This window comes from Myotis nattereri (assembly GCF_964212035.1).
Source record: "Myotis nattereri genome assembly, chromosome: 6".
Lineage (NCBI taxonomy): Eukaryota > Metazoa > Chordata > Mammalia > Chiroptera > Vespertilionidae > Myotis > Myotis nattereri.
Window position 1 is genome coordinate 9,115,258 of NC_138081.1, and position 70,724 is coordinate 9,185,981.

Consider the following 70,724-nt stretch of genomic DNA (forward strand, 5'->3'; position numbering starts at 1 on the left):
CGGTGGCGGCGGCGGCAGCGGCGGCTCCATTCCCCCTCCTCCCCCGGGAGCGGCGGTGGCGGCCGGGCTGGGGCCCCAGCGCGGGCCGGGAGGGGGCACGCTGTGGCCGCGGAGGCCAGCGCGGGAGGAGGCCGCGCTCCGCTCCCCGGGCCGCGCCGTCCTGCTCCACGGCCGGCCAGCCCGCGCCCAGGATCCCCCGAACGTTGGGGCCGGGCCGGTGGCTGAGGTAATGGGGGCGGCAGCGGGGCCAGACGGAGCGGGGGCGGGGGCGGCGGGGCCTACGGGGACCAGGGGCTGCGCGGGTCGGGGAGGGAAGCGGGGGACTTTCCGAGCCGGACGCGGGCGGGCGAAGCCCTGTCCCGGAGCGAGGGCGGCGGCGGGGCAGGGGGAGGCGGGTGAGGGGGTAGCAGAAAAGCGAGGACCCCCTCCCGCAGCCGCCATCTTGTTTTCCCCCGGCCCTGGAAGCGGAGCACCCGGGCCCCGCCCCCGCCTCGCTCTCCAATTGGCCAGGCCTGCGGAGAGTCCCGCCCCCTGAGTGGCCCTGGGCGCTCCGGTTTCCCCTGAGCGGCAGGCGAGGCGGCCAATGGGGGCTCGCCTCTCTGCCCCGCTGGTTCCCTGGTGCGAGCTTTCTGTCCGAGGGTCACACTTCGCGTCAGTCGGCCTGGCGCGCTCGCCCCCTGCTCTGTGGGGAGGTGATCGTATCCCCTCCTTTCTCCTCCGAAGGGTCCAGCTTCTTCTGGAAATTGTCGCCCCGTATCGGGGCGGGAGCCTAGGCTGCGGTCCTCGTCTCATGAGTACCTCCTGAGGGGCGCAGGCGTACAGTTCACTTGCAGAAACTCCTCATTCTCTGGGACCTGGGTGACGTGGGCCAGCGGGGGTCTCGGGGTGTCTAGAAGACCTCTGAGGTGTTAGAGATATTTGGGGGTGTGGTTGCGGAAAGGGTTGTGTGGGATGAGAATCTCCCGCCAAAAAACGACTGTAAGCGCCTTGTGGGCGAAACGCGTTTCTTGTTCCTCAGAGCAGCCCTTTCCCTCTGGAGCCCGCCCCTGTGTCCAGAAGCTGGGGTGGGCGGAAGAGGGCCCCTTAGCTACTTACTGCTGGCGGGGGGGGGGGGGGGGGGGGCGAGGGGACACCTGAGCTGCCCCGGAGGTGGGAGGGCGGGAGGGGAGAGCTGCATCCAAGGGGCCGCAGCCTCTGGAAACTTTGGGCTGCGTTGAGGTGGATGTGCACCCCGCCTCGGGGTCTCCAGGCCCGTGAGGGGAGGCCGTCAGCGGGGCTCCTGGCCCAGGCTGCCCGGGGGCTGGCATTTGTCAGGCAGGAGGGGGCCAGGGGCCTCTGGAACCCGGACAGCTTTGCTGGGGTGATGGTTTGCTTTGGCTCCAAGGAGGATGTGTGCCTGCCTGGCTCTGTTCCTCAGCCCCGTTGTTGTTGTTTTTAATGTTTCAGTCACACTTTGGGATTGGAAGGCCTATTATTATTATTATTATTATTATTATTATTAAAAATATATATTTCAGAGAAAAGGAGAGGGGGAGAGAGATAGAACCATCAATGATGAGAGAGAATCACTGACCGGCTGCCTCCTGCACGCCCCCTACTGGGGATCCAGCCGCAGCCGGGGCCTATGCCCTTGACTGGTATCGGACCCGGGACCCTTCAGTCCGCAGGCCTCCGCGCTGTCCACTGAGCCAAACCGGCTTAGGGCGCAGACGGCCTTGTAAATGAGGACCTTAATACCTCACTGACAAATAGCAGCCCTTTCGAGGTAGACGTTACTGATGTGGCCTTATGATGGCGTATAGAGGCCCAGAGAGATGGGGCGACTGACTTCCGGTCGTCGAGGGGCAGGATCAGAGCCTCGGGTTCGTGCCTCCTAGTCGGATAAGTAGAGCAGGTCCAAGGTCTGGGTTTGACTTGTAGCTTTATCACTTGGGTTGAGTGACATCTTCCTGAGCTTTTATGATAGATATTATCTCCATCTGTAAAATGCCTCCCAGACTGGTTGTGAGAAGTATTAAAAGTAAAAGGGCCTGCAGTTTGTAAAAGTGTGCTAATCATCACCATCACTGCTTTATAGATAAGGATGGTGGACCCTTCAACCAAGCTGACCAACTCTCTTTCTCCTTGAAATCCTGTCCCTGTTCATACCCTTTCACGTCCCCACCCGCACCCCAGGCAGCATCTCCCCAGAGATCTTTCCTGCTACCATGGCCGCACTAACTGCATGGTTCCCTCCTCCCAGAGAATGATGTAGAAAACTTCAGTCCCTCTCTTGGCTGCACAAGGGTGGGCTGGATAGAAGTGTTTTGGGAGAGAGGGACTTTTGAAACGGAATGCATCGAGCGTTTACCTCCGATAGCGCCCCAGTTACCTTAGCCTTAGGTCTAATGAGGGTCCCAATAGTTCAGTTTACAACTCAGTGCCACCTGGGGCCTCTCCCAGAGCTTCTGCTCAGAGGTGTACTGGCCAGTGCATCCCAAATGCCGCCTTTTGCAGATAAAACCCTGAAGACTAGTTTGAAATCTTTAGGCTACATGAGATAGACATTTCATGTGCCTCCACTCCTTCATCCCTGGGTAGGGTTTCTGATCATAGTAAAGTGGTTCTAAACCTGTGCATTTTGGATCCTTTGATGGGACTGTGCATGTCCAGAGCTTGAAAACGCATGCTGTTCCTGTTTTCTAAAGCTATAACCTCCCCCCCCCCCCTTTTCCATAGATAGCTGTTCCACAGCCTTATGTTACATTGTAATGACCTGTTTACTTTTCTGTCCCTTCAATCAGACAGACCTTCTAGAAGGCAGGGATCGTGCACGTCTGATTTCTCCTTTCACTCACCAGTTACTGAGTGCTTACTTAGGAGCCAGGCACCATTCCTGGCGCTGGGGTTATAGTGAACAAGACAGGAAAAAATCCTTCCCTTCAGGGAGCTTCCATTCTAGTAGGAGGAAGCAGACGTACATGATAAAGAGGTAAATTCCATAGCACAGTAAAAGATGGTGAGTGGGATAGTGAAAAATAAAGCAGAATGAAAGATTGCGGTGGAAGAGAGGGATTTGCAATTTAAAACGCATGTATTTTTATTGATTTCAGAGACGAAGGGAGAGGGAGAGTAAGATTGAAATGTCAATGATCAGAGAATCATTGATTGGCTGCCTCCTGCACGCCCCCTGCTGGGGATCGAGCCCCCAACCCGGGCATGTGCCCTTGACTGGAATCGAACCCTGGGACCCTTCAGTCTGCAGGCCGACGCTCTATCCACTGAGCCAAACTGTCTAGGGCTGGATTTGCAGTTTTAGAGAGAGTGGTCAGGGAAGGTCTCACTGAGCAGTCATGTTTTCGGAAAGACTTGAAGGAGGTGAGGGAGTAAACCATGGGGCCATCTGAGGGACAGAGTGTTTAGACAGGGAGTATCCAGTCCTCTTTCCTGGTGGCCGCTTGGTCACTGTCTCCTGGGCTCTCTCCTTAGGCCTGTCCCCTTGCTTCCCAGGTGCCATGAGGAAGCCTCGCCAGAAGTCACGGCAGAATGCCGAGGGCCGACGTTCCCCATCCCCCTACAGTCTCAAGTGCTCGCCTACTCGGGAGACCCTGACATATGCCCAGGCCCAACGGATTGTTGAGGTGGACATTGATGGACGCCTGCATCGTATCAGCATCTATGACCCACTCAAGATCATCACGGAGGATGAGCTAACTGCCCAGGATATCACTGAATGTAATAGTAACAAGGAAAACAGCGAGCAGCCTCAATTCCCTGGCAAGTCCAAAAAACCCTCATCCAAGGGCAAGAAGAAGGAGTCCTGTTCCAAGCATGCATCCGGCACATCCTTCCACCTCCCGCAGCCCAGCTTCCGCTTGGTGGACTCAGGCAGTCAGCCGGAAGCACCCCCGTTGCCTGCTGCCTACTACCGCTACATTGAGAAACCGCCTGAAGACCTGGATGCAGAGGTAGAGTATGACATGGATGAGGAGGACCTTGCCTGGCTGGACATGGTGAATGAGAAGCGGCGAATAGATGGGTACAGTTTGGTGTCGGCAGACACCTTTGAGCTGCTGGTAGACCGGCTTGAGAAGGAGTCATACTTGGAGAGTCGTAGCAGTGGGGCCCAGCAGTCACTCATTGACGAAGATGCTTTCTGCTGTGTGTGCCTGGATGACGAATGCCACAATAGCAACGTCATTCTGTTCTGTGACATCTGCAACCTGGCTGTACACCAGGAGTGCTACGGCGTCCCCTACATCCCCGAGGGTCAGTGGCTATGCCGCTGCTGCCTGCAGTCTCCCTCCCGGCCTGTGGATTGTGTCCTCTGCCCCAATAAAGGTGGCGCCTTCAAACAGACCAGCGACGGGCACTGGGCCCACGTGGTGTGTGCTATCTGGATCCCTGAAGTCTGCTTTGCTAACACTGTGTTCCTGGAGCCCATTGAGGGCATTGACAACATCCCACCTGCCCGCTGGAAACTGACCTGCTACATCTGCAAGCAGAAGGGGCTGGGTGCCGCCATCCAGTGCCAGAAGGTGAACTGCTACACAGCCTTTCATGTGACGTGCGCACAGCGGGCCGGGCTCTTCATGAAGATTGAGCCCATGCGCGAAACCAGCCTAAATGGCACCACTTTCACAGTGCGCAAGACTGCCTACTGTGAGGCCCACTCACCCCCAGGTGCTGCCACTGCTAGGAGGAAGGGTGACTCCCCTGGAAGCCTTAGTGAGCCTCGGGATGAGGAAGGGCTGAAGGGAGGCTGTGGGGAGGAGAAAGACAAAGAAGAGGTGGAAGAGGAGGAGGAAGATGAAGGCCAAGGTGGAGTAGGTGGCCCCCTCAAAGGCGTGTCTAAGAAGAACAAGATGACTTTGAAGCAAAAGATCAAGAAGGAACCAGAGGAAGTGGGTCGAGACATGCCCTCCATTGTCCCCTTGGTCACCGTCCCACAGATACCCTCTTACAGGTAAATCTGCCCAGGAGGGTGCCCTAGAGACTAATGGTTTCTTCTTGGGCTGGTGGTGGCCTTTCCCATGCACTGTCGATGAACGTCTGTTCTCTTCTGTGCCCTCAAATTTCTCCTTTGGGCCCTGGGTTTACCTAGTCTGGTTTGTGGTTTTGATTGTGTTCTCAGAACAACGTGTTTCCTTTGGTTCAAGGTGAGACAAACAATTAAGTTGCTTAGAAGCTCAGGTGACAGGATGTCTAAGGCAGTACTTTTCAGTAGGGTCACAAGTGGCACTTTGGACAGGAAAATTCTTTATTAGGACTGTCCCATGCGTTCCTAGGTGTTTATTTTAGCATCTGTGGTCTTTGTAAATACCAGGAGAATCCCCTCCTTCATTGCCTGGTCTTTGTGACAACATCAAACCCACCCAAATGTTTCTAAATACCCCTACAGTGATCCAGTTACTTCCCATTGCAGGGTCAGCATGGTTTTCTGCTGTCCAGAAAGCTTGGCCCTGGGAATGGTAGGGATTTTCGGGGGGGGGGGGGGGGGGGCGGTGGTGGTGGTGTGGGGAGTACATGCTACTCCTCCTCCTGAGAAGCTTTTAGATTTAGGATCACTCGGTTCAGCTGAGTGTAAGCCTGCTGAGTGTACAGGAGACCAGTGTGCCTGTTACACCATCGGAGAAGTCTCTGGAACTGTTGGAGGGGCGGGAGGTTGGCGGAGAACAAGAGACAGGAGATTTTCCAGCAGAGGCTCATCTCTAGAGTGATATTCATAAATAAGTATACAATGTTAGAGCAGGAAGGAATCCTGGTGATTATTCATCTAATGTAGTCCTTGCACCTTCTCCCACACCCCCAGATGAAGAAACCGCGGCCACTGGAGGTAAAGTTGTTCACTCCTTTATTTATTCATTGAGATATTTATTGAGCACTTACTATATGCCAAGTCCTGTTCTAAGGGCTGGAACCAGGTGGAAAGTGGCTGACTCTGGACCACAACTGGGGCTCAACTGTAGGTTCTATACCTGCTGTCTCTCTCACTGGATGAGAAGAATAGGGATAAAGGAATACTAGAGGGTAGAGGGAATGAGTTATACAAGGGAAACAGGCAACTAGACTTGTCATTTGGAAAGAAGACACAAGAGCATGGAAGGTCAGGAGGGAGAGGCTCTTGTTGCAAGCCATGGCTTAAGTTAGAATTCCCTCGACTTGGAAATGTATCTTCTAGTCAGAGAACTGTTCAGGCTACCCTGCTGCCTAGGATGAGTGGGTGAATGCTTAGTCCGCATCTATAGGGTGTTATGCCCTGGCGCTAGACTTTTTGCCATGTCTGCTCTTAAGATGTGTCTTGCAGGCTGGCTAAGGACCAGACAGACCTACATTTGAATCCTGTTTCTGTCACTACCTGTGTGACCTTTGGCAAGCTACTTATTTTTTGTATTTATTTATAAGTAAACCTACTTCATAGGGTTGTGAGAAATAAGATAATACAAGTAAAGCACTTAGCACAGTGCCTGGCACATAGTAAGCTGTCAATAAATGGCTGCTGCTGCTATTTTATTATTATTCTTTTTCCTATCTGCACAAATGCTATTGGGACCCTCCATGGCCAAGAGGTTCTAGAGGGAGGGGGCTGCCTGCATCTGGGCAGGTGTGCTTGGCATGGGCACTGGTGGGGGATCTGTCCTTTGGGGAAAGCCCTAGGCCCTGATTTTGTAAGCTTGGCTTTGGGGCAAGAATGTCTGACTGTGGAAAGACGCAAGGCCCAGGTGAGCTATGTCCAGTCCAAGATGCCCATTCTTCTTAGGGTCTGCCTTCTTGTTTAGCCATGCGTATCTTCCTTTCAGTGGAGTGAGATGAAGAGAAACGCAGTGGAAACACCACAGGAGCGCTGAGGCCTTTTGCTTACCGGGTAGATAACCAGTATGGAGCACTGCATGGAATAGCCAAGGGATCATGGATTCACATCCCACCCCAGCTCCATCATCTTATTAGCTGCGTTAGTGACTTTAACAATTTATTCAGCCTCTGTTCCTAGGCTGCCTTTCCATCTTTTATAACCTGGGAATAATGTTAACCCACCTTTCAGTATGGGCATTAGGATAGAGATTGTAGGCTCTCATTAATTCCCTTCCTACCTCTTTCCTTTCCTGTCACAAACCCCGACAGTAAGGCTAAGGCTGTTTTTAGATTCTCCATCCTCGTATACCTTAGATCCATGTAAATATATATTTTGGTTCAAAATCAGACATTTTGGGGCTGCTGAGGTTTTTAATGAAAAAACCAGAGGTCAGATGACTCCAAGAGGTTGCATTTGGGAGTAGCCTGCTGGTTTTCCTTCCAGCTTGGCCCTGGACTACTCCATGGTCTGGTGAGACCCTCCGCCACAGGAAATAGTGACCACATTGCTCATAGCTTACTCAAGTTCCTATTCTCTTGCTGCCTTTATCAAGAGAAGGCTGGGTCATTGGGGCACAGACCTGTTTCTCAGGAGTCCATAACTGCAGGAAACAGGGTTTCTAGAAGAGGGTTGTTTTAGAGGTTCAGGATTGCAATGCAGGATGTGGAAAGTCAAGTGAATCTGAGCTGCTTCACTTTGCTGTCCTTTTCAAGCCTTTCTCTGAGGTGAGGCATTTGGCCACTTTATTCTGTCTTCCTTTGTAAGGTTCATAAATGAACCAGGGTCTGGAGAGGAGGGTATAATCTGGTCAGCCCACTGACCCTGTCTGTCACTTCCCTTTGCCTCTACTCAAGGTTGAACAAGATCTGTAGTGGTCTCTCCTTTCAGAGGAAAAACCAGTTCATGCAGCGGCTTCACAACTATTGGCTGTTGAAGCGGCAGGCACGGAACGGTGTCCCCCTCATTCGGCGCCTGCATTCCCACCTGCAGTCCCAAAGAAATGCCGAGCAGGTAGGTGACATGGTGATTTGGAGGTGGAGAGTGAAGAAGGAGTGATGGTCGGGGCTCCCCCTGCCCCCAACCCTCTGGAGCCTTTGCCTATATGTGATCACCCCTCTAGGTGGTCTATCCCAGGAACGACCTCCAGCACTATAGAGCTCTTCAGACCAGAAGCATCTCCTTCTGGATGGGAGAAGCTTGACTTGGGAGCAAATTGTAGGGGATAGTGGAGAGCAAGCCCAGCTTTCTGTGTATGTGGAGAAAACCCTTTAATGTGGCAGAAAGGGAGAAGTGGGATGAATGAGAGCCAGGCAACACTCAATTGCATGAATTAGGAAAAGGCACACTTTACTCAAGACACGATTGCCATGTGCCAAAAAAATGTTTCATAGAAAATACACAAATTTACCACCTAAGTTGTAGTGCACAGCCTGCCCAATTGTCATGACCTTTTAGTCACTAGCAACTGGAATTGCTATCTGTTTAATGTTTTCTGTGAGGGTGAAGACTTTTAAAAAAAACATTTTTTATTGATTTCAGAGAGGAAGGGAGGAGAGAGATAGAAACATCAATGGTGAGAGAGAATCATTTATAGGCTGCCTCCTGCACGCCCCCACTGGGGGTTGAGCCTGAAACCTGGGCATGTGCCCTGACCAGGAATCGAACTGTGAACTCCTGGTTCATAGGTGGACGCTCAACCACTGAGCCATGCCAGCTGGGCCTGAGAGACTTTTAACATCTTTAGTTCTCTCTCCCTACTCATTGCTCCATTACTTCCGCCTTTAAGTATTCCCACACATGCTACCCACCGCGTTCTGTCTGATTTCACTTTTGCCTTCTGTCACTGAGTACTGAGGTGTATTTCTATATCTGAGCCCTCCTCAGAATGGTCCATGTGCTCCCCTAAGCCTCCCATGGAACATCAGTGACCTCCTCCCAGCTCAGCAAGTCTTTCCTTAGATTCTCACTTTATTGACTGTTGGGCTACATTTGATACGCCGGTCATCTTGTCTTAGAACTTCTCTGTGACTTCATTTCCCCCCTCCTCCACCCCACAGACTGCACCCTGTGCCCATCCTACTTCTTACTCCTTAATGGTAACATTCCCAGGGGCTCAGTTGCCTGCCTGTCTGATTGGAGAATTTGTACATTCGTAGCTGTAAATAACTGTGAAGTAGTCACTCCAGATTTCTCCTCTTGTCCTCATCCTCGTTTTCTGCCCTCAGTCCCTTAGGGCACAGGAACTGTAGATGTCCATGTAGATGTTTCCTGTAGCTCAGGTATTGGAAGCTGAATTCATTATCTTCCTTCCTCTCAGTAAACGTATTTCCCCATTATTGTCATGATCTCAGACGTTTCCCACCTTTATAGTTACCCTTGACTCTTCTCTCCATAACAAGCCACAGTTAATCCTCCCTAAGCTTTTCGGGGGGATTTATCAGTATATGGCCCTTTGTCTCCATTCTCCAGCTACACTGCTCACCCATATCCCTTTAATTTCAGCAATAGCTTTCTATCTAGGTGGTCACCAGCCTCTCATTCTTTGTTTGCTCTACAACTGGTGATGTCTTAACACCATTTTCCATCCTGTCACTTCCTTTTCCAGAATATGTCCAGGCTCCAGGCTATTTGGCCTGGCATTTGAGGCTTCTTGTCAGCTGGGTTCTGGATCTTTCTTGGCTTTTGTGATTTTCCAGCTTCTCTCCTCTGGCCAGCTCATTTTTCTCCAAGCAAAGAACCACTAAGTATGCCTCCACACTTTGGCTCTATGGTTCCTTCGGTTCCAAAAGAGGCCTTTCTTGCCCAGCCGGCGTGGTCAGTGGTTGAGTGTCAGCCTATGAACCAGGAGGTAACGGTTCAATTCCCAGTCAGGGCACATGTCTGGTTGCAAGCACAATCCCCAGTAGGGGATACGCAGGAGGCAGCTGAGCAATGATTCTCTCTCATTGCTGTTTCTACCTCTCTCCTCTTTCCTCTCTGAAATCAATAAAGATATATATTTAAAAACAAAACAACAAAACAAAAGAGGCCTTCCTTACTGCTTTATTCATCCATATCCACATGTGAAAACCTAGTAAGATTCCTCCCCCAAGAAGCCGTTCCTGACCTAACCCCAACCCACTCAGATCCTCTCTATTTTATACCCTCTCAACATCTTATATTCAGTCTGTCTGATCATTTTTTGTTGTCTTTTTGTTGTGCCCTTGTGCATCAAAGCCTGACACTCTTCCTTCTCCCGATTGCACTGTAACTTCTAGGTCTGCAGTCCTGTATTTGGTGGGGTGGAAGTGTTTTAAAGTCAGTTAGTACAAGCTTATAGTAAGAACACTTTGTTTTCTAGCCCGAAGTTGAAGCTCTAGGGCAGCTGTGGGCAAACTACAGCCGCCCTTTGAAATGAATAAAACTGAAAAAAAAAAGACCGTACCCTTTTATGTAATGATGTTTACTTTGAATTTATATTAGTTCACACAAACACTCCATCCATGCTTTTGTTCCGGCCCTCGGGTCCAGTTTAAGAACCCATTGTGGCCCTGAGTCAAAAAGTTTGCCCACCCCTGCTCTAGGGTGAAATTCTATCCTGAGGTGTCTATTAGTTTCCTCTGAAATTCTTTCCAGTCCCGAGGGGGCACAGGTGCTCTCTGGTGTCCCCAAGGGTAGGGGGAGTGGTCCAGATCTCACCCGGGCAGTAATTGTGCTGCAGTGAAGAAACATTGCTATAGGGTCAGGAGAGCCCCGGAGGAAGGAGAGGGGGTGGAGGGGCTTTCGGGGACTGTGAGTCAAGGAAGGGGTTGGGGCTCTTACTTGCCAAGGCCTCATGAAGCTTGACTAGGGAGAGGACTTTGGGCAGGACGGAGGCCCCTAGCTCCTTCCTTTCCCTTCCCTTCCCTCCTGCAGCGAGAGCAGGACGAGAAAACAAGTGCAGTGAAGGAAGAGCTGAAATACTGGCAGAAGCTGCGGCATGACTTGGAGCGAGCCCGGCTGCTCATCGAGCTGATTCGGAAAAGAGAGAAGCTCAAGCGGGAGCAGGTGAGGAGCTCGGAGCCCCATGGCTCTCGTTCAGGAACTTTTTCCCCCCTGTCAGTGTGTCACCAGGAGACCTGGTGCAAACTTTCTCCCCTGCTTGCCCAGCATTATGGGTTCTCAGGCCTGACTGCTCTGTGGTGCTGCTGATGGCTATCTGGGGATTCAGCTTCTGGTGGCCTCAAGCATAAGCTCAATATCATATGCCTGGGCCAGTCCCTGGAGTTTCTGACTCAGACTCTAGGGATAGCCTGGCCTTGAGTATTTTACAAAGTTTCTCAGGCTGTCCTAGCTGGCTGGTTTGGTTCAGTGGATAGAATGTCGGCCTGCGGACTGAAGGGTCCCGGGTTCAATTCCAGTCAAGGGCACATGCCCGGATTGTGGGCTCAATCTTCAGTAGGGGCGTGCCGGAGGCAGCCGATCAATGGTTCTCTCTCATCATTGATGTTTCTATTTCTCCCTCTCTCTTCCTCTCTGAAATCAATAAAAATATGTTAAAAAAAAAAAAACAACTTAAAAAAAAAACCACAATAAAAAGCTTCTCAGGCCATTCTGATGGCCATCACCTCTGGCCTGGGAACTTCTGAGGGTCCTCACTAGGCCCTTAAACACTTTTGGTCTTAAGTCATTTAAATTTCCCAACATCTATTCAAGGATATTTTAAGTCTTTGAGTATGGGGAAATGCTGAGATAGGTAGTGTGGCATAGGGGTTAGGAATATGAACTATGGCACCATCCCGCCTGGGTTTAAATCTTGGCTCTGCCACTTACTACTTGTGTGACATTAAGTTGCTTAATTTCCTTATACCTTAGTTTCCTCAACTGTGAAATAGAGGTAATCATAGAACCTACCACATAAGGTTGTTGTGAGGATTAGATGACTTGTGTATACAAAGAGCATAGAACGGTGCCTGGCCTATAGCAGAGGGGCTACAGTGCCAGCTTCTGTCATCATCATTATTGACACTCTGCCTCCCTGAAGTACCTACTGCAGTTCTCTACACATGGCATAAAGCAAATACTGTGTTTTTAAAAATATATTTTTATTGATTTCAGAGAGCAAGGGAGGGAGGGAGGGAGAGATAGAAACATCAATGATGAGAGAGAATCATTGATCAGCTGCCTCCCGCATGCCCCGCACTGGGGATTGAGCCCATAACCCAGGCATGTGCCCTGACCGGGAATCAAACTTTGACCTCCTACTTTGTAAGTCCACGAAAGCAAATACTATTTTTTTAAAAGTAATTTTTTTTTTCTTTTTCTAATCCTCACCTGAGGATATTTTTCCATTGATTTTTTTTTTTTTTTTTTTTAGAGAGATGGGGAAAGATAGAGAGAAACATTGATGTGAGAGAAGCACATTGATTGGTTGCCTCCTGCATGTGCCCCTGCCACTTCCCTTTGCCTCTACTTGCCACAACCAAGGTACGTGGCCTTGACTTGAATTGAACCTGGGACCCTTTAGTCCACAGGCTGATGCTCTATCCATTGAGCCAAACTGGCTAAAGCATAAATACTATTAATTCAATGAATGATGAGCTAAAACTGTTCTCTCTGGTTCAGGAATAGTAGCTGTTACTGGAATGTTCCTTTCTCTCTTTCTCTAAACTTCCACTTCTCTGGTAAGCCCCAACGCAAGGCCTGAGTTTACCTCTGAGACCTGGTAGCTCTTGCCATACTTAGCATGGGTGGCATGGAGGACATCTCAGGACCTTCTCCTGGATTCCCACTGTTTGCCATCCCAGGCCTGGATTCCCACCTGAGCTTTTTTTTCCTGCCTCTGGTTCATAGAAATGAAAGAGGAAAGGAAGCAGGCAGGCCTGTTTTGATGCAGCCAGGAGACAGGACTTTTCATAGTATAATCCAGTGATGACGAACCTATGATACGTGTGTCAGAGGTGACACGCGAACTCATTTTTTTGGTTGATTTTTCTTTGTTAAATGGCATTTAAATATATAACATATCAAAAATTTAAGTCTTTGTTTTACTATGGTTGCAAATATCAAAAAGTTTCTATATGTGACATGGCACCAGAGTTAAGTTAGGGTTTTTCAAAATGCTGACACGCCGAGCTCAAAAGGTTCGCCATCACTGGTCTAATCCATGGCTTCCCAACCTTTTCATAGTAGGACACACATGAATATAACATAGTAAAGCATACTACTGTAAATATGCGAAGCTGCTTGCTGCCCGAGGGGATGAGCCTGGAAGCCCAGGTCAGCCCAGCTCAACCCAGACATTCCAGAGGCCAGTGGGATCAATATCTCAGCACACCAGGTGGGAATTCTGGCCCAAGGCACATTTTATATCATCTCTGTGCTCCTTGAACTAAGTCAGACCCTACTCTTTAGCCAGGTGACCATGGGTTAATGATGATTCAGATTCCATATTTATAAAATGGGGATAATAAGTTTCTCCTTCAGGGTTGTTGTGTTGATTAATTGAGGTAATGTGAGTAGAGAGGCAGTGTGGCATAGCCACCAAGAGCACATACTGCAGAACCAGGCTGTCTGGGGTGTAGTCCCAGCTCTGCCCCTTACTGGCTGTGTGACCTGGGGCCAGTCAGTTACTTAGTCCCTCTGTGCCTCCGTTTCCTTTCGTAAAATACCTCATCTATACTTACCTCATGTACTCACTTATATATAATGTTAAAATGTTATTTGGCACTTAGAAAGGACTATAAAAGTAGTCATTATTATTACAGTTGACTCTTGAACAATGTGGGCATTATGGGCTCTGACCCCCAGCGTAGTTTAAAATCTGCATATAACTTGATTTCCCTAAAACCTAACTACTAGTAGCTTACTGTTGACCAGAAGCCTTATTGCTAACAGTTGACTAACACATACTTTGAATGTTATATGTATTACATATTGTATTCTTACACTAAAATAAGCTAGAGGAAAGAAAATGTTAAAATCATAAGGAAGAGAGCATACATTAACAATATTTATTGAAAAAAATCTATGTATAAATGGAGCTGCTCAGTTCAAACCTGTGTTATTCAAGGGTCAACTATATAATTATTACCACTCTTAAGTTTTGGTGTGGTGCTTGATACATAGGAAACATCCACATAGGGGTAGCTCTTGGTATCTTTATTTCTAGGCTGTGGGTTAGGTGGTCACTCCTAATAAAATGGTCAGCTTAATAGCCTGTGAAAATTTGTTATACACAATTGGTGAAAGTCAAGCTATAAAGAAAAAGTTTAGTGCCTCTTCAAGGGGAGGGGTGTCCTGATTTCTCCCCACCTTCCCACAGATCAAGGTCCAGCAGGCTGCCATGGAGCTAGAGCTGATGCCATTCAATGTTTTGCTGAGGACAACACTGGACTTGCTGCAGGAGAAGGATCCCGCACACATCTTTGCTGAACCCGTCAACCTGAGTGAGGCAAGTTCCCCCCACCCCAGTTCCTGAACAGTGATCCCCTCAAGAACTGGGAATGATCTGCGAAGGCCAGGAGCGGGTTGAATGACAGTGTACAAAAACTGGAGGTGTCTGGCAAGGCCAGTAGACTGCCAATGGTAAGGGGTCAGCAGACCAGGGGGGGCCAGGGCCCTGGGGCTCTAAGTGAGCCCAGAATGGTCAAACCAGGGAATGGGGAGGCTGGAGTGCCGGTGAAGGGTACGCCTGTTTGGCTAGTAAATGGTTGTTGTAATTGTACAGGTTTTATATGTTTAGGTTCCAGATTACCTGGAATTCATATCCAAGCCAATGGATTTTTCTACTATGAGGCGGAAGCTGGAGTCCCATCTGTACCACACCTTGGAGGAGTTTGAGGAGGACTTTAACCTTATAGTTTCCAACTGCATGAAGTATAATGCTAAAGACACAATTTTCCACCGAGCAGCTGTCCGCCTGCGGGACCTGGGAGGGGCCATCCTGCGGCACGCCCGGCGGCAGGCAGAGAACATCGGCTATGACCCCGAGAGGGGCACCCACCTGCCCGAGTCACCCAAATTGGAGGACTTTTATCGCTTTTCCTGGGAAGACGGTGAGAAGCCTGGGCGGGTGGGGAGGATGGGCTAGGAGGAGGCACAGGGACAGAGCCCAGAAAGCCAGGGATCAAAGTGGACCTTGGGGCTGTAGGGTAGATTCCAGGAGCAAAGCTGGGGGTAGGCGCAGGCTGGAATATATCTGCTTGTGGCTGGAATAGTTCCGAAGATTAAAGTTTAACTAATTCACTGAGCACTTCCTGAATGGTAGGAAAGGGGAATCAGGTACTAGCTGTCTGTCTGAAAAGCTAAGACCTCACTGGGGTCTTCCTCTCCCAGACCCTCTGTGTGGCGCTGGGGCATGGGGTAGTGAAGGCAGGCGGCTGTGTGTGTGGCTCATTCAGAGAGTGCAGGCGGAGGGTACAGAGAGTGCAGAGAACAGAATTGCCTTGGAGCCCGCGCTCTGCTGGCCCGTTTTCTGCTTTTCAATGGCAGCAGCCAAACAGTCACTCAGGCCTGGGGATTGCCAAGCTGCCTCGTGCCTGCTCCGTAGAACCCATAATCGTGACTGTGGAATGTTTCCTGCACATGTTTCCCAGATTCTGACCTTGTCCTTGTGGCTGCCCTATGGACAGCTGTGGTGCCAGGGCCAAGGCCCCACAGTGATGTTGCTGGAAGTCACAGGCTCAGGCATTCCAGGAGAGTATTTTGCATCCAAAGGATTCAGCCCCTTCCCCTTCCCCTTCCCCTTACCCTGGGCTAGGCAGGTCCTTCAGCCCCTTCTCTCCTCCCTTCTCCCTGGCAGTGGACAACATCCTCATCCCAGAGAACCGGGCTCATCTGTCCACGGAGGTGCAGCTGAAGGAGCTGCTGGAGAAACTGGACCTGGTGAGTGCCATGCGGTCCAGTGGGGCCCGGACCCGCCGCGTCCGCATGCTGCGCCGGGAGATCAATGCTCTTCGGCAGAAGCTGGCACAGCCACCGCCACCACAGCCACCCTCACTGAACAAGGCTGTGTCCCATGAGGAGCTTCTAGCAGGGCCCCGGGGAGATGTGGCTGTGCTGGAGCAGGCCCTGCAGGAGGAGCCAGAAGACGATGGGGACAGAGGTGAGAGACGGTCACGGACAGGCAGGATGCTGAGGGCAGGGTAAGGGAGCAAGGGTTCAGCTGAAGTCCTGAGTAGAAGCATCCTTCCTTGAGTTTAGGTCTGATCTTTGTGGGCACGCAGAAGCCCTTGAAGGGGTCACACTTCCGCATATGCCCAGGGTTGATATTCAAAATATTTAACAATCAGTAGAGACCAAAGTTTATCAGTCAGAGTAGGTGTTGGCTGTTGTATTGGAATGAACTCCTGGTGGCCACTGATGTGGATATTTAGTTCCTGGATTGTGGGCCGGTTCAGGGAGTTTCAGAGGCTGGGGCTCAGCACCTGTTATTAACCAGTGAAGAAATATTTTAGTATTTTGCACCTGATATGGTCATATTGCACATACCAGTTAAATATCAGTTCACCTTATACCATCATGTAGTGAGGCTCTTAGAGCAGCTTAGGTTGTGGTGAGGCGGGGGATTATAGAAAAGAAAGACCCTAAAGATAGTCTGGGCTCTCAAGCTGCCTCATGGCTCTGACCTTAGCTGGCCAAGTCTATAGGCCCATCCCAAAGCAGAAAGGCCAGATTGCAAAGACAGCTGGGAAGTGATTCTCAGAGACTCCAGGGCTTGAAACCTGAACTGCTTCCCATTCTCCCACGTCACTGGGGACAGAATTGTCCCCCTCCTACCTATCCTTGGATCTGAGCCTATGGCTTGGGAGGGCCTGTCATCAGTTCAAAATGTTGAGAATTATTTCCAGAGGGAAGGGGGCTAAATTACAGGGAATGGCCCATTTTAGACTGGCAAAGCCAGGGGACATGGCTGAGAGGTCATATTTGGCTTTAGAGGGCTTTGTGCTCGTTGTGATTCTTCCTCACTCCCCATGTGGCGTGGCAGCCAGCATGTGTCCCCATGGCAGTATCCCCATCCCGGGTGTGGCAGCATAGGGTCATGCCCAGTGGCCCAGCTTGCAGCAGCTCCTAGAGCAGGGGTGGGAAACGTCCGGCCCATGGGCCATATAAGGCCCGTGAAGTCATTGGTCTTGCCAAGGCATTAGGGGTAAGTTAATTACAGTTTGACCAAATATAGCAGGCTAATGCTGTTATAAATATCCTGACGACCCTTGGCAGAAAAAAAGGTTCCCCACCCCTGAAGGATTTCAGACAAAATTCCAGGGTTCACCTCCCAGATATTCAGATTAGGGCAGTCTCAGCTGTGGTTTGGAAGTCTCAGTTTTTAGAAGTTTCGGCCCTGGCCAGATAGCTCAGTTAGTTAGAGTGCAGTCGGGTACGCCAAGATAGTGGGTTTGACCCCTGGTCAAGGCACATATAAGAATCAACCAATGAATGCATAAATAAGTGGAACAACAAATCAATCTCTCTCTCTCTCTCTCTCTCTCTTTTTCTTTCTCTCTCCCTTCTTCCCTCCTTCTCCCTTTCTCTCTAAAAATCAATATAAAAATTCTTAAAAAATAAAAGTTTCAAGATGGTAGGTGAACAGACGTGTTTGGGAATCCCCGATTTAACTTACTTGGCCTCATTTTCCCCATATCTATAAACTTATTCTTTCTGCTTGTCCTGTTTCCTTCATTTGGGTGATAGGAACCAAAATACTGGATAGCGAAAGATGGGAAAACATTTGAGTCTAATGAACTGTAGACTCCTAATTTGTGCAGCTGAGACTCACCTAATTATTGATTGAGTAGGCAGCCTTTGGCTTTCTCGGGTGTGGAGCAGTGGTGTGTACCCGCACCTCATCAGACTCCCCTGGTAAGCTTAAAAAAGAAGGCCTCCTTTTTGGAGGTTTGGTTTCAGTGGGTCTGGAATGGGACCTTGGCATTGAAATTTTTAAGAAACTTCCTAGGTGATCCTAATTCATGGCCAGGGTTGAGGACTACTCGTGTTAAGAAGACTTAGCCCTACCTTCTCTTCACCTCAGACTGAGACCCGGGGTGCTTCTCAAGCCTGGAGCAGCTAGTGCTCTTGGGTTCTTGGTTATCAGTGTCATTAGCTGGCTCGTAGGGGCAGACTTTGTCTAAAATGTTCAAGCAGGTTCTCCTTTTCTCTAACAGATGACTCCAAACTGCCTCCCCCACCAACCCTGGAGCCCACTGGGCCTGCACCTTCCTTGTCTGAGCAAGAATCCCCTCCAGATCCCCCCACTCTAAAACCCATCAGTGACAACAAACCTCCAAGCCGATTCCTAAAACCCAGAAAGGGGGAAGAAGATGAGCTTTTGCGAAAATCGCCTCTGCAGCTAGGGAGCGAGCCCTTGCAACACCTGCTCAGTGACGGTGACATCAACGGACTGTCCCTCATGGCCGCCGAGGACCCTGACGGTGCCCCGCTCGGCGGTGTGGGCCGCCGCACTTCGGTCCTCTTTAAGAAGGCCAGGAACGGGGCGAAGCTGCAGAGGAGCCCCGATGGCGCCCTGCAGAACGGCGAGGACCATGGCGCAGCCGGCTCTCCTGCCTCTCCCGGCAGCATCGAGGATGAGCAGCACTCCCGGAAGCGGCCAAGGAGCAGGAGCTGTAGTGACAGTGACGGGGAGAGGTCCTCCCAGCAGGAGGAGGAAACAGGTGACCTTCCTGTGACTGCTCTCCCTACTCCTCTGCTTTGCCTTGCCAGCCAGCACCTCCCCCCGTCGGCCACCTCCCTGATAGCTCCTGTGGATGCCAGTGGAAGCATTGAGGGCTCCCGGTTCACAGTTGGGCCTGGCACATGATGAGTAGAGGCCTGGGGAAATAGGCTTTGAGCAAGTATTTTGAGAGGGCTACCTTGTGTCTGGGGCTCTCTTTGGCCCTGATGGGGATGCAAAGCTGCACATGGTAAAATAGGTCCTGTCTTCATTTGAGTTCATTCATTCATCAGGGATTTATATCAGGCATTCTTCTAGGTACTGGTGCAAAAGTTCCTCCCTTGGAGGGAAGATACATTAGAAGCAAGTGAGTGGGTTGTATCTCATAGTAGAAGTTATGGAGGAAAAACTAACAGGGAAGGGGCATAAGGGATGCTGGGTGGTATTAGAGAGTGGCCAGGAGAGGCCTTCCGAGGAGGTGACATTTGACTAAAGATCTGAAGGAGTTGAAGGTGTAAGCTATTTGGGAATCTGGGAGAAGAACGTTCCAAAAAGACAGAGATAGACTAGCAGGTGCACAGGCCCTGGGTGGGAACGTGCCTGCACGCCTGAGGAACAGCGGGGGAACCAATGTGGCTGTAGGCGAGTGAGCCAGGGGTGGTAGAGATGAGTCTCAGAAGTGGGTAATAGGGGCTCAGTCACTAAATAATCCTTACTCATGTCCAGCACCAGCTGGCCTCGGGGAGGGGCAGGTAATTAGTCAGGCTAGTTCCAGCTCCAGAAGGGTTCACAGGCTAGTGAGGAGGCTGGATGGCCCGCTGGGGTGCAGAGGTGCCGCAGTGCTGGACAGTATGTCAGGTGACAGCACTGCTGGAGGTGTCCAGGGACCATGAGCTGGAGGAGTACGGAAGGTTTCATGAAGAGTTGATGCCTGAGTTGTCCCTAAGGGCTAAGGGCAGAATGGAAAGGAGTAGATGGGACAAAGGGGTCAGGCCCAGGTGTGTGTGGAAGCAAGGACAGTCTCTGAGAGGGACAGTTTGGAGAGGGGCTTTCGGAGAGCCAGGAGCCAAGGCTGGATGGTGAGGTGGGCAGGAATGGGCAAGGCCCACATTGGCAGACAGAGTAGTTGAGTCTCAGTGGGATATGGAAGGCCAGCTTGCTTCGTGGGGAGAGGCTGCTCTTGGTTGTTGCTCCTCATGTCTCTCTCATGTCCTTTTATGTGGTGGCTTTGGGCTGTATGGCCAGCACATGTTTTTTCTGCTTTTCTCTCTTCCTTCCTATCACTTTGTTACCAGTAATACAATACCTTCCCTTCCCATCTGGCCCAAGCTTCGCTGTATTAGGGGAGTAAGTTGGTATAGTCAAGAGCTTGAGGCCTGCAGTTAGGCAGACCTGAGTTCAAATTCCGTCTTCTTACCAGCTCTGCATCAAAGTACTTAGCTGGGGCAAATTGAACAGGCTGTTTCCTTATTTCTAATTTGGGGCTAGTGACACCTGCTTTGCAGGGCTCTAAGGATGGGAAATAGTCTGCATAAGGCACTTGGCATGTAGCAGGAGATGGTAGCAGTCATCGCTGTCATCCTCTCAGCCACGGCAGGCACAGCCAAGCAGCACTGAGAACACTGCGTTAAAAATGACAAGTCCTGCTACTGGGGAGGTGGACATCAGGCTCACCCAAGCCCAGAGGGCCCACTGCTTGGGGATACCGCTAGCCTGTTGCTCCTCTAGTCCAGCTGCCCTATGCTCGGGAATGCTTCTGCACACCCTTCTTTGACCCTCATGAAAACAGATGAGGCACCTAAGGCACAGCTGGCTTAGTGACTTAAATTGAGGTCACAGTGTTAGAGGCAGAGGTAGGTCAGAGTCCAGCTATCTTGGCGCACACCTGCTCTCACAGGTGTGATGTGCCTTACAGTTTACTGGCCAAGGTGGCATAGAGCATTGACTTATCCCTCTGACGTGCAGCTCTCTGGATTGTGGTTAAAAGTTGGGGAGACAGAGGAGAGTTGAAGCCTCCACAGCCAATGAGAGTCACGTCCCTGAGATGAGCAGGTAGTCTTCATCGCCTCCAAAGGGCTGCCTGCTGTAAACAGACCTCCTCTCATTCATACTTAATAGCATCCTCCGTGAGTGAGAACATATCTTCCCAGAAGGGAGGCCAAGGCTTAAAGAGGAAAGGGGGCCTGTACCTAAGAGCCCAGTTAGAACCCAGGGAATGCTGCCTCCCTGTCCCAGGAAGGGCTGGTCTGCTTTCGTTCTGCGGAAAAGGCCCCCATCCTCAAGTCTGACAGGCCCTGCTAGATATCTCTAGGCGCGGTTACATAGCCCTTATCCTGCCCCAACCTCCCTGACGCCATCCCTAAAGAATGAAGCAGCTGTTGCCAGCTGTGTCATGGATAGGGTGTGTGAGTGTTTATCTGAAGAGGCCAGGCGGGTGGGCTCCCCAAGAGGCAGAGGAGACTCCCTGATAATCAAGGCTTGAAATGGAAAGCAGATCCAGGGACTTGTAAGCCAGCCGGAGTGGGGAAGTCTTGGTATTTCCCTTTGTAGCCAGATGACAATAATGAGTGAGCTGTGTTTTCCTTACAGTAAAACCAGAGGAAGGGAAAGAACACAGTGTCTGCTCATTGCCCCCGCCAACATTTCCCCCAAATCTATATCAGATTCTACCACCCAAGACCATTTTCCACAGGGATGGGCACAGCCATTCTCCACCCCTCCTCGCTGAGCCCTCCTGTGGTGGCCATGCTGCAGTGAAAGGTGGGGGTGGGGGCGGGGGCGGGGGCGGGGTGGGTGGGGTGCCGCACACAGGCTCACTCTGTGTGTCCTTGGCAGGTGTAACCAACGGCTTCGGAAAACACACGGAAAGCGGGTCTGACTCGGAATGTAGTTTGGGTCTCAGTGGCGGACTGGCATTTGAAGCTTGCAGGTAAGAACACTTGTCCCCAAAGCTTCACCACCTCTCCCTTTACTCTCCGTCTGGCTACAGCTTGAACCTTTCTGCTTATCTCAGATGTTTTCTTCCCCAGCCCTGCTATTTCCTGAGGCCTCTGGTCTGTAACTGGGAGCTCCTAGGAAACAGCATGACCCTTGACCCTCAGGCCTGATCTGACTAGGAGGGGCGGGGTGATGCTGATGCTTTAAGGCAGCGGTTCTCAACCTGTGGGTCGCAATCCTTTTGGCGGTTGAACGACCCTTTCACAGGGGTCGCCTAAGACCATCCTGCATGTCAGATATTTACATTACGATTCATAACAGTAGCAACATTACAGTTATGAAGTAGCAACGAAAATAATTTTATGGTTGGGTCACAGCATGAGGAACTGTATTTAAAGGACCAGAAGGTTGAGAACCACTGCTTTAAGGGTTTGTGGAGCTGAATTTGGCTCTAGAAAGCAGGCCAGCCATATCTCTATTGCCCAGAGAAGTTAATATTTGAGCCAATCCTCCACCTGTCCCCCGACCCACTCAGATAAACCAGCTCATTACAGACATGGTTTCACCCTGTGCCTTTTGGGTCGTCATAGCTATGGCCCCTTTAGAGGTGTGGTGTGGGGATAAGAATGAGCTGATAGGAGATTTGAAATTGCCTTTTATTAGCCAAAGGTCCCTGCTCTTTGTTGAGCTGGGGGGTGAGTTTCTTTTCCCATTCTTTTACCTGAAGGGAGGATTTCTGATACCAGAGCCTTAATGTTTTTCCACATGCAAGAGTTCCTTGAACCCCCGCTCTGTCTTGAGAGCTGTACAAGGAGCCAAGGAGTGTGCGACTCTTGGAAATGGGCGACCCTCAGTGCCACAAAGGCTGACCTCATGGTCCCTCCATGTGGCTGCTGAGTGGATTCTGCGTTCAGAGCAGGGGAGATGGTCCTGGGAATGAGCACCAGAAGGCTGTGTGTCTGTGCTTGAAGCACCGCCAAGGCCGGTTGGGTGTGCGTTCTGTTAGGTGCTTGTTCTCACCTGGCTCCTGGGCTCCTGGTGGGCCCATGGGAAGCCCCCTCCCCCTTGGGCCTGGACTGGTTCCCGCTGCTGCAGGCCCGGCTTTCAGTGGCTCCTTTGAGGTGTCCCTCCCCACCAAACCTCAGAGCTGCCCTTTCTTACTCCTTCCCGTGTTGCCCTCTAGAGATATGGGGCGGGGGGTGGGGGAGGGGCGGGGGGGTTGGGGAGATGGGAAAGAACACCGTTATCAGAGAAGAGGCAATGATTTCAGGCTTTTATAAGATGCTTCTAGTCTGGGCCTGGGGTGGGGTTCCTGACTCCCTTCAAAGACATAGCGCCTGGAAACCCAGTTCACTGGGGGTGGGGTAAGAGTGTCCCTTCCGACACCTTGACTAAAGGTCGAAGGTGTGTTGGGCTCTTCCTTCTGTGAAGGGCACTCTTCCCAGCTCTGGACAAGAAGCAAGCTGGCCAGGCTGCAGTGTGCTTGCTTGAGCAGACCTCCAGTCCAGTGCTGCTGGTCTCTCTGGGGCCCTACTCAACATGGAAAATATGCCGTTGGGAGGCATTTCCTCTTTAACTCAGTGGCATTTCAAGGTTTAACACGAGATTCAGGGGCTCTGGCTGCCAGGGTTTTTCTTAAATTTTTTTTTCTATGCTATGGTGATAAGTACATAAAGGACAATCATTAACTCGATAATCATATAATCCCAGAATTAGAAAGAACTTCTGGTCACTAATCCCACCCCACCCGCCATGTGCCCCTTGGTTTATCTGTCCTAATGATTTTCTGAGCAGGTTAGGGCTGCACCATCTATCTCTCTATCGGTCAGTATTTCAGTTATTAACTGAGCACCTACTATGAGCCAGGAACTACACTAGGGACTGATAAGGTGTCTGCTCTCATGGAGCTTATCTTCTGAAGGGCAGAGTTGAATGCTAAACCAGGAGACAGAGTAATTAGAGGTTGGGTTGCCTGCTTAGGCCTGGGTAACGTGAGAGAGAGGCTGAAATGCAGGTGATGATCAAGTCACTTGTGCTTTTTTCTTTTCCTTTTTTAAAATTTATTTATTGATTTGAGAGAGGTAGCAGGGGGAGAGAAGGGAAAGGGCTGGGGCAGAGAGAGAGAGAGAGAGAGAGAGAGAGAGAGGGAGAAACTTTGATTTGTTCTGCTTATTTATGCACTCATTGGTTGCTTCTTGTATGTGTCCTGACTGGGGATCGAACCTACAACCTTGGTGTATCAGACGAAGCTCTAAGCAACTAAGCTACCCAACGAGGGCACACTTGTGCTTTTTCCTATGAAACAGGAAAATACCTAGTTTTGGTGTCGTATCCATTTTCTTGAGCTTATCCTTCTCAGCGCTCATCATTTAATAGTACATTAGTAGTTTATAATATTTAAAATGAGAGATTAAAATTTACTGTCCTTCATATAATATTATAGAACTGCCACTTACTGAGTGTTCGGTATGTGCTGTATGTGCACTTCCTGGGTGCCTCCTCTGTATTAATCCATTAAGTCCTCACAGCAACACATGGGGACACAAGCATCAAAGAGGTTGAGTAACTTGCTCAAGGTCACAGAACTATTGAGTACAGAGCTGGGTTCTGAACCCAGGAAGTCTGGCTCCCCAGTTTAATCTCTTAACCACGTTGTTGGGCCCTCTTCTGTTGTATTTGAAGATGTCTTCTCAGATCCATGATGTGAACTGGGAGAGGCTTTCCTAATGAAACTACTAGTACCTTACATTTTATAAGGCCTCAGAGTCTCTGGGCTCAGTGACAGATTTTTGTAGGGTGAGTGGGAACTGAAGCCTAAATGTGAATTGGGTGTTCTTTGTGTTTTTCCAAACAAGCCTTCATTTTGACTAGCAGGAAAAAAGCTCCCAACCTACTACTCACTGAAGGATTATGATTCAGTGAGGTCTGGTTGTGCAGGTGTCCTGTATTAGACATGATAGAGACAGTTACGATTCGATAACCAGGAGCACCTGCTCGCAGCCAGGCCTAACCCTGGCCGCCTCTTGTCCCACCAGAGGTCTCTCAGCATTTCTGTCCTTCTGCAAATGGTTGGCCTGTCTTTTAAGCATTTTTTTAGTTGAAAAAATTATACAGTGGTAATATTTTTTAAAGTTTGGATGGAAAGAAAGCCCTAGTCAACATTATTTTTACCAGAGACTCCCAACTATGGTTGTGCATTAGAATTGCATTGGGAGATACTTAAAAATACTGATGCCTCTGTGGGTTCAAGTTATACCATTACTCTGGTATTACTGTTCTCATTTTTGCTTATTACCTTTAGTCTTTGTCTAATTTTTTTTATCTCCTTACAGTAGCCATGTTAAAAAAATTCATCTTTGTCTAAGAAAAATTCACATACATAAAGTGACAGTGAGAAGTGGATTTTTTCCCAATTTAAAATTGTCTTTTCTAATTAAAGATGTAGGACATGTCCTTTATAAAAAATTTGGGAAAGAGGCAGATTTTTATACCTCTAAAAAGTAAATTGATTTCTAAAGAACAAGCAATATGAGCCACAGAGCAAAGAATTCTGGGCAGATGTGAGGTGGGCCTTCCTCAAGTTGCCTGGGATGAGCTTTGCTCTGGATGAAGTCCAAGGCCCCAAACAGGGAAGCGGCGAGTGGGCATGTCTTGCCAGGTTCAGTCCTTTCACATGGATGAAATGGTTCCTCAAAGCCTCACGGGAACTTTCTGAAATGTATCATGGCTTAGTGTGAGTTTTCAGGGGAAGGTGAGAAACCATTCTCCTTGAAGGATTTACGCAGCTCCACTCCTGTCAGCCATTTGAGAGTAGGAGTGGGGATGCTAGTCATCGAAATTGCTCGTTTCTTCCCCCTTCCTTCCCTGCTCTGTATGCAGTGGTCTGGTGCCCCCCAAACGCAGCCGTGGGAAGCCAGCCTTGTCTCGAGTGCCCTTCCTGGAAAGTGTGAACGGAGACTCTGACTACAGTGGCTCAGGTGAGGAGCAATATACAGGTGGATTTGGGGGGTTGGGGACGGGCCTTCCAGAGAACCAGCTCTGTGGTCTGGCTAGACTGTGAGCGCTTCGAAACCCTCAGGCACTGGGCAGGGTCTTCCTTCCCAGGTCATTCATAATCATTTTTATTTCCGCCCCAATTCCTCTTACATTTGAATTGGTAATATATGCCTGTGGTAACAGAAATCATCAGAAAGGTATAAAGGGTGTGAAATGAAAAACCAGTGCCCCCCTCCCTAGGACAACCACTGTTGGCAGTTTCTTTTGTCTTTCCAGCTGTAACCCTTGCACACACAAGCCAGGACGCCCGGGTACATGTAGGAGAGTGACGAGAGAAGCCTACTCTACATGTGCCCCCCTAAACCAGGGCTGGGGACTGCCGGGCCCGCAGGCCGTGTAAGGCCCGCAAATCATTTCAGCTGGGCCTGACAAGGCATTAGGAGTGAGTTAATTAAATGTTTGACCAAATATAGCAGGCTCATTTGTAAGTTGATAATTTTTTATGGCCTGTGAATGATGTCTTAACTATCCAAGTTGCCCTTGGCAGAAAAAAGTTTCCCTACCCCTGCTCTAAACCATGCTTTTTTGTTTTCAGTTAATAATATATCCTTAGAGACCCTTCTGTGGGTTTTATCATCTGCCTAATGTCCCATTATAGAGGAGTGCATCATTTACCTAACCAGCTTTCTACAGATGCACATTTCGATTGTCTTCACTGATGTGCTATAATCAGTGTTTCAGTGAGCAACCTTGTGCATAGATCATTTTGTATCCGTGGGGGGTGTATCTATAGAAGTGGAGTGGCGGTATTGAAGGAAGTGTGCATTTGTCATCTCGGCAAATACTGCCTGTCTTCCCTCCCTGGAATCATCTGTGATAGCCTGTATCCCTGAGTCACACATGTGACCTGTCATTTCACGTGATCCAGTGCTTCCAGCCTTCTCCTCATGACACACACTGCAGCTGGTCCAAACGCGTGGGTCTTTTCTCCTTAGACAGAGAGGATAAAGGGCAGGGCGGGCCAAAGGAGAGGCCTGGGTGCTGCTCAGGACGAGCAGATGCAGAACGGGCAATTCTCTGAGCACCTGTCCGCCCGCCTGTGGCAGGTGTGCCCTCTCTGGATGCCTGTCTGTAAAGCTTTCATCAGGCTGCGGGGCTTTTCTTCTCTTTCCTTTTCCCAACCGCGTTAGCTTCCCTTGGCTTCCCTGTTTTTCTTGTATGTGTTGATGAATGCAAGCCTGCGTGTTTCATTCCTGTCCGACTGTCAGCACCCAGAGGCAAGGCTCACGTCTAGATACAGAATTGGGAGAGGATTGTGCTTCTGCTGGTGACATTTTGATATTTTATTCTTATTTTTAAAACCACATACTTCTTAAAATGCAACTGAAGGAAATTGACCTCCCACTGTATCATCACCTTAGCATAGTTGTCTTCATTTCTGTGTTGCCTTCTACTCATTTCAGACATGTTTTTAACAAAACGCTAACCTAAAACACAAGCTCTTCTGTATTCTCCCTTTTTCAGTGTTTTCCTCATATCACCATAATCTTTATGTGTCTTCATCATTAGAACAATGTATTTTTCAATCAGTTCATTATAATTAACCCTTCAGCCCTAGCTGGTTTGGCTCAGTGGATAGAACTTCGGCCTGAGGACTGAAGGAATCCTGGGTTCAGTTCCGGTCAAGGACATGTACCTTGGTTGCAGACTCCCAGCCTTGGTTGAGGTGTGTGCGGGAGGCAACCAATTGATGTGTCTCTGTCACATCAATGTTTCTCTCTTTCTCTCTCTCTCTCTCTCTCTCTCTCTCTCTCTCTCTCCCTCTCCCTCTCCCTCTCCCTCTCCCTCTTCCTCTTCCTCTCTCCCCCTCTCTCTCCCACTTTCTTCTACTCTCTCTAAAAATCAATAGAAAAATGTCCTTGCATGAGAATAAAAAAAAAAGATTAAAAAAAATTTAGCCCTTCAATTGTTAGACACTTGATTATTTCCAACTTTATATATAGTAAACCGATACTTTTGTTCAAAATCTTTTTATTTGGTTTTAAAGTTATCTTCTTCGACTAAGTTTCCAGGGAAGGAATTTACTGGAGCAGATGGTTCATACATTTTTTGATGGCTCTTGAGACTTACACCAATTACATTCTGGAAGGTTTGGCTGGTCTGCAGTTCCCTCAGCCTGCCTCTGCGGAATTGGGTGTTATTTTGTTGTTGTTGTTGCTGTTTTATTGACTCAATAGGTAGAAACAATACCTCATTATTAGTAGTACATTTTAAAATCATAAGTGGGGGTGGTAATGTTTCCTTAGAAACATAATTTCCACTCTGAGATTTGGGCCTTTTCCCTTGGTTTCCCTGATTATAGTTATGCAGAGGGGATGGAAGCTCCTCTGTGTGTTCAGATGCTTTTGCAAAGCACCCACCCATGGGTGCTAGTGCACTGGGTGCAGAACAGAGGAAACTGAAGAGACGTGCCTGCCCCAGGGGGACACCCAGTGTGAGGTTTGATAAAAGAGGCGGGGGAAGGCCCTGCAGACCTGGTCGGCCCTGCTGAGTGCTGTGGTCAGGTGACCTGTGGCCAGGTGACCTGTGGCCAGGTGCGGCCGTGTCAGAAAAGCACTCACTTAGCAAGTGGTTTTACTGGGAAGCCTGTCCCGGGCGTCCTTTTCCATGAAGCCTCCATCACGAGGACTCCACTTGGAGGTCCAGGGAGCAGTCTGTGGCTCTGCCCAAGCTGCGTGATGGTTCTTCTCCCCGGGGCCCTGGTAATGAAGCAGTTACATTTTTCCAAGGAGCGCTGTCCAGAGATCAGCAAAGTTTATAACCTGTTGCCTGTTTTTGTAGGGCCCATGAGCTAAGAATGATTTTTATGTTTTCAGGTGATTGAAAAAACACACCAAAAAAATGATATTTTGTAATATGTGAAAATTACAAGAAATTCAAATGTCAGTTCCAAAAATAAAGTTTTATTGGGCTACAGCCACACTCATCTATTTACAGATTCTCTATGGCTGCTTTCTTGCTGCAAAACAGAGTTGAATAGTTACAGCAGAGACCATGCGGTCCACAAACCTAAAGTATTTACTCTTGGCCCTTTATCGACCAACTTTGCCAACCCCTAATCTGGTCAAAGAGCTTCCGAGGAAGGGGCAGGGAAGGGGAAGGGTGGAGGGGCTGTTTCTGACTCATTCCTAGGCTGCCCCAGTCAAATGGAGACCACAGGCAGGCCTCCTGGGCAAAATTCCAAGTCCCCTTTGGGCACTGTCTCCTCCCCTCCCCCACCCCCAGGCAGAAGCCTCCTGATGCCCTTTGAAGACCGTGGAGACCTGGAACCCCTGGAGCTGGTGTGGGCCAAGTGCCGAGGCTATCCCTCCTACCCCGCCTTGGTGAGTCTGCCCCAGATGCCACCCTCCTCCCTCCCCTGGGCGATTCTGGCCCCTGCCTTGCCCCAGGGCTTATCTGATTGGATCAAGCCATCCGAGTGTGGTGGGAGTCAGGGCGCCTTCCAGCTTTGGGTAGGTCAAACCAGCAAGGCTCCCAGCTTGGGAAAACAGACTAGAGCTCTTAGGAATTTATTTGCTAATGCATAAAACTAATATGTGCTCATTGTAGAGAATCTTAAAAGCTGCTAATCATACTTAGATGTTTTATTAAACATTTGTCATGCTAATTCTTGAAATACTGAGGAAGGGATGGTTATTTTCATTTTTAGGGGGAAAAACTGAGGATCCATTTGTTACTCATGTCATCTAGCTATTAAGTGGCAGGGTTGCAATTTGAGGTAGAGCTTAAAATGTGTGATGCCTGTGTTCTGAGCCACTGAGTTCAAAATCACCTATAGTCCCGTCTGTTCAGAGATGACCTTGGTGTATATCCACTTAGTCTTTTTTTGTTGTTCAACGCATAGGTATGTGCATATGTAAGACCATGGTCTATTTAACCTCCCTTTCACTTAACAGCCCACCATGCACTTGCATGTCTCATGCCTTCAAACACTCTCCATCAATATCGCATTAATGACTGCATTGTCTTCAGTCCTGCACATGTACTTACCTTATTTTAACCATTCCCTCATTGCTCATTTAAGTTGTTTTGGATTGTTCACTCTGATAAATAGCCAGCAAGAAATACTGTAGTTTTGCCTTTGTGCACATCCCTGATTATTCTTTACGGGGAATTCTTAGGGGTGCCTTCTTGAGGCAAAGTCGATACAAATTCTGATACAAGTTGCCAGGTTGCCCTTTAGAAAGTTCCAGTTTATACTCCCACCAGCAGTAGCTAAAAATTCTATTTTTTATGATGTTGATTGCTATTCTTAGAGCTCTTTATGTATTGGGGAGGTCATGTCCATCTGGCCCTGGAAGATGCTGCTTCTAACCATTGGGGCTTGTCAGAATCGTCCAGGGGAATTTTTTAAACAATGCAGATACTGATGGTCCATCTCAGAACTACCACAGTAGACTCTCTGAGGCCAGACTGACAGGACTATTTCTTAAAAGCTTCCCAGATGATCGGTAGCCAAGTTTGAGAACCACCACCAACCTCGTGTGTGCACACAGAGCTCACTCGTATGTGTGGCTCTTTCCAGCAGCCTCTTAAAGGGGGGTAAGATCCTTACTGGACAGGCAAGGAAACCACAGCTCCCAGGCTATACACCTTGCGGGAGCCCTCCTGGACCCCAGGTGGCCAGCCTCACTGCCTTAGCAGTGGCAGGCGTTGGAATCCATGCTGTCTTCTGGCCTCTGAGGAGGCTGGGCCCAGGGCTGGCCTCCCAATGCTGTGCCCTGCTGCTCCTGAGCCTCCCAGCTTAGTCCCTGGGGAAGTGATCAAGGCTGTGCAGGTTTTGTGTTTTTTAATGTCACTGCAAAAAAAGCCACTAAAACTAATCTTTTTTTCCTAATTACCTTCTTAATGATACATTTTCTTTTGTGATTAAAGAAATTCAACCATCGCTTGAATCCAATCACCTGAACTCAACCTGTGTTATTTTGGTTTATACTCTCCTGTGCTTACTTAAATGTGTACAGTTGACCTTCGAATAACATGGGTTTGAACTGTGTGGGTCCACTCACTCTTGTATTTTTTTTCAATAAACACACAGCTGGCCCTCTGTAGACCCAGGGTTCCCATCTGCAGATGCAGAGGGCTGACTGTATAAGGGACTTGACCAGCCTCGGATTTCGGTAACCACAGGGGTCCTGGAATCAACCCCCATGGATACCAACAGACAAATGTAGTTAAGTTTTGGGGGAATCAAAAGCTATACTCAGGTTTTCAACTGCACACGAGGTCAGCGCCTCTAACAGCTGTGTTCAAGGGTCAGCTGTACTTGCATCCATAGTGGGTATACAGTTTTTAAATTAAGGATTTTTTAATGGGTTTTGCTTTTCTATAAAGTAATGTATCTAATTATAGTAGTTTTGGAAAAATAGAGAAAAGCCACATAAATCCCCACCATTCTAACAAGCCAACTGTAAGCATTTTGTGTTGTTCCTTCTGTTTGTTGTTTACATATTACAGCTGTAATAGTGAATGCACACATTTATTATGTTAACGTTTATCACAAACTTTATTTCCGTGTCATTTGACATCTGCGTAACATTTGAGTGAATGGACCGGCATGTATTCCTTTGGGCCCATTCACCTCTGTCTGCTTTAAGAAGGGAGCAGAGCTCTCCTTGGTGGCAGCTTCCCTACCTTGCTCCAGCCGGGAGGGACACTCCTCACTGTCCACCCACCGCCCATGAGCCACGTGGCTGCGTCAGGGGAACATCAGTCGTGGAGGAAGCTCAGGAGGCTTGCATGTTGGCTTCCATTAGGCCCTTGAGCTTCCGTTCCAGGAGGGACAGACAGGCTGGCAGGTGGAGTTTTGACCAAATCACGCAGCAGGGACAGGGTAGGTGTGGTTCTTCCTGGGAGTAAACTCTTAACCAGAGCTCCTGCTTTCAGCTGCTTGTCTCGGAGGGATGTAGAGAGGCTGGCCGACACCCGAAGGTAACGAAAAGGGCGGTTTGTTGTGGAAGAGGCCCTGGGACAGGGCTAGCAGCTAAGATGGCTCCATCTCTGGAGAAAGCTGCTCCCTGAGTAGGTTTCCAAGTCCTTCTGGCCTTCGCACACGCAGTGGTCAGCCGGTTGCCTGGAGGAGGGGCTGTGTGCGGGCAGTGGGCAGCAGAGGCCCCAGCGGGTTCAGGTGCTTGGGTTTAGGCCCAGCCGTGGCCTCAAGCAGCCACAACTCCTTCTGTGCTTGGCTTCCTCTCAGCTAATACCTGTCCGCGACTTCTCAGCATCAGCAAGAGGATGAAATGAGCGGCCACGTGTGACTAAGGAGGAGCTTTGGTGGCTCTGTCGGTGCTCCATGGCGCCGGAGAACTGTGGTGGTTGGTTACCGGGCATTTCGCTGAGCCCCTGTCCTGTGCCACATGCAGCCTTGAGGATGCATTAGTCCAGTGGCCCTGGGTTCAGCCACACCATTGTCCCCTCTCCAGCAACCCAAGCTCAGTCTCCCAGCTTCTCTCTTATCTTACGTGAAGGTGTCACAAACGTTCCTGGTCCACACACCAGGGAGAGTTATAGTCAGACAAGAAGGCAGTGGGTAACCAGAGGCTGTTAGGCTAGAACCAAAGGATGGGTCCCTGCTGAGGCAGAACCTCTTCGTAGCCGGGTGTCTGGGAAGGCCCTGAGCATCTGCAAGGTTCTAAAGGAAAAATGCCTCCACTCCCCTCCTCTCAGGGACCCTGGGAGGAAGGAGTCTGCCTGTCTGCGCTGGATATCAGAGACACCCACTCACTAGCCTCCCCGAGGCTGGGCTCCCATCACTTCTGTTTCAGCTCTGGGCCCTGACAGTTCAGGGAGCAAGCTTCTCCCTCTTCTGAAGGACTAGGGGCAGGGCCAGAGGATTAGGACAGCGAGCTGGGGAAATAGTCTTCATTTTGGGGTACTGAGGGTCGTGGGAGAAGTTTACCTCTGTCGCTTGGTTGTGGGGTGGTTTGGTGGTTAGTCCTGGGCGGGCTGCCCTGCTCACCCCGTCCACCTCCCGCTGAGTGCCATCTCCTTTTCTGCCTCCAGATCATCGATCCCAAGATGCCCCGGGAGGGCCTCCTGCACAATGGCGTCCCCATCCCTGTCCCCCCACTGGATGTGCTGAAGCTGGGAGAGCAGAAACAGGCCGAGGCTGGAGAGAAGCTCTTCCTTGTCCTCTTTTTTGACAACAAGCGCACCTGGTGAGTGGGTGCTGCTGCTGGGAAGGTGCAGAGTGCAGGCTGAGGGCTGTGCAGAGTCTGTGTTGCTGAGAGATGCACAGAAGTGCAGGTGAGGCGCTACCTGCCGGCAGCTGGCCTGCACCTGCCACGTTAGTAGCACTTAGTGCTCCTAACAACACTGATTAGTAGTGTGAATAGTAACTGTGACCGGACTCCCCGGGAAAACTCTGGCATGGCAATTTGATTCAGGAGGCTTACTGGGGAGAGCTGTGGGACCAAGGGACACAGCACTGGGGGGAGCTGTGGGGATGAGGGACGCAGCATTCGGGGGAGCTGTGGGGATGAGGGACGCAGCATTGGGGGGAGCTGTGGGGATGAGGGACACAGCATTGGGGGAGCTGTGGGGATGAGGGACACAGCATTGGGGGGAGCTGTGGGGATGAGGGACGCAGCATTGGGGGGAGCTGTGGGGATGAGGGATGCAGCATTGGGGGGAGCTGTGGGGATGAGGGATGCAGCATTGGGGGGAGCTGTGGGGATGAGGGATGCAGCATTGGGGGGAGCTGTGGGGATGAGGGACGCAGCATTGGGGGGAGCTGTGGGGATGAGGGACGCAGCATTGGGGGGAAGCTGTGGGGATGAGGGACGTGAGGGACGCAGCATTGGGGGGAAGCTGTGGGGATGAGGGACGTGAGAGACGCAGCATTGGGGGGAGCTGTGGGGATGAGGGACGCAGCATTGGGGGAAGCTGTGGGGATGAGGGACGTGAGGGACGCAGCATTGGGGGGAAGCTGTGGGGTTGGGGGATGCAGCATTGGGAGAAGAAAATGTTGAACTGTGGTGCTCTTGCCATAGAGGCTTCAGCTGATCTTAGGGGGAGCTCTAGAGCTGGACGGCTCGTTAGCCATGTCAGAAATTGAGGCTGTGCCTTTGTACCCGAGGCCAGCTAGTCATTGAATGCTGGCTGCCCCTGGGGAGGGAGGGACCTTGGGCCAGGCAGCTCCCTCATGGTAGGTGATTCCTGGAGAGAACCCAGCTGAGAGCCTGTCAGCTGCCTCACACCCAGTGGCTGCAGGAATTCTGTCTCAGTCCTGGGCCAGGGGCTGGGCCGCAGGGCCCACTGCAAGGCGTGCTTGCTCATTGCTGGTGAGCACTTCAGGCTGCTCTCAACACCAGCAGGAGCTTCACCTTTGCTTCCTTAGAATGAGGAGGTAGGAGGAGCTAGTAAAAACGATAATAATGATGAAAATAGCTGCCATTTATTGTGTTTACTCAGTGTCCTTAATGTGAATTACTTTGCATTTATCCTCATTTATATATTCATTGGGTTTCTCACCCCCCGCCGCCCATTTTGTAGATGAGGAAAGCCAGGGCTCCACAGTCAAAACTAAGATACAAACTCAGATCTGACCTGAAGGATGGGCTCTTAGCCACAGGTTAGATTCACCTGGTGAAGTACCAGGTTCAGGCCCCCCAGGGTTCAGTTTATTAATGCCCGGCAGCAGCCCCATTTCCTAGCAGAGCTCCCTGATTCTGCAGCAGGGAGAGCCCGGAGCCCTCCAATGGCTCAGCCAGTCCCAGAGGTAGCACATGGGCCTGTCCCAGCTCCTGCCCCGACTACCTCCTAAGCCAGGGGTGGGCAAACTTTTTGACTCGAGGGCCACAATGGGTTCTTAAACTGGACCGGAGGGCCGGAACAAAAGCATGGATGGAGTGTTTGTGTGAACTAATATAAATTCAAAGTAAACATCATTACATAAAAGGGTACGGTCTTTTTTTTTTTTTTTTTTTTTTTTTTTTAGTTTTATTCATTTCAAACGCGCCGGATCTGGCCCGCGGGCCGTAGTTTGCCCACGGCTGTCCTAAGCAGAGGGAGCAGAGAGGGGGCTGACAGCAAAAACAGGTCCCCTGGTGGCCTCCTTTCTGAGGTGTCCCAGTCTGCCTCCTCCTGCCTGTCCCTTCCCCACTATGCGCTGGTCCTGGGCAAGCAGGTGCTGAGGGCACCCTCGTGGGACCGACTCACCAAGGCCCAGGCATCTCACTGTGCTTGTGTTTTAGGCAGTGGCTTCCACGAGATAAAGTCCTGCCCCTGGGCGTGGAAGACACCGTGGACAAGCTCAAGATGCTGGAAGGTCGCAAGACTAGCATCCGCAAGTCGGTGCAGGTGGCCTATGACCGAGCCATGATCCACCTGAGCCGCGTCCGAGGGCCCCACTCCTTCGTCCCCTCCAGCTACCTGTAAGGGCGGCGCCGGCCTGGGTCTGCCTGCCCTGCCTCTGTCCCCTTCATAGCAGGCCAGGGGCTGCCTGGGCTGAGGCCCCAGTTTTGACAAACTGCATGGTCCCCCTGTTGGGCCTACTGTGTGCCAAAAACTCCCACCTGAGCTCCCTCAGAGCTGGTCCACTGAAGAACCAGTTAGAAGTAGAAGCAGCTGGGAGGCCCAGCGAGGAGAGGGACCTAGCCTCAGGAGGTGGGTCCCGTGCTCTTTAGGGTGTGTGGCCCCTCCGCCCCACTCCCAGGTAACCACACCTCAGGTGAGCGAGGCGCTGACATTGACCCCAGAGGTGCTGTGGATACACTCGGGTCCCGTGGGGAATGTCAGTGAGCTCACCCCGCCCCCCCCCAATCCTCCACCCATTCTCACACCTCTTCCCTGTCCCATCTGCACCTCCGCCCAGTCTGTCCCCTATTCCTTTCCTTTCTCTTGTGCCAAACTGACAGAAACCATTACCAAATCCGTCTTCGTGTTTCCCTTTGAGGCCAGCTGCTATGCTAGGTGGGTGCCTCCGCCTGGCTCCTCGGGGCCCAGAACAGAGGCCAGCCTGCCCCTCGGGTGACCCCTCCACCAGCACATGCCCCCCGCCCCCTGCGGCTCCCCCTCCCGCTGACCCTTACATCTGCAGACACCCAGCTGTGAGCTCTTCCCCCTTAGATCGACGGGGGCCTCCCGCCCTCGTCCTGTCTGGCCAGGAGGCAGGCTGAGGCTGGGCGGCTCCTGTCAGCAGACGGGCTGGACGTGTGAGTGTCCACCTGCCCACTTGGAGGTTGAGGCTTGTTGAGGTGGTGCCCGTCTGCCCTTCCTTCTTCCTCTTCGCTCCTCGGGGCTTTTTGTTTTCTGCAACAGCGGCCTCTCGCCCCGTCCACCCCGTGGACAGCGCGGTGCCTGCAGTGCAGTGTCTTCCGGCCCGGGCTCCGCCTGCCCAGCCTGGCCGCCCCGCTTCCCAACTCCAGGGAAGCCTGCACTTTTGTTTCAGACCCCCTGCCCTCCCTCTTCCTCCTCAATCACCCCCCCCTCCCCCCAATCACCTTCTTAAAAACGGAAGGAAAAAAGCTGTGAAACGGGAAGCTGACTGACAACCCACGACTTTCAGAGGCTTCGATGTTCTCTGGGTGTGTCCTCTCACCTCTTAGGCACCAAAGTCTCGGGCCAGGGTGCAGGCCACTGATTGCCATGTTGGTTTTTAACCTGACGTTCTTTTTAATTGTTTTAAATTTTTCATAGGGGAGTTTTGGAAAAAACGAAGTCACTGGGGAGATTACTGCCATTTTTACACACACGAGTTTTTAAAAATACAATCAACCAACCACCACAACTTCTTATACATTTGGGACACGAGCCAGAGTTTTAAAGGGAAGCAACAAAACTATAACACCAAGGATGGGGTTTGGCTTTTGTACAATACTCAAAATACAATGCAGCCTATGGCTAGGAAAGGACACGGTGTATATAATTGTAAAATACTGCTCTAAATTATTCAGGCCTCTAGTTTCCATGACTAGTCCTCCATTGTGTGGCTGAGTATTTTACGTGCACACAGTGTGGTACTTAAGGAGCCAGTGCACCCCTCTCCCCAGGTAGTCAGTCGGCTGTGACTCTGTGACCTTCGTCTCAACCTGTGTTGTAAGATCTCGGGGCTTTCTCTATTTCTCCTCTTTCTGTGTGTATCTCTTCCCTCCGACACTCTCTCTCTCTCTCTCTGAATCTTTCTCTGAGTCTCATTTTGAAAACTGCGCTTTTGGAATGGGAAACGGCTCAGATCCTGCTGTGGCGTGGGGCCTGCGTGCCCCAGTCGCGTCTGCTGTGAAGCACACGATGCTCTATTTATTGTAGAAAGTGACTTTATTTGCTTTCTAGAATTGTTTATAACAGATGGTATAAGAGAGGTAATAAACAGAAAATCTATGCTTGTAAAGAGTACAAAAGTTAATTTTACCTACTATAATATGACTGTCTGGAATTATTTTCTCTCTGAGAAATAAATGTTCTAATGGGCAGCAGTTGCTGTGTCGGTTGGTGTCATCTGTGGGTGGCTGCACCGCTCTCCTTAACTCCTCCCGCCTGCCCTCCTCAGGCCAGTGCCGTTAAGAATGGAGTTGTCTAGCCCGGCTGGTGTGGCTCAGTGGTTGAGCCTTGACCCATGCACCAGGAGGTCACCTATTGGATTCCTGGGCAGGACATGGGAATGTGGGCCCAATCCCCAGTAGGGGGCATGCAAGAGGCAGCCCATTGATGGTTCTCTCTCATTGATGTTTCTCTCCCTATATCCTTCCCTTCCTCTCTAAAAATCATTTAAAAATAAAAAGACTGGGTTTGTCCAGCTGCTGCAGGCTCCCAGCTGGAGAGGGAGCCCTGGGACGCTGTGAAGATGGGCACCTCTGGGGGCTCTGGGAGCCAGTGTGGCTCCCAGGCCTCAGGGCCCTGTGGCTGTGTGCCTTTGGAGCATGTGCTCAGACAGTGGGAGAAGGGCCCTGTGGACATCAGCCCCTGTTCACCAAGCTATGGAATTCGACTCACACCTCCTTTGTCCATTAGGGATCCTCGAGCCAATTGGGTCTTCCTTTTGCAGATGAGGAAACCTACCATGATTAAAAGACTCATCCACGGTCAGCCAGCCAAGAAATGGTGGCGGAACCCTGGGAAGGACCTGGCCAAGGCTTTTCTGCGGCTGCACTCGTGCCAAGGCCGTGCTGGCCTGTTGTGTACCTTTCTCCCCCTCAGCAGCTGTGGCTCCAACATTTCTGGGAAGGCACATCCCGGAGAATAGAGCCGGGAGTTCCCAGAGACAGGCTGCCAGGGGCTGGGCCTGGGGGCTTCTCCCCACCCCTGCTCGGGGCCTGCCTGGCTCCTGTGCGTGTCTCGGGGACGGCTGGAGGACACCGGCCTCCTGAGCACCTCCACAGGACCTTTGGAATTCTTGACATTGAAGTCACTAAAGTGTGCATGTTCTCAATTTGTTGTAACATTAACAAAGTACAGGCCCCGGCTGGGTGGCTCAGCTGGTTAGAGCGTCGTCCCCAAGGTTGCAGGTTCTATCCATGATCAGGGCACACACGAGGATCAACCAGTGAAGCACAGTGAAACAACAAACCGGAGTCTCCCTCTCTCCCTCTCTCTCTCCCCTCTGCCTTAAAATCAATTTTAAAAAAAAGTTGATTGTGCTCACAGTCCTTATACATGCTGGGTGTGCAAAGCTACCCTCCAGGACGCTACATCGCAGACAACTCAGACGGTGGGAGAGAGGTACCATGTTTGGTTGAGGGAATAAAAATTTCAAAGGAATGAAGCCTTGCCCTAGCCGGTTTGGCTCAGTGGATAGAGCGTTGGCCTGCGGACTGAAGGGTCCCAGGTTCGATTCTGGTCAGGGGCATGAATCTGGGTTGCGGGCACATCCCCAGTAGCGGGTGTGCAGGAGGCAGCTGATCGATGTTTCTCTCATCAATGTTTCTAACTCTCTATCCCTCTCCCTTCCTCTCTGTAAAAAATCAATAAAATAAAAAAAAGAATGAAGCCTTGAAAAAAAAACTGGGGTTAAAAATCCCTGTTTATAAATTAATATTTTGAATTTCAAAGGCAATTTAGAGCAAAATTACAAGCTCGTCCTATAAAACCATTTGAGAACCAAGTAAAGGGACAATGACCAGGTGGGTGGGATTTCAGCGGCAGGATAAAGGCGGTGTCCATCCAGGAGGTGCTGAAACAAAGGCAGGGCTCGGACGCGATCGCGCATTCCAGCTAATGACCACCTCCTTCGTCAGGAGAGGAGGTGGCCAGGCGTGCCGGGAGCACGAGCCCTGTCATTCTGGCCGGGTGACCGCAACATGGTCTTCGACCTCTCTGCGTCTCTCGGAGGCTGACTTAATGGGACCCTAAGGCCAGGCTGGGGCATTAATGACTCGGGCTTAGGCGGCAGCATCCACTGAAGAATTGGAGCAGGAAAGAGACTTGACTGGACCTTGGCAACTAATTAGAAATCAGAGTCAAAAAGATGGAATATTATTAAGACAGGGCCTCAGGGCGGCTGGAGGGAGCAGCAGTGGGTTGCAGGAGGAGGGAGAGTTTTGGCTTTCTTTTTTTTCTTTAATACATTTTTATTGATTTCAGAGAGGAAGGGAGAGGGAGAGATAGAAACCGCAACGATGAGAGAGAATCCGTGATCAGCATCGAGCCTGAGAGACCCGGCAAGTGCCCGGACCGGCAATCCAACAGGTGACCTCCTCGTTCATTGGTCGACACTCAGCCGCTGAGCCACCTGGGGCCGGGCCAGGAAGAGTTTTGGTTGTGATGAGTTGGCCTACAGGGCATCTGAGAGATGTGGGGGGCACAGGAGCCCCCTCCAGGGCAGTGACAAGATGGCCAAGGAGAGAGGGGGAAGGGCAGACCTAAGGACATTTAGGATGGAGAGGGTGCCCGCAGAGGGGTCTGGTCCCGGGAGGGCCTCACACCGCGTCAAGCTCTACGATGTAGGCCTCACTGGGGGCAGGTCAGACCTGCGGTCGCCGCGGAAGAGGCGGTGCTGGACAGCACCCGGCATTTTCTACTCTGCAGGCCCACGACTCAGCCCTCGAGGTGAGCAGAAGGGACCTTATTGATGAATTTTACCAATGCTGCGATTAACGTTTATGTACCCGAGACTCACATATGATATTGGAGCACATGGGAGGCACTCTGACCAGGAACAGGAGCTCTCATTTTCCTAGCAAGTTTGGCCACTTCCAAGAATGTGTCCGTTTCCCTTTACACGAGTGTGAATGTGCCTTTCACATGGATTCTCCCGACCTGGTTAGCCCTGAGCTTCAACTGTGAGAGGAGAGGCGTGAGTGGGGAACTGCCCACCAGGAGGGAGCTGGAAGGCGGGCCCATCCACCCCGGTCTGCAGGCCCCCCTCCCTCGGGCACTGAGTGTCAACATCTGGTCCTGCCTGCTGCCCCCGTCTGGCCTTTACCAGAGCTGGGACAAGGGAAGGGGGTCTTTGGGGGACGGAAATGGTTTCCCCAAAACCGGGGCAGAAGTTTCTGCCTCAGTGTCTGGTGGGACGTGGGGCCGGAGAGGTGTGTGTCCGCTGGCCGGAGCTGGAGGTGAGCTCGGTGCCCTTCTGCTTGCTCTCCCCCTTCAAGGGTGGCAGTGGGCACGAGGGGTGGAAAGGAAAGAAATATATATAAAGTATGCTAATATGTTACTAGTATATATGTGTGTGCTGGTATTCTCTACAATTTTAATATTCTTAAGAGGGCTGGGACTCCCAGGCACACAGAGTAGAAAAAGCTAATTTTCTATAGTTAATGTACTATAATAATACTATATACTATTATAGTAATAATACAGTTAATGATACTGTATAAAGCATTGCACACTTGAAAGTAGTTCAGAGAGTAGTAAATCTTCTCATCACAGGAAAAAATCTGTAACTATAGAAGGTGATGAATGCTAACCAGACTTACTGTGGCAATCATTATGCAACATATACAAAATAATTGTGTTGCACACCTGAAGCTAATAAAATGTTGTATGTCAATTATACCTCCATTTTTAAAAAAAGCCAGTTGTCCCCAAAGCTCAGCAGGGTGGTTGTGTTGTTATTTCAGAGAGCGCTGTGCGTCCCTGGCCCGCTGGCTAGGAGCGGCGGGTGTCCGTCTAACTCCCTCACTTCTGAGGCGGGGTCTGAGTTCCTTCCTCTCCCCTCTGCTTTGTCCTGGCCCCTTTTGGGGGACACAGAGGCAGGATTGGGGATGCAGCTGATGGTTCCGGCTGGGCAAGGGGGCAGGGTGCAAGGGGGCTTGGGGGAGGGCTTCCCCCAACTTCACAGTCTAGAAAGACCCTTGAAGGATTGTATCTGAACTGTTCATGAAAGATGATTCAATTTGTTCTTTGCTATCCAATTTGGGGAATTTTTAAAAGAAGTGCAAAGGAGAAACTAAGATGATCCTAACCACCCAGAATAACTATTCCCACCATATTAACGACATTCCTTACAGTCCCTTGCTTTGTCTAGAGCATGCATTTTAGTTTCTCAAAATGGGTAGCTGAGAACCAGCAGCTCTGAGAGGCTGTCAGCTTTCTGTCATCCCTGCAGAAGTAAGTGTGTGTGTGTGTGTGTGTGTGTGTGTGTGTATAATATTTTTTTATTGATTTCAGAGAGGAAGGGAGAGACAGAAACATCAATGATGAGAGAGAATCATCAATTTGCTGCCTCCTGCACATCCCACACTCCTGGTTCATAGGTCGACGCTCAACCACTGAGCCACACCAGCCTGGCACTGCAGAAGTTCTTGGCAGGACTGGAACCCAAGGCCCAGCACTGCCTCTGTCTAAGTTTGACTCATCCTCACTTGCTGTGTATGGTGAACTGGGTTAAGCCAACCTTTACTTTTATTACTTTGTTCCTCCCAACCTCCGCCACTTGGTTTTACTAAAATACAGATAGCTCGGCCAGTGTGCTCGGTGCCGCGTGTTGACCCCACACCAAGAGATCTCCTGTTGGATTCCTGGTCAGGACACATGCCCGGGTTGTGGGCTCGATCCCCAATAGGGGGCATGCGAGAGGCAGCCGATAGATGTTTCTATCTCTTTCCCTCTCCTTTCCTCTCTCTCTCTCTCAACTCAATAAAAACATATTTAAAAAATAAAATATAGATAATCTACAGCAGTTGAAATTGAACAGGAGCTATATATCTCCATCCCAAGAACTTTGCTATTGGGGGTGCATTTCCATGGAAATAGGTCCTACACCAAATTCTGCCCCTTGTTCAAAAGTCCCCAGACAAGAATGCCTCCAGAGGGCCATATCCTTTCTCCTCCAGTTTGAGAAGCTCTGGCTCTTTGCCCTCAGGTACAGCCTCTGGCAGCTGCACAGCCCCCAGCACCTGCACAGTCCCAGCACCTGCACAGCCCCCAGGACCTGCACAGATCCCAGCACCTGCACAGCCCCCAGGACCTGCACAGTCCCAGCACCTGCACAGCCCCCAGCACCTGCACAGATCCCAGCACCTGCACAGCCCCCAGGACCTGCACAGTCCCAGCACCTGCACAGCCCCCAGCACCTGCACAGATCCCAGCACCTGCACAGCTCCCAGGACCTGCACAGCCCCCAGCACCTGCACAGCCCCCAGGACCTGCACAGTCCCAGCACCTGCACAGATCCCAGCACCTGCACAGCCCCCAGCACCTGCACAGCCCCCAGCACCTGCACAGCCCCCAGGACCTGCACAGATCCCAGCACCTGCACAGCCCCCAGGACCTGCACAGTCCCAGCACCTGCACAGATCCCAGCACCTGCACAGCCCCCAGCACCTGCACAGCCCCCAGCACCTGTACAGCACAACACTTCTAAGGGGGAGACCAGCAGCCAGTAGTCAGGGCCTGGGCAGGAGCAGTGGACTTTAGGCCTGGAATATTATTGTTGCTTTAGACACAACCTTACATATAGTGATTAAGGTGCACAAGCCTTAAGTTTAATCTCCATGGAGTTTTACATGTGTCTCCATCCAGGAACCCACTACCCGCTCCCAATACAGAGCATTTCCAGGACCCAGAGGGGGAGCTCCTGGCTCTTCCCATCACCACCCCCTCCCAGGGGACGGCTGCCGAGACTCCTGTAGGCGCTGAGCGGGGTCCCCTGTTCTGGCCCCTCAGGCAGGGGGACCAGGCAGGGTCCCGTTCAGCATTACGTCTCTGAACCCCCTCCCGTTTTGCATGTCGCTGCAGTGTGTCCTGTGCTTGCCGAGTGGCCGCGCACTGCGTAAGCTCACGGGAGCTGTGGGCCCGATCCGGCTGGGGCTCTGCTGGAGAGCACTGCTGGGAACGTTCCGGTCCGGGTCATTTGGTGGACAGGGGTGTCCCCAGGAGCAGGATTGCCAGGCCGTGGGGCAGGTGTGTGCCCAGCACAGCAGGCTCTACCAAGCAGTTTTCCACTGGCTGCGAGCGCCCAGCGGCTCCGCTCCGCGCCCACACTCAGTGCCGCGGCCCCGGCTGCGCTCCAGGCCTGCGTGTTGAACGGCTCCTCTACGCTCCGTTATACAGCGCGGCTCCCCTCTTCCTTAACAGCTGCACTCACTCCCGAAGTGAGCTATGAACCGCAAGGTGCTTTCCACTGGGGGGCCCCCCCCTGAGGGGGTGGGTGGGGCGGGAGAGCTGCCCCCGTCCCCCCTCCACCCCAACCCCCCCACCCCTGCCTCCCCATCCCCTCAGCGCCTGCCTCCGCACCACAGCGCCTCTGGTCCTGGCATGGGCTCTGAGGGGAACAAGGTAGCTCTTAGTTCGGAGTAACACAGCCCTCCTGGCCCCTCCTCCTCGCCGCTGGCCAGGGGCTGGGGGGCTGAGCCCAGCGCCAGGGGCCCACCCCCTTCTCCAGCCCAAGCCCCACCCCTTCGTCCTGAGGCTTCCTAACCACAGCACCCCTGCACCCGGTCCCGTCCTTCCCTGCCGCTGGCTGGTGCCCGGAGATCCCTTGGCATCTCCTGCCTTTGCCTCTCAAGGCCATGATCGGGGGACATGCCTGTGACCTGCTCTCCTCTGAGTCATTGTGTCCCAGTGAAACAGAGTGTGGGCAGCAGAGCAAGGACCCTGGGTCCCGGAGGGGAGGAGAAAGAAGGATGAAAGGGCCCGTTTGCTGTGGGCTGTGGGCTGACCTCGGTGACTCAGGCACATGTCAGTCATGGGGATGAAGGCTCAGAAGACTCTGAAGCGACTTCAAAGGAATTGCTCAGATCCCCCGTGGGGTGAAGGCCTGCGATGAGAAGGTGGGGCCAGGGAAAGAGCCAGCAAGCCTCGTCGGAACAAAAGACTGCAGAGCCAATCCCCGGCCGCTGCTGGAAGCTGCCCTGCCCCGTCCTTGGCGTCCTCAGGCAGGAGCAGTCTGACCTGGCCCAGGGCACAGGACACAGGCTTTCCCGGGATGGCTGGAGGGCTCCTGGCTCCATTTAGTAATACTGAGCAGATAAAACGCCCTCCCGCCTCCTCCTCCCCTGGGGGCTCTCCTCAGTGTGATGCTGGTCGAGCCCTTCTCTCTTGACAGTCCTGCCACGTGTTTATATCACCATGTAAGCAGTATTGTGTGGTCTCACCTTTTTGGATGTTGAAGAGAAGAAAGTGTCTATTACATAAAGTCTTCTACAACTTCCTCTTTACCCCCCCCCCCCCACACACACACACACAATTACAGATTCAGGCATGCTGGTGCACAGCTGCGGGTAGTTCATTTCCACTCTGGTATGGAGTTCCTTGGGCTACGATTGCACGTTTAACTTTTTGTTGCACTATTTAAGGACATTTGGGTCGCTTCCAATCTTTGCTTCTAGAAACAGCGCTGGTGAGAATGTTCTTTTTTCTTTTCAATTACAGTTGACATTCAATATCATATTAGTTTCAGGTGCACAGTATAGCAGTTAAACATTTATATAACTTACAAAGTGACCCCGCCCCCATAAGTCAGGTGCCCACCTGGCACCACACACAGTTATATAACATCACTGACTATATTCCCTCAGCTGCACTTTCCATCTTCGTCCCTGCCAATTTGTACTTCTTAATCCCGTCACCATTTCACCTAGCCCCCTAACCTCCCTCCCACCTGGCAACATCTGTTCTCTGTGTTTATTTTGGTTGTTCATTCATTTTTATTGTTTGGATTACATATATAAGTGAAATCATATGGTACTTGTCTTTCTTTGACATTTCACTTAGTATAATGCCCTCTAGGTCAGGGGTGGGCAAACTTTTTGGCTCGAGGGCCACAATGGGGTCTTAAACTGGACCGGAGGGCCAGAACAAAAGCATGGATGGAGGTTTGTGTGAACTAATATAAATTCAAAGTAAACATCATTACATAAAAGGGTACAGTCTTTTTTTTTTTTTAGTTTTATTCATTTCAAACGGGCCGGATCCGGCCCGCGGGCCGTAGTTTGCCCACGGCTGCTCTAGGTCCATCCATGTTGTTGCAGATGGTAAGATTTCATTCTTTTTACTTTAAAAAAATTATTTTTAATCCTCACCTGAGTTTATGCTTTTTTACTGATTTTAGAGAAGGGGGTGGGGAGAGAGAGTGAGTGAGAGAGAAAGAGAAAGAGCGAGAGAGAGAGGAACATCAGTGTATGAGAAAAACACCAATCGGCTGCCTCCTGTACTCACCATGACCGGGGATCAAACCAGTAACCTTTTGGTGCAGCGTTCGCCAAGCTTTCGGACCTCACAGACCACCAGTGTGGTCCGTGGACCACCAGTTGGCGACCGCTGTTTTGGTGCACAGGGTGATGCTCCAACCAACCGAGCTACACTGGCCAGAGCTAGAGTTCTTCTTTTTTATGATCAAGTAACATTCCATTGTGTATATGTATCATCTCTTCTTTATCTAATCATCTATCGATGGACACTTAGGCTGCTTCCATACCTTGGCTTTGGTATAAGGAAATATTCTTCTTTATCTCCTGCTATAGCCTTTGTTTTAAAGTCTATTTTGTCTGACATAAGTATTGTTACCTCAGCTTTTTTTTGGTTTGTTTCTATTTGCATCCTATATAATAAAAAGGTAATATGCAAATTGACCATCATGCCCTTCCACAAGATGGCCAGCAGGGGAGGGCAGTTGTGGGTGATCAGGCCGGCAGGGGAGGGCAGTTGGGGGCGACCGGGTTGGCAGGGGAGGGCAGTTGGGGGCGATTGGGCTGGCAGGGGAGCAGTTAGGCATCTGATAGACTGGCAGGGGAGTGGATAGGGGGTGATCAAGCTGGCAGGCAGAAGCAGTTAGGGGCAATCAGGCAGGCAGGCAGGCAGGCAGGCGAGCGGTTGGGAGCCAGCAGTCCCGGATTGTGAGAGGGATCGGGCCTAAACCGGCAGTCAGACATCCCACAGGGATTGGGCCTAAACTGGCAGTCAGACATCCCCAAGTGGTCCCAGATTGGAGAGGGTACAGGCTGGGCTAAGGGACACCCCCCCACCCCAGTGCACAAATTTCATGCACCAGGTCTCTAGTGAAATATGTTTTTTTCATCTCTTTACTTTCAATCTGTGTGTGCCTTTCAATCTGAAGTGGGTCTCTTTTAGGCAGCATATGTGTGGGTCTTGTTTTCTTATCCATTCAGCTACACTATGCCTTTTGATTAGAGCATTTAATCCATTTCATTTAAAGTAATTAGTTATTGCCATTTTATTATTCATATTTTTATTTATTTTTTTCTTCTTGTAATAACTGGTTTGTTGATGATGAACTCCTTTTGCTTTTTCTTGTCTGGGAAGCTCTTTATCTGTCCCTTTGACTCTAAATGAGAGCTCTGCTGGGTCAAGTAGTCTTGGTTGTAGGTCCTTGCTTTTCATCTCTTTGAATATTTCATGCCACTCCCCTTTGTTCTGGAATGTTTCTGTTTTGCAATCAGCTGACAGACTTATGGAAACTCCCTTGAAGATAACTAACTGTCTCTCTTGCTGATTTTAAGATTCTCTCTTTGTCTTTAACCTTTGGCATTTTAATTATGATGTGTGTTGGTGTGGGCCTCTTTAGGTTCATCTTTGTTTGGGACTTTCTGTGCTTCTTGGACGTGTATGTCTATTTCCTTCACCAGGTTAGGGGAGTTTTCAGTCATTTTTTTCAAATATGTTTTCAACCCTTTGTTCTCCCTTGTCTTCCTATAATGTGAATGTTGTTACACTTGATGTCCCAGAGGTCCCTTAGACTATCCTCATTTTTTGAAATTCTTTTTTCTTTTTGTTGTTCTGATTGGGTATTTTCTGCTACCTTTTCTCCAAAATTGCTGATTCAATTCTCTGCTTCATCTAATCTTCTTTGACTCTACCCAGTGTATTCTTCATTTTAGTTACTGTATTCTTCATTTCCGACTGGTTCTTTTTCATGACTTCTATCTCTTTGTATAAGTTCCCTCTGAGTTCATCTGTTCTTCCCCTAAGTTCACTAAGCATCCTTATATCCAGTGTTTTGAACTCAGCATCTAGTAAACTGTTTGACTCCATTTCTTTTAGTTCTTTTTTTTGGAGTTTTGCACTGTTCTTTCTTTGGGACATGTTTCTTTGTCTCCTCATTTTGGCTGCCTCCCTGTGTTTGTTTCTGTGTATTAGGTAGATCTTCTATGTCTCCTGGTCTTGGCCGGATGACCTTATGCAGTAGGTGTCCTGTGGGACCCAGTGGTGCAAACTCCCTGGTCACCTGAGCCGGGTGACCCAGGGATGTCCCTGATGTGGGTTGTGTGTGGCCTCCTGCTTCAGTGGAGCCTTGATTACTGTTAGCACGTCAGTGGGGGGGATTGACCTCTGCTGACTGGCCGGGACCAAAGTGAACAAGCTTTTGTCTGAGGACTGACCTCACAGAGCGGGGTTCACTTTAGTGAGACTCTCGCAGAGGTGGTTGGGTGGTGCCCTGGGGCGGTTGGAAGCCCGCCATGGGTGTGTTGGTTCTGGGTCTTCTGGGAGGAGCTCTAGTGCAGCCCCAGGTCAACCACTGCCTGTGCCCAGCCTGGAGTCACCTGGTAGGAGCTAAAAAATGATCTGCAGCTGGAAGCTGCCTATGCTGTGAACTAAGCCACTTCCACTAGGGCTGGGGCCACTCAGCAAGGGGTACAGGACATACTGAGGCCAGCTGTTCCTTGTTTGGGGTTTGTGGGCCTTTGAGAGATTTTAGGGAAGACACAGCATGGGTCGAGGCTGGCTGCTTGTGAGGTTCAGGCTAGTGTGCTGGTTAGGTGGGGCGGGGTCTCAGAGAACCACCTGGGTGGGGTAAGAGCAGTGTTCGCCTGGCTGATAGAGACTCAGATTCGGCGCCCACCTGTGCTGATGGCTCTGCGAGGGGGAGGGCTTAACCAAGGAGCAATGGCTTCAGCCAGGACTTCCCTCTGGGGGAAAGCTGCCCCTCCAGCCCTCGCCCTGAAGCCAGCTTCTCCCTCTGGTTTTCGAACTGCTGTCGCTTCAATGGAGTTTCAGGCAAGAGTTTTTGAGGGAGCAAGGATGCACAGGCCCCTGAAGAGGATGCCTGGGTCTACAGCGGTCCCCGTCTCACCTGGACAGAATCCCACTGATGTTCACAGCCACATGTTCTGGGGACTCCCCTTCCCAGCACTGCTGCTCGGGGCTGGGGAGCCGGGTGTGGGGCTGGGACCCCTCGCTCCTCAGTGGGCACCTGAGTAATCAATCCCCCCTGGTTCTCAGCCACCATCCATGGGTCTGGGACCAACCCATTTGGTGTCTCCACCCTCCCACCAGTCTCTGGCTTCTTCTTATCCTTCATTATAGGAGCTCTGTCTGGCCAATCTTCAGGGCGTTCTCAAGGTTGTTCTAGAATTTCATTGTAATATTGATGTGGTGGTGGGAGGAGGCGAGCACAGCATTCACCTGTTCTGTTATCGAGACTGGAAGTTGTGAGTGGACTTAATCGTTTCTCTTGGTGTGTGTGTTCCTGTGGGATGGGGGGTGGGGGGAGTTGGGGGGGAAAGGGGGGCTCTTGGATGAGGATTTCCTAGCGCATTTGCAAGGTTCTAGGGAATGGAATGCACTTGGCCAGCCTCAGTAGACAATACCAGGCTGGTCTCCGTAGTGGTCATGTCATTCACCTTCCCGCCAGCGCGTCTGAGCGTTCCCTTTGCCCCACTTCCTCACCAACAGTTGGAATTATCAGTTTTTAAAATTTTCCAGACTGGGGGGGGGGGCGGGGGCAGGGGTGGTGGTGGTGGTGGTGTCAATCGGGGGAAAAGGAGACATATGTAAAACTTTAGACAATAAATAAATAAATAAATAAATAAATAAATAAATAAATAAATAAAACCTTTATATAAATCTTTAAAAAAATATTTCCAGACTGATACATGTGAAATTATAACTCATGGGATTCCAATTTTCATTCCCCTTATTATGCACACCCCAGCTGACTTAAAATATGTTTGGGTGACTCAGAAAGGGTATACGCACCCCTATGTTCATAGCAGCACAATTTACAGTAGCTAAGATTTGGAATCAGCCTAAGTGCCCATCAGCAGGTGGGTGGATTAAAAAAACAGTGGTGCATCTACACAATGGAATACTACGCTGCTGTAAAAAAGAAGGAACTCTTACCATTTGCAACAGCATGGATGGACCTGGAGAGCATTGTGCTAAGCGAATCAAGCCAGTCAGAGAAAGATAAATATCACATGATCATTTGTGGAATCTAATGAACAACATAAACTGATGAACAAAAATAGAGCCAGAGACATAGAAGCATCGAACAGACTGTCCGACCTAAGAGGGAAGGCAGGAGGAGGAGGAGGGGGTAAGAGGTCAACCAAAGGACTTGCATGCATGCATATGAGCATAACCAATGGACACAGACAGTAGGGGGGTCAGGGCATGTGCTGGGGGGTGGGAGCAGCCAGGGAGATGTCAATGGGGGCAAAAGGAGACATATGTAATACTTTAAGCAATAAAGAATTTAAATTTAAAAAAATCTGTTTGGGTGAGCCCCGGCCAGTGTGGCTCAGTTGGCTGGGCGTTGTCTGGTGCACCAAAATGTGCAGGTTCCATTCCTGGGAGTTGCAGGCTCCATCCCGGAAGGGGGTGTACAGGAGGCAGCCAATCGATGTTTCCCTCTCACATCAATGTTTCTCTCCTCTCTCTTCCTCTCTCTGTAAAATTCAATCAGACATCTTTACAGGAAAAAGGAAAAAGTGTGTTTGTACACAGGTGGTAAGTGTGTCTGTGCTGGGGAGTCCAGGCAGGTTTCTCACACAGACACCTCCTGAGATGTGAGATGTTCAGATGAAAATGGGAGGCCATGTTTGCTCCCTCTGGCCTGCGCCTGTCTACTTCCAGCCAATGTGCTTCCTTCCCAGCTCTCCAAGTGGGAGCCGATCGGCTCGCCCGAGTCAGCACAGCGTCCCTTCTCTCAGCGATGGCATTCACCTCCCCGCTTCCCTCCGCACCAGCCCACAGCCAACCTGACCGCCCGCACTGGCACCCCCACCTCCGCACGGACCCTGCAGGAATGCGCCGGACCCTGGCTCTCCTCCTACCACCGTCCCCACTCAGCATTTCTCTTCCCCCAGGGGCTGGACTTGGCCTGGCCCTGAAGGAGGGAAAGATCTGACCCCCACCCTCAGAGTCGGGGGGGGGGGAGTGGGGGGCACAGAGCCAACCAGCACACATGCCAGCCCGGCACCTGTTAGCCGTCCTGCAGGGCAAACCCAGACCCCGGAGCCTCACTTCCATTAACCCGGGGTGACGGGCTGGGGTTTACCAAGCGCCTCCCATTCACGCTCTTGCCAGGTACGTGTCCTCGCTCTGGAGGGTCCTCCTCATTCACGGAAGCGGGGACAGTGCAGTGAGAGGCGCAGGTTCGGGGTCTGAGCACGGGAGGAAGGGCAGGAAGCCCGGATTGCAGGGGCTTCCGGGGGAGCAGGCATTTGAGCTGTGTCTGTGCAAACAGGCGTCATTTAAACAGTGGAAACTCTCTGCGTTTCCCGTCAGTCTTTCTACGTTGGGTCACAGAGAGCTTTTCCTTCTGTTTAAGGCCCACCGTCCACCCTCCTCGCCGGGGGGGTGCAGGGCTCCTGCCCCTGTGCGGCCACACACCCTCCGGACAGCCCTGACCTCGGGCCCTGTTGCGTGAGCACAAACACCTGTCAGGTAACTGCTGACCACAGCCGGTCCGCTCATTATATTTCCCCCTCATTTGCTCATAGACTTAACTGTAAACACACTAAACACCTCTTCCTTTTGTAATCTCCGCGCCCCACCCATGACCCCCTCTCCCCCCGCCCCAGCACTTTCTCCCACACTTTGGTTACCCGTCGATGTCCTGTCTTCTGGGTACTGCTCTGGGGAGGGGCAGGCCTAACGGGAGCCGCTGAGATGCACACACTTTCCCAGTGAGTCGCCATTTGCCTTCATGGAGCATTTCCTCAAAGCCACCTTGCGTGGCCTGGCGGGGTGGTTGTCCCCACTTCACAGGTGGGCAAGCTGAGGGTCAGAGACGCCTGCCTGGCCTTTGGCTCGCAGGCCGAGGAGGAATGGCCACCCCGGGCTCCTGACTCCCGGCACAGCCCCGCCCCCCACCCCCTCCAGGCCACACTGCCTCCGGGGAATGTTGAAATGCAGCCAGTGGAGGAAGGACCTGCATCTCGGCTCACTCTCTGGCCGCTTTCCGCACAGAAATGCTGAAGGCGCAGGCCCTGGAAGCCAGTGTTTGGCAACGAGGATGAGAAAGGTTAGAATATCTGGCCAACACAGTGTGAGTCCTTACAGCCCAGCGGTTCTCAACCTGTGGGTCGCGACCCCTTTGAGGGTCAAACGACCCTTTCACAGGAGTCGCCTAAGACCCTCCTGCATATCAGATACTTACATGACGATTCATAACAGTAGCAACATGACAGTGATGAAGTAGCAACGAAAATAATTTTATGGTTGGGGGTCACCACAACATGAGGAACTGTATGGAAGGGTCGCGGCATTAGGAAGGTTGAGAACCACTGCCTTACACAGACTGGTCTCTACAGGTAGTAGCTCATTTACAGCTCAGAAACGGGAGGGGGCGGGGCTGTTACTACCCCGCGGTGCCGATGAGGTTAAATGAGTTACCTCCTCTCCACATTGCCTCTCAATCAGTGGCTGTCCATAGGTGACACTAATAAATTACCATTACAATATTACTTCAAGCCTCTTGAGATAGCGGCTCTATCTTTGGCATTTCAGGGATGACAGGAAGTCCCTTCACCCTTAAAAAGCTGACCACCTCCCGGCGGCTTCGGCCGCTCCTGTTTGCACCAGCAGCGCTCTAGCCCGTGGCGGGCAGCTTTGATCTGGAAGAAACAACCTGCTCCCAGGTATTTCTCCACCTGGACGCTCAGGCCTGCTCTCCCTGCGAATAGCTCCCCTTCCTGTGGCTCTCATTGTCCAAACAAAGGGGTTTCCCCACGTGTCGCATTACGTTGCACTGTTACTGTGTCATCACAAGTCCCCAGCTCATGGCTGTCCCTGCTTCACAAACCCCCAGAGTCTCGGCTACCCCTCGCTGCCTCCCCAGCTCATCCTGCCACCCTGCTGGGCGCTCTCCACCCACGTTCCTGGCCCACGATGCCCTGGCCTCTGGGCTCCTCTCCCGCTGTGATCTCATCTTCCCTGGACCAGCTACTCCGCCCCACGGTCACGCTCCCTCCAGACTTCTTTCTAGCTCCAGGCCCTCCCAAGAGCCCACGTTCACACTTCCTTCTAGCCGACAGCCTGCGGACCTCACCACCTTTCACTGCCCCCTGCACATCCCGCGCCCCTCCTTGGGCAGCCTCAACTCCAGGCTCAGTTATCACAGCTCCTCCCCACTCTCCCGCCCCTGGAGCTGATGGTGCGCCCTCAGCAGAGCCGGCCTGGTTACAGCCATCTCTCCGCCGCCCCCTGCTCTGCTCGGCCTCCTGCTGCTTGTTCGCTGTGGTCTGGGCCCCCTGCTTCAGCCCCACGTGGAGGCTGTGTCCTCTGCTCACCCCTAAAAGGTGCCTGGGCCCAGAAGGTGCCGAGCGAGCTTCAGAACGTGGAGAGGATCTGAGAGCAAGTTTACGGTGGTGTCTGGGGGAAAGGTGGGAGGTGGAGTCACTTGTGTGTGGGGGATGTGAGGGGGGCAGGGGGGACGCTAGAGGAGGGGGGATGCGGGACGAGGGGGACAGGTCTGGCTCCTCACAAGGAGAGGCTGCTATTCCCCCCTAACCAGCTCTCCTGGGTCTGGGAGGAGGTCTTGGAAGAATTCTTCATTCTCAAACCCAACGGACAGGATCCGGAACCTTCCCTAAGCTGTTGCGAGTGTTGGTGACTTATGGCTTTCGAGAAGATGCTTGGTGGCCGTGAGAGCAAGGACATCGCGGCCAGGAATGACCAGGCGGGTCACCTCTTCCACCCCCAGTTCTATAGCAGGGAACTGAAGCAGGACAGGGCACATGGGCGCCGGTGGCAGAGCCCAGACTCGAACCCAGGTATCCTGTCCTGCAGTCCCGGACTCGCTGCCACGGCCTGCCGTCTGTGCCTTAAAAGAAGCAAAGATGTGTTGTCGAACCTGCACTGAAACTCAGATGAAAACTGCTATGGAAAGGCGTGAAGAGGTGTGACGTGCTCACCACGTGACACAGGGCCCAGCTGTGGAAGGGCCTGCGGGGGTGTGACCTGCTCACCACGTGACACAGGGCCCAGCTGTGGAAGGGCCTGGGGGGTGTGACGTGCTCACCATGTGACCAGGACCCAGCTGTGGAAGGGCCTGCGGGGTGTGACCTGCTCACCACGTGACACAGGGCCCAGCTGTGGAAGGGCCTGGGGGGTGTGACGTGCTGACCATGTGACACACAGGGCCCAGCTATGGAAGGGCCTGGGGGGTGTGACGTGCTCACCATGTGACCAGGGCCCAGCTGTGGAAGGGCCTGGGGGGTGTGACGTGCTCACCACATGACACAGGGCCCAGCTGTGGAAGGGCCTGCGGGGGTGTGACATGCTCACCATGTGACCAGGGCCCAGCTGTGGAAGGGCCTGGGGGGTGTGACCTGCTCACCACGTGACACAGGGCCCAGCTGTGGAAGGGCCTGGGGGGTGTGACGTGCTCACCATGTGACCAGGGCCCAGCTGTGGAAGGGCCTGCGGGGTGTGACCTGCTCACCACGTGACACAGGGCCCAGCTGTGGAAGGGCCTGGGGGGTGTGACGTGCTGACCATGTGACACACAGGGCCCAGCTGTGGAAGGGCCTGGGGGGTGTGACGTGCTCACCATGTGACCAGGGCCCAGCTGTGGAAGGGCCTGGGGGGTGTGACGTGCTCACCACATGACACAGGGCCCAGCTGTGGAAGGGCCTGCGGGGGTGTGACATGCTCACCATGTGACCAGGGCCCAGCTGTGGAAGGGCCTGGGGGGTGTGACGTGCTCACCACATGACACAGAGCCCAGCTGTGGAAGGGCCTGCGGGGGTGTGACGTGCTCACCATGTGACCAGGGCCCAGCTGTGGAAGGGCCTGGGGGGTGTGACGTGCTCACCACATGACACAGGGCCCAGCTGTGGAAGGGCCTGCGGGGGTGTGACGTGCTCACCATGTGACCAGGGCCCAGCTGTGGAAGGGCCTGGGGGGTGTGACGTGCTGACCATGTGACACACAGGGCCCAGCTGTGGAAGGGCCTGGGGGGTGTGACGTGCTCACCATATGACCAGGCCCAGCAGTGGAAGGGCCTGGGGGGTGTGACCTGCTCACCATGTGACCAGGGCCCAGCTGTGGAAGGGCCTGGAGAGGTGTGACGTGCTCACCATGTGACCAGGGCTCAGCTGTGGAAGGGCCTGGGGGGTGTGACGTGCTGACCATGTGACACACAGGGCCCAGCTGTGGAAGGGCCTGCGGGGTGTGACGTGCTCACCATGTGACCAGGTCCAGCTATGGAAGGGCCTGGGGGGTGTGACGTGCTTGCCATGTGACCAGGGCCCAGCTGTGGAAGGGCCTGGAGAGGTGTGACCTGCTGACCATGTGACACACAGGGCCCAGCTGTGGAAGGGCCTGGGGGGTGTGACGTGCTTACCATGTGACCAGGGCCCAGCTGTGGAAGGGCCTGGGGGGTGTGACGTGCTCACCATGTGACCAGGTCCCAGCTGTGGAAGGGCCTGGGGGGTGTGACGTGCTCACCATGTGACCAGGTCCCAGCTGTGGAAGGGCCTGGGGGGTGTGACGTGCTTACCATGTGACCAGGGCCCAGCTGTGGAAGGGCCTGGGGGGTGTAACGTGCTCACCATGTGACCAGGGCTCAGCTGTGGAAGGGCCTGGGGGGTGTGACGTGCTGACCATGTGACACACAGGGCCCAGCTGTGGAAGGGCCTGCGGGGTGTGACGTGCTCACCATGTGACCAGGTCCAGCTATGGAAGGGCCTGGGGGGTGTGACGTGCTTGCCATGTGACCAGGTCCAGCTATGGAAGGGCCTGGGGGGTGTGACGTGCTCACTATGTGACCAGGGCCCAGCTGTGGAAGGGCCTGGGGGGTGTGACGTGCTCACCATGTGACCAGGGCTCAGCTGTGGAAGGGCCTGGGGGGTGTGACATGCTTACCACGTGACCTGGGCCCAGCTGTGGAAGGGCCTGGGGGGTGTGACGTGCTCACCATGTGACCAGGGCCCAACTGTGGAAGGGCCTGGAGGGTGTGATATGCTTACCATGTGACCAGGGCCCAGCTGTGGAAGGGCCTGGAGAGGTGTGACCTGCTGACCATGTGACACACAGGGCCCAGCTGTGGAAGGGCCTGGGGGGTGTGACGTGCTTACCATGTGACCAGGGCCCAGCTGTGGAAGGGCCTGGGGGGTGTGACGTGCTCACCATGTGACCAGGTCCCAGCTGTGGAAGGGCCAGGGGGGTGTGACGTGCTCACCATGTGACCAGGTCCCAGCTGTGGAAGGGCCTGGGGGGTGTGACGTGCTTACCATGTGACCAGGGCCCAGCTGTGGAAGGGCCTGGGGGGTGTGACGTGCTCACCATGTGACCAGGGCCCAGCTGTGGAAGGGCCTGGGGGGTGTGACGTGCTCACCATGTGACCAGGGCCCAGCTGTGGAAGGGCCTGCGGGGTGTGACCTGCTCACCACGTGACACAGGGCCCAGCTGTGGAAGGGCCTGGGGGGTGTGACGTGCTCACCATGTGACCAGGGCCCAGCTGTGGAAGGGCCTGGGGGGTGTGACGTGCTCACCATGTGACCAGGGCCCAGCTGTGGAAGGGCCTGGGGGGTGTGACGTGCTCACCACATGACACAGGGCCCAGCTGTGGAAGGGCCTGCGGGGGTGTGACATGCTCACCATGTGACCAGGGCCCAGCTGTGGAAGGGCCTGGAGAGGTGTGACGTGCTCACCATGTGACCAGGGCTCAGCTGTGGAAGGGCCTGGGGGGTGTGACGTGCTGACCATGTGACACACAGGGCCCAGCTGTGGAAGGGCCTGGGGGGTGTGACGTGCTGACCATGTGACACACAGGGCCCAGCTGTGGAAGGGCCTGGGGGGTGTGACGTGCTCACCATGTGACCAGGCCCAGCAGTGCAAGGGCCTGGGGGGTGTGACCTGCTCACCATGTGACCAGGGCCCAGCTGTGGAAGGGCCTGGAGAGGTGTGACGTGCTCACCATGTGACCAGGGCTCAGCTGTGGAAGGGCCTGGGGGGTGTGACGTGCTCACCACATGACACAGGGCCCAGCTGTGGAAGGGCCTGCGGGGGTGTGACGTGCTCAACATGTGACCAGGGCCCAGCTGTGGAAGGGCCTGGGGGGTGTGACGTGCTGACCATGTGACACACAGGGCCCAGCTGTGGAAGGGCCTGGGGGGTGTGACGTGCTCACCATATGACCAGGCCCAGCAGTGGAAGGGCCTGGGGGGTGTGACCTGCTCACCATGTGACCAGGGCCCAGCTGTGGAAGGGCCTGGAGAGGTGTGACGTGCTCACCATGTGACCAGGGCTCAGCTGTGGAAGGGCCTGGGGGGTGTGACGTGCTGACCATGTGACACACAGGGCCCAGCTGTGGAAGGGCCTGCGGGGTGTGACGTGCTCACCATGTGACCAGGTCCAGCTATGGAAGGGCCTGGGGGGTGTGACGTGCTTGCCATGTGACCAGGGCCCAGCTGTGGAAGGGCCTGGAGAGGTGTGACCTGCTGACCATGTGACACACAGGGCCCAGCTGTGGAAGGGCCTGGGGGGTGTGACGTGCTTACCATGTGACCAGGGCCCAGCTGTGGAAGGGCCTGGGGGGTGTGACGTGCTCACCATGTGACCAGGTCCCAGCTGTGGAAGGGCCTGGGGGGTGTGACGTGCTCACCATGTGACCAGGTCCCAGCTGTGGAAGGGCCTGGGGGGTGTGACGTGCTTACCATGTGACCAGGGCCCAGCTGTGGAAGGGCCTGGGGGGTGTAACGTGCTCACCATGTGACCAGGGCTCAGCTGTGGAAGGGCCTGGGGGGTGTGACGTGCTGACCATGTGACACACAGGGCCCAGCTGTGGAAGGGCCTGCGGGGTGTGACGTGCTCACCATGTGACCAGGTCCAGCTATGGAAGGGCCTGGGGGGTGTGACGTGCTTGCCATGTGACCAGGTCCAGCTATGGAAGGGCCTGGGGGGTGTGACGTGCTCACTATGTGACCAGGGCCCAGCTGTGGAAGGGCCTGGGGGGTGTGACGTGCTCACCATGTGACCAGGGCTCAGCTGTGGAAGGGCCTGGGGGGTGTGACATGCTTACCACGTGACCTGGGCCCAGCTGTGGAAGGGCCTGGGGGGTGTGACGTGCTCACCATGTGACCAGGGCCCAACTGTGGAAGGGCCTGGAGGGTGTGATATGCTTACCATGTGACCAGGGCCCAGCTGTGGAAGGGCCTGGAGAGGTGTGACCTGCTGACCATGTGACACACAGGGCCCAGCTGTGGAAGGGCCTGGGGGGTGTGACGTGCTTACCATGTGACCAGGGCCCAGCTGTGGAAGGGCCTGGGGGGTGTGACGTGCTCACCATGTGACCAGGTCCCAGCTGTGGAAGGGCCTGGGGGGTGTGACGTGCTCACCATGTGACCAGGTCCCAGCTGTGGAAGGGCCTGGGGGGTGTGACGTGCTTACCATGTGACCAGGGCCCAGCTGTGGAAGGGCCTGGGGGGTGTGACGTGCTCACCATGTGACCAGGGCCCAGCTGTGGAAGGGCCTGGGGGGTGTGACGTGCTCACCATGTGACCAGGGCCCAGCTGTGGAAGGGCCTGCGGGGTGTGACCTGCTCACCACGTGACACAGGGCCCAGCTGTGGAAGGGCCTGGGGGGTGTGACGTGCTCACCATGTGACCAGGGCCCAGCTGTGGAAGGGCCTGGGGGGTGTGACGTGCTCACCATGTGACCAGGGCCCAGCTGTGGAAGGGCCTGGGGGGTGTGACGTGCTCACCACATGACACAGGGCCCAGCTGTGGAAGGGCCTGCGGGGGTGTGACATGCTCACCATGTGACCAGGGCCCAGCTGTGGAAGGGCCTGGAGAGGTGTGACGTGCTCACCATGTGACCAGGGCTCAGCTGTGGAAGGGCCTGGGGGGTGTGACGTGCTGACCATGTGACACACAGGGCCCAGCTGTGGAAGGGCCTGGGGGGTGTGACGTGCTGACCATGTGACACACAGGGCCCAGCTGTGGAAGGGCCTGGGGGGTGTGACGTGCTCACCATGTGACCAGGCCCAGCAGTGCAAGGGCCTGGGGGGTGTGACCTGCTCACCATGTGACCAGGGCCCAGCTGTGGAAGGGCCTGGAGAGGTGTGACGTGCTCACCATGTGACCAGGGCTCAGCTGTGGAAGGGCCTGGGGGGTGTGACGTGCTGACCATGTGACACACAGGGCCCAGCTGTGGAAGGGCCTGGGGGGTGTGACGTGCTTACCATGTGACCAGGTCCAGCTATGGAAGGGCCTGGGGGGTGTGACGTGCTCACTATGTGACCAGGGCCCAGCTGTGGAAGGGCCTGGGGGGTGTGACGTGCTCACCATGTGACCAGGGCTCAGCTGTGGAAGGGCCTGGGGGGTGTGACATGCTTACCACGTGACCTGGGCCCAGCTGTGGAAGGGCCTGGGGGGTGTGACGTGCTCACCATGTGACCAGGGCCCAGCTGTGGAAGGGCCTGGAGGGTGTGACATGCTTACCATGTGACCAGGGCCCAGCTGTGGAAGGGCCTGGGGGGTGTGACATGCTCACCATGTGACCAGGGCTCAGCTGTGGAAGGGCCTGGAGAGGTGTGACATGCTTACCATGTGACCAGGGCCCAGCTGTGGAAGGGCCTGGGGGTGTGACGTGCTCACCACATGACCAGGGCCCAGCTGTGGAAGGGCCTGGGGGGTGTGACGTGCTCACCATGTGACCAGGGCCCAGCTGTGGAAGGGCCTAGGGGGTGTGACGTGCTCACCATGTGACCAGGGCCCAGCTGTGGAAGGGCCTGGGGGGTGTGACGTGCTCACCACATGACAAAGGGCCCAGCTGTGGAAGGGCCTGCGGGGGTGTGACATGCTCACCATGTGACCAGGGCCCAGCTGTGGAAGGGCCTGGGGGTGTGACGTGCTCACCATGTGACCAGGGCCCAGCTGTGGAAGGGCCCAGGGGGTGTGACATGCTGACCACGTGACAAACAGGGCCCAGCTGTGGAAGGGCCCAGGGGGTGTGACATGCTGACCACGTGACACACAGGGCCCAGCTGTGGTAGGGCCCGGGGGGTGTGACATGCTCACCACGTGACCAGGGCCCAGTTGTGGAAGGGCCCAGCGGGTGTGACATGCTCACCACGTGAACCAGGGCCCAGCTGTGGAAGGGCCTGGGGGGTGTGACGTGCTCACCACGTGACCCAGGGCCCAGCTGTGGAAGGGCCTGGGGGGTGTGACGTGCTCACCATGTGACCAGGGCCCAGCTGTGGAAGGGCCTGGGGGGTGTGACGTGCTCACCACGTGACACAGGGCCCAGCTGTGGAAGGGCCTGGGGGTGTGACCTGCTCACCATGTGACACAGGGCCCAGCTGTGGAAGGGCCTGGAGAGGTGTGACCTGCTGACCATGTGACACACAGGGCCCAGCTGTGGAAGGGCCTGGGGGGTGTGACATGCTTACCATGTGACCAGGGCCCAGCTGTGGAAGGGCCTGGGGGGTGTGACGTGCTCACCATGTGACCAGGGCTCAGCTGTGGAAGGGCCTGGAGAGGTGTGACATGCTTACCATGTGACCAGGGCCCAGCTGTGGAAGGGCCTGGGGGTGTGACGTGCTCACCACGTGACCAGGGCCCAGCTGTGGAAGGGCCTGGGGGGTGTGACGTGCTCACCATGTGACCAGGGCCCAGCTGTGGAAGGGCCTGGGGGGTGTGACGTGCTCACCACATGACACAGAGCCCAGCTGTGGAAGGGCCTGCGGGGGTGTGACGTGCTCACCATGTGACCAGGGCCCAGCTGTGGAAGGGCCTGGGGGGTGTGACGTGCTCACCACATGACACAGGGCCCAGCTGTGGAAGGGCCTGCGGGGGTGTGACGTGCTCACCATGTGACCAGGGCCCAGCTGTGGAAGGGCCTGGGGGGTGTGACGTGCTCACCATGTGACACACAGGGCCCAGCTGTGGAAGGGCCTGGGGGGTGTGACGTGCTCACCATGTGACCAGGCCCAGCAGTGGAAGGGCCTGGGGGGTGTGACCTGCTCACCATGTGACCAGGGCCCAGCTGTGGAAGGGCCTGGAGAGGTGTGACGTGCTCACCATGTGACCAGGGCTCAGCTGTGGAAGGGCCTGGGGGGTGTGACGTGCTGACCATGTGACACACAGGGCCCAGCTGTGGAAGGGCCTGCGGGGTGTGACGTGCTCACCATGTGACCAGGTCCAGCTATGGAAGGACCTGGGGGGTGTGACGTGCTTGCCATGTGACCAGGGCCCAGCTGTGGAAGGGCCTGGAGAGGTGTGACCTGCTGACCATGTGACACACAGGGCCCAGCTGTGGAAGGGCCTGGGGGGTGTGACGTGCTTACCATGTGACCAGGGCCCAGCTGTGGAAGGGCCTGGGGGTTGTGACGTGCTCACCATGTGACCAGGTCCCAGCTGTGGAAGGGCCTGGGGAGTATGACGTGCTCACCATGTGACCAGGTCCCAGCTGTGGAAGGGCCTGGGGGGTGTGACGTGCTTACCATGTGACCAGGGCCCAGCTGTGGAAGGGCCTGGGGGGTGTGACGTGCTCACCATGTGACCAGGGCTCAGCTGTGGAAGGGCCTGGGAGGTGTGACGTGCTGACCATGTGACACACAGGGCCCAGCTGTGGAAGGGCCTGCGGGGTGTGACGTGCTCACCATGTGACCAGGTCCAGCTATGGAAGGGCCTGGGGGGTGTGACGTGCTTGCCATGTGACCAGGGCCCAGCTGTGGAAGGGCCTGGAGAGGTGTGACCTGCTTACCATGTGACACACAGGGCCCAGCTGTGGAAGGGCCTTGGGGGTGTGACGTGCTTACCATGTGACCAGGGCCCAGCTGTGGAAGGGCCTGGGGGGTGTGACGTGCTCACCATGTGACCAGGGCCCAGCTGTGGAAGGGCCTGCGGGGTGTGACCTGCTCACCACGTGACACAGGGCCCAGCTGTGGAAGGGCCTGGGGGGTGTGACGTGCTCACCATGTGACCAGGGCCCAGCTGTGGAAGGGCCTGGGGGGTGTGACGTGCTCACCATGTGACCAGGGCCCAGCTGTGGAAGGGCCTGGGGGGTGTGACGTGCTCACCATATGACACAGGGCCCAGCTGTGGAAGGGCCTGCGGGGGTGTGACATGCTCACCATGTGACCAGGGCCCAGCTGTGGAAGGGCCTGGAGAGGTGTGACGTGCTCACCATGTGACCAGGGCCCAGCTGTGGAAGGGCCTGGGGGGTGTGACGTGCTGACCATGTGACACACAGGGCCCAGCTGTGGAAGGGCCTGGGGGGTGTGACGTGCTCACCATGTGACCAGGCCCAGCAGTGGAAGGGCCTGGGGGGTGTGACCTGCTCACCATGTGACCAGGGCCCAGCTGTGGAAGGGCCTGGAGAGGTGTGACGTGCTCACCATGTGACCAGGGCTCAGCTGTGGAAGGGCCTGGGGGGTGTGACGTGCTGACCATGTGACACACAGGGCCCAGCTGTGGAAGGGCCTGGGGGATGTGACGTGCTTACCATGTGACCAGGTCCAGCTATGGAAGGGCCTGGGGGGTGTGACGTGCTCACTATGTGACCAGGGCCCAGCTGTGGAAGGGCCTGGGGGGTGTGACGTGCTCACCATGTGACCAGGGCTCAGCTGTGGAAGGGCCTGGGGGGTGTGACATGCTTACCACGTGACCTGGGCCCAGCTGTGGAAGGGCCTGGGGGGTGTGACGTGCTCACCATGTGACCAGGGCCCAACTGTGGAAGGGCCTGGAGGGTGTTACATGCTTACCATGTGACCAGGGCCCAGCTGTGGAAGGGCCTGGGGGGTGTGATGTGCTCACCATGTGACCAGGGCTCAGCTGTGGAAGGGCCTGGAGAGGTGTGACATGCTTACCATGTGACCAGGGCCCAGCTGTGGAAGGGCCTGGGGGTGTGACGTGCTCACCACATGACCAGGGCCCAGCTGTGGAAGGGCCTGGGGGGTGTGACGTGCTCACCATGTGACCAGGGCCCAGCTGTGGAAGGGCCTGGGGGGTGTGACGTGCTCACCATGTGACCAGGGCCCAGCTGTGGAAGGGCCTGGGGGGTGTGACGTGCTCACCACATGACAAAGGGCCCAGCTGTGGAAGGGCCTGCGGGGGTGTGACATGCTCACCATGTGACCAGGGCCCAGCTGTGGAAGGGCCTGGGGGTGTGACGTGCTCACCATGTGACCAGGGCCCAGCTGTGGAAGGGCCCAGGGGGTGTGACATGCTGACCACGTGACACACAGGGCCCAGCTGTGGAAGGGCCCAGGGGGTGTGACATGCTGACCACGTGACACACAGGGCCCAGCTGTGGAAGGGCCCGGGGGGTGTGACATGCTCACCACGTGACCAGGGCCCAGCTGTGGAAGGGCCCAGCGGGTGTGACATGCTCACCACGTCAACCAGGGCCCAGCTGTGGAAGGGCCTGGGGGGTGTGACGTGCTCACCACGTGACCCAGGGCCCAGCTGTGGAAGGGCCTGGGGGGTGTGACGTGCTCACCATGTGACCAGGGCCCAGCTGTGGAAGGGCCTGGGGGGTGTGACGTGCTCACCACGTGACCAGGGCCCAGCTGTGGAAGGGCCTGGGGGGTGTGACGTGCTCACCATGTGACCAGGGCCCAGCTGTGGAAGGGCCTGGGGGGTGTGACGTGCTCACCACATGACACAGGGGCCAGCTGTGGAAGGGCCTGCGGGGGTGTGACATGCTCACCATGTGACCAGGGCCCAGCTGTGGAAGGGCCTGGAGAGGTGTGACGTGCTCACCATGTGACCAGGGCCCAGCTGTGGAAGGGCCTGGGGGGTGTGACGTGCTGACCATGTGACACACAGGGCCCAGCTGTGGAAGGGCCTGGGGGGTGTGACGTGCTCACCATGTGACCAGGCCCAGCAGTGGAAGGGCCTGGGGGGTGTGACGTGCTCACCATGTGACCAGGGCCCAGCTGTGGAAGGGCCTGGAGAGGTGTGACGTGCTCACCATGTGACCAGGGCTCAGCTGTGGAAGGGCCTGGGGGGTGTGACGTGCTGACCATGTGACACACAGGGCCAAGCTGTGGAAGGGCCTGCGGGGTCTGACGTGCTCACCATGTGACCAGGGCTCAGCTGTGGAAGGGCCTGGGGGGTGTGACGTGCTGACCATGTGACACACAGGGCCCAGCTGTGGAAGGGCCTGGGCGGTGTGACGTGCTCACCATGTGACCAGGTCCAGCTATGGAAGGGCCTGGGGGGTGTGACGTGCTTACCATGTGACCAGGGCCCAGCTGTGGAAGGGCCTGGGGGGTGTGACGTGCTGACCATGTGACACACAGGGCCCAGCTGTGGAAGGGCCTGCGGGGGTGTGACGTGCTCACCATGTGACCAGGGCCCAGCTGTGGAAGGGCCTGGGGGGTGTGACGTGCTGACCATGTGACACACAGGGCCCAGCTGTGGAAGGGCCTGGGGGGTGTGACGTGCTCACCATGTGACCAGGCCCAGCAGTGGAAGGGCCTGGGGGGTGTGACCTGCTCACCATGTGACCAGGGCCCAGCTGTGGAAGGGCCTGGAGAGGTGTGACGTGCTCACCATGTGACCAGGGCTCAGCTGTGGAAGGGCCTGGGGGGTGTGACGTGCTGACCATGTGACACACAGGGCCCAGCTGTGGAAGGGCCTGCGGGGTGTGACGTGCTCACCATGTGACCAGGTCCAGCTATGGAAGGGCCTGGGGGGTGTGACGTGCTTGCCATGTGACCAGGGCCCAGCTGTGGAAGGGCCTGGAGAGGTGTGACCTGCTGACCATGTGACACACAGGGCCCAGCTGTGGAAGGGCCTGGGGGGTGTGACGTGCTTACCATGTGACCAGGGCCCAGCTGTGGAAGGGCCTGGGGGGTGTGACGTGCTCACCATGTGACCAGGTCCCAGCTGTGGAAGGGCCTGGGGGGTGTGACGTGCTCACCATGTGACCAGGTCCTAGCTGTGGAGGGCCTGGGGGGTGTGACGTGCTTACCATGTGACCAGGGCCCAGCTGTGGAAGGGCCTGGGGGGTGTGACGTGCTCACCATGTGACCAGGGCTCAGCTGTGGAAGGGCCTGGGGGGTGTGACGTGCTGACCATGTGACACACAGGGCCCAGCTGTGGAAGGGCCTGCGGGGTGTGACGTGCTCACCATGTGACCAGGTCCAGCTATGGAAGGGCCTGGGGGGTGTGACGTGCTTGCCATGTGACCAGGGCCCAGCTGTGGAAGGGCCTGGAGAGGTGTGACCTGCTGACCATGTGACACACAGGGCCCAGCTGTGGAAGGGCCTGGGGGGTGTGACGTGCTTACCATGTGACCAGGGCCCAGCTGTGGAAGGGCCTGGGGGGTGTGACGTGCTCACCATGTGACCAGGTCCCAGCTGTGGAAGGGCCTGGGGGGTGTGACGTGCTCACCATGTGACCAGGTCCCAGCTGTGGAAGGGCCTGGGGGGTGTGACGTGCTTACCATGTGACCAGGGCCCAGCTGTGGAAGGGCCTGGGGGGTGTGACGTGCTCACCATGTGACCAGGGCCCAGCTGTGGAAGGGCCTGGGGGGTGTGACGTGCTCACCATGTGACCAGGGCCCAGCTGTGGAAGGGCCTGCGGGGTGTGACCTGCTCACCACGTGACACAGGGCCCAGCTGTGGAAGGGCCTGGGGGGTGTGACGTGCTCACCATGTGACCAGGGCCCAGCTGTGGAAGGGCCTGCGGGGTGTGACGTGCTCACCATGTGACCAGGGCCCAGCTGTGGAAGGGCCTGCGGGGGTGTGACATGCTCACCATGTGACCAGGGCCCAGCTGTGGAAGGGCCTGGAGAGGTGTGACGTCCTCACCATGTGACCAGGGCCCAGCTGTGGAAGGGCCTGGGGGGTGTGACGTGCTGACCATGTGACACACAGGGCCCAGCTGTGGAAGGGCCTGGGGGGTGTGACGTGCTCACCATGTGACCAGGCCCAGCAGTGGAAGGGCCTGGGGGGTGTGACCTGCTCACCATGTGACCAGGGCCCAGCTGTGGAAGGGCCTGGAGAGGTGTGACGTGCTCACCATGTGACCAGGGCTCAGCTGTGGAAGGGCCTGGGGGGTGTGACGTGCTGACCATGTGACACACAGGGCCCAGCTGTGGAAGGGCCTGGGGGGTGTGACGTGCTTACCATGTGACCAGGTCCAGCTATGGAAGGGCCTGGGGGGTGTGACGTGCTCACTATGTGACCAGGGCCCAGCTGTGGAAGGGCCTGGGGGGTGTGACGTGCTCACCATGTGACCAGGGCTCAGCTGTGGAAGGGCCTGGGGGGTGTGACATGCTTACCACGTGACCTGGGCCCAGCTGTGGAAGGGCCTGGGGGGTGTGACGTGCTCACCATGTGACCAGGGCCCAGCTGTGGAAGGGCCTGGAGGGTGTGACATGCTTACCATGTGACCAGGGCCCAGCTGTGGAAGGGCCTGGGGGGTGTGACGTGCTCACCATGTGACCAGGGCTCAGCTGTGGAAGGGCCTGGAGAGGTGTGACATGCTTACCATGTGACCAGGGCCCAGCTGTGGAAGGGCCTGGGGGTGTGACGTGCTCACCACATGACCAGGGCCCAGCTGTGGAAGGGCCTGGGGGGTGTGACGTGCTCACCATGTGACCAGGGCCCAGCTGTGGAAGGGCCTGGGGGGTGTGACGTGCTCACCATGTGACCAGGGCCCAGCTGTGGAAGGGCCTGGGGGGTGTGACGTGCTCACCACATGACAAAGGGCCCAGCTGTGGAAGGGCCTGCGGGGGTGTGACATGCTCACCATGTGACCAGGGCCCAGCTGTGGAAGGGCCTGGGGGTGTGACGTGCTCACCATGTGACCAGGGCCCAGCTGTGGAAGGGCCCAGGGGGTGTGACATGCTGACCACGTGACACACAGGGCCCAGCTGTGGAAGGGCCCAGGGGGTGTGACATGCTGACCACGTGACACACAGGGCCCAGCTGTGGAAGGGCCCGGGGGGTGTGACATGCTCACCACGTGACCAGGGCCCAGCTGTGGAAGGGCCCAGCGGGTGTGACATGCTCACCACGTGAACCAGGGCCCAGCTGTGGAAGGGCCTGGGGGGTGTGACGTGCTCACCACGTGACCCAGGGCCCAGCTGTGGAAGGGCCTGGGGGGTGTGACGTGCTCACCATGTGACCAGGGCCCAGCTGTGGAAGGGCCTGGGGGGTGTGATGTGCTCACCACGTGACACAGGGCCCAGCTGTGGAAGGGCCTGGGGGTGTAACCTGCTCACCATGTGACACAGGGCCCAGCTGTGGAAGGGCCTGGAGAGGTGTGACCTGCTGACCATGTGACACACAGGGCCCAGCTGTGGAAGGGCCTGGTGGGTGTGACATGCTTACCATGTGACCAGGGCCCAGCTGTGGAAGGGCCTGGGGGTGTGACGTGCTCACCACGTGACCAGGGCCCAGCTGTGGAAGGGCCTGGGGGGTGTGACGTGCTCACCATGTGACCAGGGCCCAGCTGTGGAAGGGCCTGGGGGGTGTGACGTGCTCACCACATGACACAGGGGCCAGCTGTGGAAGGGCCTGCGGGGGTGTGACATGCTCACCATGTGACCAGGGCCCAGCTGTGGAAGGGCCTGGAGAGGTGTGACGTGCTCACCATGTGACCAGGGCCCAGCTGTGGAAGGGCCTGGGGGGTGTGACGTGCTGACCATGTGACACACAGGGCCCAGCTGTGGAAGGGCCTGGGGGGTGTGACGTGCTCACCATGTGACCAGGCCCAGCAGTGGAAGGGCCTGGGGGGTGTGACGTGCTCACCATGTGACCAGGGCCCAGCTGTGGAAGGGCCTGGAGAGGTGTGACGTGCTCACCATGTGACCAGGGCTCAGCTGTGGAAGGGCCTGGGGGGTGTGACGTGCTGACCATGTGACACACAGGGCCAAGCTGTGGAAGGGCCTGCGGGGTGTGACGTGCTCACCATGTGACCAGGGCTCAGCTGTGGAAGGGCCTGGGGGGTGTGACGTGCTGACCATGTGACACACAGGGCCCAGCTGTGGAAGGGCCTGGGCGGTGTGACGTGCTCACCATGTGACCAGGTCCCAGCTGTGGAAGGGCCTGGGGGGTGTGACGTGCTCACCATGTGACCAGGTCCCAGCTGTGGAAGGGCCTGGGGGGTGTGACCTGCTGACCATGTGACACACAGGGCCCAGCTGTGGAAGGGCCTGGGGGGTGTGACGTGCTTACCATGTGACCAGGGCCCAGCTGTGGAAGGGCCTGGAGAGGTGTGACCTGCTGACCATGTGACACACAGGGCCCAGCTGTGGAAGGGCCTGGGGGGTGTGACGTGCTTACCATGTGACCAGGGCCCAGCTGTGGAAAGGCCTGGGGGGTGTGACGTGCTCACCATGTGACCAGGTCCCAGCTGTGGAAGGGCCTGGGGGGTGTGACGTGCTCACCATGTGACCAGGGCCCAGCTGTGGAAGGGCCTGGGCGGTGTGACGTGCTCACCATGTGACCAGGGCTCAGCTGTGGAAGGGCCTGGGGGGTGTGACATGCTTACCATGTGACCAGGGCCCAGCTGTGGAAGGGCCTGGGGGGTGTGACGTGCTCACCATGTGACCAGGGCCCAGCTGTGGAAGGGCCTGGGGGGTGTGACATGCTTACCATGTGACCAGGGCCCAGCTGTGGAAGGGCCTGGGGGGTGTGACGTGCTCACCATGTGACCAGGGCTCAGCTGTGGAAGGGCCTGGAGAGGTGTGACATGCTTACCATGTGACCAGGGCCCAGCTCTGGAAGGGCCTGGGGGTGTGACGTGCTCACCACATGACCAGGGCCCAGCTGTGGAAGGGCCTGGGGGGTGTGACGTGCTCACCATGTGACCAGGGCCCAGCTGTGGAAGGGCCTGGGGGGTGTGACGTGCTTACCATGTGACCAGGGCTCAGCTGTGGAAGGGCCTTGGGGTGTGACGTGCTCACCATGTGACCAGGGCCCAGCTGTGGAAGGGCCTGGGGGGTGTGACGTGCTCACCATGTGACCAGGGCCCAGCTGTGGAAGGGCCTGGGGGGTGTGACGTGCTTACCACGTGACCAGGGCCCAGCTGTGGAAGGGCCTGCGGGGTGTGACGTGCTCACCATGTGACCAGGGCCCAGCTGTGGAAGGGCCTGGGGGGTGTGACATGCTTACCATGTGACCAGGGCCCAGCTGTGGAAGGGCCTGGGGGGTGTGACGTGCTCACCACGTGACACAGGGCCCAGCTGTGGAAGGGCCTGGGGGTGTGACCTGCTCACCATGTGACACAGGGCCCAGCTGTGGAAGGGCCTGGAGAGGTGTGACCTGCTGACCATGTGACACACAGGGCCCAGCTGTGGAAGGGCCTGGGGGGTGTGACATGCTTACCATGTGACCAGGGCCCAGCTGTGGAAGGGCCTGGAGAGGTGTGACGTGCTCACCATGTGACCAGGGCCCAGCTGTGGAAGGGCCTGGGGGGTGTGACGTGCTGACCATGTGACACACAGGGCCCAGCTGTGGAAGGGCCTGGGGGGTGTGACGTGCTCACCATGTGACCAGGCCCAGCAGTGGAAGGGCCTGGGGGGTGTGACCTGCTCACCATGTGACCAGGGCTCAGCTGTGGAAGGGCCTGGGGGGTGTGACGTGCTGACCATGTGACACACAGGGCCAAGCTGTGGAAGGGCCTGCGGGGTGTGACGTGCTCACCATGTGACCAGGGCTCAGCTGTGGAAGGGCCTGGGGGGTGTGACGTGCTGACCATGTGACACACAGGGCCCAGCTGTGGAAGGGCCTGGGCGGTGTGACGTGCTCACCATGTGACCAGGTCCAGCTATGGAAGGGCCTGGGGGGTGTGACGTGCTTACCATGTGACCAGGGCCCAGCTGTGGAAGGGCCTGGAGAGGTGTGACCTGCTGACCATGTGACACACAGGGCCCAGCTGTGGAAGGGCCTGGGGGGTGTGACGTGCTTACCATGTGACCAGGGCCCAGCTGTGGAAAGGCCTGGGGGGTGTGACGTGCTCACCATGTGACCAGGTCCCAGCTGTGGAAGGGCCTGGGGGGTGTGACGTGCTCACCATGTGACCAGGGCCCAGCTGTGGAAGGGCCTGGGGGGTGTGACGTGCTCACCATGTGACCAGGGCTCAGCTGTGGAAGGGCCTGGGGGGTGTGACATGCTTACCATGTGACCAGGGCCCAGCTGTGGAAGGGCCTGGGGGGTGTGACGTGCTCACCATGTGACCAGGGCCCAGCTGTGGAAGGGCCTGGGGGGTGTGACATGCTTACCATGTGACCAGGGCCCAGCTGTGGAAGGGCCTGGGGGGTGTGACGTGCTCACCATGTGACCAGGGCTCAGCTGTGGAAGGGCCTGGAGAGGTGTGACATGCTTACCATGTGACCAGGGCCCAGCTGTGGAAGGGCCTGGGGGTGTGACGTGCTCACCACATGACCAGGGCCCAGCTGTGGAAGGGCCTGGGGGGTGTGACGTGCTCACCATGTGACCAGGGCCCAGCTGTGGAAGGGCCTGGGGGGTGTGACGTGCTTACCATGTGACCAGGGCTCAGCTGTGGAAGGGCCTGGGGGTGTGACGTGCTCACCATGTGACCAGGGCCCAGCTGTGGAAGGGCCTGGGGGGTGTGACGTGCTCACCATGTGACCAGGGCCCAGCTGTGGAAGGGCCTGGGGGGTGTGACGTGCTTACCACGTGACCAGGGCCCAGCTGTGGAAGGGCCTGCGGGGTGTGACGTGCTCACCATGTGACCAGGGCCCAGCTGTGGAAGGGCCTGGGGGGTGTGACGTGCTCACCATGTGACCAGGGCCCAGCTGTGGAAGGGCCTGGGGGGTGTGACGTGCTTACCACGTGACCAGGGCCCAGCTGTGGAAGGGCCTGCGGGGTGTGACGTGCTCACCATGTGACCAGGGCCCAGCTGTGGAAGGGCCTGGGGGGTGTGACATGCTTACCATGTGACCAGGGCCCAGCTGTGGAAGGGCCTGGGGGGTGTGACGTGCTCACCATGTGACCAGGGCCCAGCTGTGGAAGGGCCTGGGGGTGTGACGTGCTCACCACATGACCAGGGCCCAGCTGTGGAAGGGCCGGGGGGTGTGACGTGCTCACCATGTGACTAGGCCCAGCTGTGGAAGGGCCTGGGGGTGTGACGTGCTCACCATGTCGCCTGAGCTCAGTCCAGACAGTCCCACCCCAGTCCCCACAACAGCCCTGAGGTGGGCACCATGGCTAACCCCACTGCACTGCAGGGAAACAGACACAGGAGGTGACACAACTACACACAGAGGAAGCGACAGAGTCTCAACGCAAAGAGCCTGCGCTTATAACCTCTACTCGAGTCTAGGGTCTCACACACCTCATCGAAATTTCAGCAAACTTTTCCCTGCACGGTTTCAGTTCTGCAGACAAAGGGACTGGAGCAGGGGTCCTCAAACTTTTTAAACAGGGGGCCGGTTCACTGTCCCTCAGACCATTGGAGGGCCGGACTATAGTTTAAAAAAAAAAAAAAACATGAACAAATTCCTATGCACACTGCACATATCTTATTTTGAAGTAAAAAAACAAAACGGGAACAAATACAATATTTGTATTTGCATGTGGCCCACGGGCCATAGTTTGAGGACCCCTGGCCTGGAGGCTGGTGAAGCAGCCACAGTCAGGGGGGAGGTGCTGCCTGTTAAGCCGGGGCTGGCGTATGGAGCAGGGGACGGAGGAGGATCCGTGAGCCAGGCGCTGTCTGCGTGTGGCCCCACTTCTCACCGGGGAACCAGGTCAGGGATCCCACAGCCAGTCGGTGG

General features: G+C 54.6%; 1 protein-coding gene across 1 annotated transcript; it reads left to right on the top strand.

Annotated features, from left to right (window-relative positions):
- Positions 1 to 3,494: 3,494 nt before the first annotated feature.
- Positions 3,495 to 36,864, top strand: BRPF3 (bromodomain and PHD finger containing 3; the record flags this gene model as incomplete). The annotated part of the gene is made up of 12 exons (XM_081093590.1): positions 3,495 to 4,945; positions 7,687 to 7,843; positions 10,727 to 10,858; positions 14,115 to 14,243; positions 14,535 to 14,847; positions 15,594 to 15,896; positions 17,953 to 18,459; positions 21,294 to 21,387; positions 25,275 to 25,372; positions 28,677 to 28,774; positions 32,454 to 32,608; positions 34,646 to 36,864. The coding sequence occupies 12 exons, from the start codon at positions 3,495 to 3,497 to the stop codon at positions 34,827 to 34,829; spliced, it is 3,621 nt and encodes a 1,206-aa protein (XP_080949716.1). The 3' UTR covers positions 34,830 to 36,864.
- Positions 36,865 to 70,724: the final 33,860 nt, after the last annotated feature.